Here is a 58,775-nt window from a genome sequence, read left to right on the forward strand (position 1 = left end):
CTGTTCGATCACATTGTAATGATGTTTGGTGTGCCCCGCTACCTACTGACCGACCGAGGATCAAATTTCAAGTCTGCTTTCGTGCGGGAATTTCTGAAGGGGCTTGGTTGCCGACATATTACTACCACAGCTGTAAGACCATAGGTCAATGGAATGTGTGAGCGAATGAATCAAACGATCGTCTCCACTATTGCGAAAATTGCCCGTGAAGAGGACCGCCTGGGTAACTGGGAAAGCTGTGTTGGGCCCGTGCTGCTGGCTATTAGGACCATGCCAAACGAGGCGACAGGAATGTCGCCGGCGAGATTGCTATTTGGATACGAATTGCGAACCCCTGCCACTTGGCCAGCGCCCCGAAGGGATTTTGTCGAAGGTGAGCTTTCGGAGGAGATTATAAGCCGAACAAAGGTTATCGAACATATGGCGGATCAGCTCAGGGAGGAAGCAAAAGAAAAAGCTAAGATACGCAAGCAAAAAGACAAGGAGCTGTACGATCGACGTGTTGCATTCCGGAAGCCGTTTCGGGTTGGCGAACAGGTGTTGATGCGTGACAAGTATCCGCAAGGGAAGTTCAATGATCGATGGCTAGGGCCTATGGTTGTCGTTGGGGTTGGCGGAAATGGAACTTACTACTTGGAAGGGCCGAACTCACGGCGGCTAAATGGCGCAATAAACAGTGATAATCTGAGGGCTTTCGACGAGAAGCGACATATGGTTCCGGAAGTGCAAGTACAGCGGGCAATGGCACAGTATCAGGTGTGGATCGAGCGGCGTCAAGATGATTAGGCGATGAATTCGGCCTGGTGGGGGCAATTGACACGAAGTGTGTGGGGCTTTCCGGCCTCATTCATTTCCGACGAACAAATTCTGGCTTCGGCCAATCATGGGCGATTTCGGTGGCGGATCTTTCTGCCGGCGATGGTCATCCGATCCACAGGTTCCCCCCAACTCCCCACAATTCTTCTTGCACCCCCTATCCGGGGATTATCATACTTCTTTTTCCCTTTCTGTCAGTTCCCTTTATTTTTCTTATTTCCCTTAGTGTCATTTCCTCTCGTATCATTTTACGTTCCTTCAACTCTAAATCGTGCCAGCCATAGGCGCCGAATATTATTTCTTCTTTATGCTTCTTTTAACGGGACCCGTCCCTTATATTTCTATCCGTCCTTATTTTCCGTATTATACTCTCTCACGTACTCATGCTACCTGCCCTGCGCAGTTTATATTATTCTCCATTGTCCTTTTCCCTCGTTACCCTCACCTTGTTACCATGACCCTGTATTTTCATGGCCCCTGTTATTTTCCATCGTACTCCCTCTCTTATGTTTCCATCCGTCGTATAGACATTGCTATATCCATTTCCCTATTTTCCGTCTTCTACTCCGTCCAAACTACCCGATAGAGATCGGTGTCCTCTGTGCCTGGCGTCGTTCTCGGCCGAGTGCGCCTAGTTGACAAGGTGTATAAAAGGGGATTAACCCCATGATAAAATAAAGATGAAGCGTTTTCAGACATATATTCGTGGATTGACAATTGACATCGGAAGTGGAACTTGCCATTATTGTAATCGTGTATCTGTGTATTTGTATTTCGCGTTCATCATACCCCTGATTCCTTTTTATTTTCTGAATTCTGTCTATTTGTATTTTACCGCATATCAACCCTATTCTTCTGAACCCTTTCTACCTTTTCCCCTTTTTATATACTACCTTTTGTCCTTTTCCAAACACCACATATATCAATTGATGCCCTCGCACAAGGGAGCGTTGGGTCAACGCCACAAGTGACGTCGCACTGGAGTTAAAGCCCAATTTCAGAGTGCTTTCAGTGTACTCTGAAATTTTTCTTTCAATGTGCTTTCAGTGTGCTTTCAGTGAGAATTTACTTACAGAGCGCTTTCAGTGCACTTTCAGAGCCGTGATGCAGCAAATAAATTAAAATTGGCTCCCCCACTAAAATCCATCTCCCCTAAAACCATCTGGGATGGCCCCTTTTTTACACCACCTGGACTGCTGTGCTTCTTCCCACTCTGAGACTTTTACCGCCACTATGCTTGTCTCTACTACTTTGCTTTTTTCTCCTTTTTTACTTTATTTTATTTTTTTTGCCAATTACTAAATTAAATTCTTCAACATTTTTATTTATTTGACCATCTACAAGTTTCTTGATTCGCCATCGCATTAGATTCCTTCAAAATGCTTTTAAAATCTGGAGCGATTTCTATAATTCAAAACTTGTTTTTTATTTTATTCTCTACTACAACTACAGCAGCGTGAAGCCAAAAAAGAAAAAGACCAAGACCTGACCTAGGGTATTATGCTTTTAAGAGTAGATTATTTTTATTTTACGTGGTAAATATGTAAGAGCACAGCTATTGTCTATTTGAATAGGGGTAACAACTACGCCAGAATGGAGCCTCCCTAAAGGAACAACACACTGCCACATATACGGTTCGATTTCTAAATGGTAGACGTCCATGCCTAGCATTGTAAACAACTTAAAGACTTGCGTAATTGGTCATAGGTACTCAACAAAGCAAAAACGAACTGGTAGAAATTACCATTGGTGGGATTGCAGAGGTTGTAGACAAAGAAATATAGAATGCACCCAGGACGAACGATCGCTTCAGTATGAAACTGAGTACTTGGGCTAACGACTCGGACATAGGTACTGGTGTTGATGTGGCGAGACATTTTGGAAATGAACGTTTGGCCCAGGAGATCGACTGTTGCAAATTTGTAGAGGTGATCGCTGACCTGATTACCACTAGTGCTGGCGAGTGACACAAAATTCATGTCTGGAAACATCGATTGGTAATACTCGACAAGACAGTAGTAGTGGTGCGTAATCATGTACACCTTTTTGCCCATCTTGAGGGGAAGATATGATGGTGGCAGCGGCTCCCAACCAACTACGCTTACTCCCGTGGCATAGTCAAAATCCGATTGATCCAAGAACAGCTGACAATCATAATGCCCTTACATGGCTTCTGATAGTGGCACCAATAGCTCAGCAATCTATCTGGCGATTGTGCTGTTGCTACACCACTTGTGGTAAATCGAAATAAACAAAGACAAATAAATCATTTGAAAATGGATTATATTCAAAAAGATTGAACAAAGTGCAATATCAGCTATAGAAACTATCTTCTTTCATATCTAACTTTCAAACATTGTTTGAGAGCTCGGTCTTAACGGAGAAACAGATCTGAAGGTGGAAAGCATATCAACTTCTTTGTCAGCAAGGACCTTACTGGTGCTTTGCTGTAAGAACGAATAAAAAACTTTTATAATGGTTTGAGATGTGTTCTTAGATAGTTGTTTCATACTTAGTTTCTATACTGAGCTATATGAAGGATTAACATTTCAATCCAGCTAGGTACATGTGTGCAACCGTGTCCCTTATTGGATCGCGGTGCGGTAAAGAGAAACCTTCTATCAAGACATCTGTCTGTACGGGATCTTAGTTTAGCACATCACCCCCTTCCAGGTTGCGCTTAGGGGCTGCTTTTGCCTGGTATATTGTATTATGGGAGATATTTATTACTGTGGTATTAGGTAGGATATATTCAGTAGGTGTAATACCTATATAAATTTGCTTATTTTTGTACCCGAATAGATTTGCGCTTGACAAAACATGTCTTTTCACCACTGTGGTTTCTTTTAAGAGACTGTGTGGTTTTACTGTTATTTTTGTGTTGGATTTGTGATATTCATATAAATTAAAAAAGAGAGGGTTTGCGTACACAGATTATTACTGATATTAATGATATGATTTTATTTATTTCTAATAGTGATTATTGCGCTGATAGTTCAGATGGATCAATGTTTTTAAATATGAAGTTATATAAAAAAATACATAGTCCTGATGTTTTAGCAATGGATGGAGGTTATGCATTATTTATTAATAAATTTATTTGACTTAGCTAAAATAAAAGACATTGACAATTGTCTAATTGGAATACTTCCAGTAACTACAGGATGTATCAACAACGAGGAGTTTGCACTGTTTTAACTTTTAAAAATTTTATTCATGCAAGCCCCAAGAAGTGTAAAAACGAGGCGGGTTTAAAAGAGAATGCAGTGCAAAATCTAACAGGAGAACCAAACATCGTAGAATTGAAAGGTCCTGATAGAATGACACATTACCAGTCCTCGTCATCTAGTTTGACAGCGCTACTACCCAATCGCAATAACAAAGTGTCCGCCCGATTTGCTAGCTGCGCATGTCTCCGCAAAAGGAGCTTGCCACACCTTCGCCACCGTATACATAACAAATCAGCAACCTATAAAAAAGTGGAATGGAATTGGGTCGAGCGAACTTTCAACAGAATACTCCATGGGTCGAACAGAACCCGCATTATCACTGGTAGATATCTGGTCCGCTAGGGCAAATGATGCGAGTCCTTGGCAATTTAGCAGTTACTGCTTCCCAGATCGCACACGAGCACTCATCCGTCGTTCTTAATCATCGTTGGCATTCTGTCTTTCTTCCTTGTCATTTCTAATTGAGTTGTTCAGTCGCATCTTTTTTTTTTCTTGCGTACTCATTGAACAAGTTGGCATTCGAAACGTACCTGTATTTGACGCGGAGGCTGGGTGCGTGCACTGACACTTCTTTCCAAAATAAGCGGCGACAGTATTGGAGGGTACATCGGCATGGTGAAACATACATAGCATGTCGATCACTGCTGCTGTAGCGTATTTGACTTCTTCACGACGACTATCACTTACACATCTCCTTCGCCTTCCCTTTGCTTTTGGGCCAAGTTGCGTCATATGATATAAGCGGTCCATAAAATGAGCCAACCAGAGCCTTACAAATGAGAGCCAATCAACATGATGGATTTCATTGAAGACCCGAGCGTGACGGCAAAAAATTTGTGCCTATTTTTGCTTGGGTTGTTCTCCAAGCCGTTTCCAATAATTGTTTATTGTGGCACATTGGGTGAATGCTTAGATTCCCAAGTATCTTCATCTGGTTTGTAACCCTTCCAGCGTACTTTATACTCATATGTGCCGGGTGCCGTCTCTCTATGAGCCACTATAGACTCCACCTCAAATAGTTCATCACAAGGTATATTTTCATCTTGAGAAATTAATTTTAGCTGTGATGATGCATATTCGCGTGCCATCACCTCGTTTTGTTCATTCTAAATTATGTATGCGCCACCTCTGTTGCGTCTTACTACTGTGTATGGACCTTCATATTCTGGGTCTAGTTTTCCTGCCTTTTCTCTCACTTTAATCATTACATAACTGTTAGGTGGGAATTCTATTAAGTGATGCTTTTTATCGAACTTGTTTTGCTGTGCCTTATTAAGAGCTTGTACGCGTTCGCTTATTGCAGGAAAAACTATATTCTCCATATTCCTGATGCGTTCCATGAGCATTTTTTCTGATGCAGGTGTTAATTGACCGTCTTTTGTATAGTCATCGAAACCATTCAACTTTCGTGCAAACATTAATGTGTATGGAGCGGATCCATGTCTTTTTCTTGCATTTATTGCAAGCTGTACACTAGGAACGAATAAGTCCCAATCCTTTACTGCTCCTCTAATGCTCTTTTTCAATGCATTAACTGTTGTGGAGACCCAACGCTCAGAAACTCCGTTTCCATGCAGGTGATATGGTGTACTAAGTCAATGATCCAGCATAGTGACTGTTGTTAGCTTCTTTATGATGGAATTGACGAATTCGGTTCCATTATCTGATTGTAAGTAACGGGGAAAACCGAAATCACAAAACACTTCAACTAACTTTTCGCAATGGTATCAGATTGCTTATTTGGTATGGGGCGTAAAATGCAAAAGCATGTGCAAACATCTACCATAACCATTAGATAATTATTACCAGCGAAAGTTGTTTTGAATGGTCCTGCTGGGTCTATGGCCCAATGATCACATGGTAATATGCATGTACGGGACGTAGAGGATGATATCCTGCTTTTGTAATATTAAACTTTTGACACTCAGGGCATTTCTCTACGATCAATGCTGCATCTTGATAAATAGTGTTCCAATGTATGCTCTCACTGTGCAGGGCTTTTGCTATTGCCTCTGCTCCGAAGTGTCCGAATACATGTGTTTTTCCAATAGATTTGTTCTTTCTTCAATTGGCGGTTCTAACATATCTTTGTACGGTGATTCTCTGTTGGTTAAGACCTTTTGAGCTGTTGTTTTATCCAGCATTCTTTTCAACATATAGTTCGGTTTCTGTTGTGCTTTGTAATCAGTTCTAGCAGCTGCAGCTCTAGTTACTGCTCTTTGTAATATTGTTGCTGGTTTAGATTGTTCTAAGCTTAGCTGATCCTCATCACTCCCTTCCAGCTCTTTATCTGTCAGAAAAAGGCGTGATAACTGGTCAGGTAAGATGTTGGCTAAACCAGGTAGATGTACAATATCGAAGTCATATTCGAGAAGTGTGTCAAACCAACCAATCATCATTGCATTGGCTATTTTTTATGTATGCAAAAAAGTGAGGGTGCGATGGTCTGTTAATAGGGTAAATTTGGAACGCCAGATCCATTTATGCCATCGTCGTAAAGCTACAACGCAAGCTAGCAGTTCTCTGCGTGTTACACTATAATTCCTTTCTGATTTAGAAAGTGCTCGTGTAGCAAACCCAATATGACGAGTTTTGCCATCAATTATTTGATATAAAGCACTGCCAATGCCCACATTGGAAGCATCAGTGGCTAGATAAAATGGCTGGCTCATGTCTGGATAACGTAAAATGGTGCTTGTAAAAGTATTTTGCATAAGGTATTAAACGCATTTTGATGCTTATAATTCCATAGACATACAATGGATCCAGCATTATGAAGTGCATCCAAAGGTGCAGTTATGTGTGATATATTAGGGATATGGTCCCTAAAATAATTCACAACACCTAGAAACCGTTGTATATCTTTGCCCGTTCTAGGTATAGGCTATTCGTGCATATTACTTTGCATGTGTCTAGTGTAACACCTTGATCGGAAACGCAAAATCCCAAAAGATAAACAGATCTTTGAGTAAAATGGCATTTGTCGGGGTTTAAGATGAGATTGACCTTGGTCAATGCTTCAATAGCTTGTGCCACATATTCGCGATGTTCTTCCAAGCTCTTGGAGAAGACAACAACATTGTCCACAAAGCAGTTCACGTGCTCTTGCTGCTGGCTATACACCAGATGCATCACGCGCTAGTACTTATTGCTCAAGGGCTTTAATCCGAACGGAGCTCTGGCAAAAGACCATTGACGGTTTTGGAAAGTAAAAGAAGTCTTATGACGATCATCAGGATGTATCTGAAATCGGTGAAATGCATTTTTCAAATCGAGCGTTGTGAATACAGTTGCTCCTTTCATTTTATGAAATATATCTCGGATGAGAGGTAGAGGATAACGATCATCCGGTAGTAGCTTATTGATATGCCTTGGATCTAAGCAAGGTCGCTTGCCAATGTATTTGCCATTGGCATCCTTTTTTGGAGCTAAAGTCAAGGGACTATTCCATGCGGTATTTACCTGTGCTGGCTCAATAGTGCCATCTTCTGCCCACTTTCGAATTTGCTCTTCTATTATTTTTTCTGAAGCCACAGGTAGATCATATTGTCTTCTATAGGAAGTAGCACCTGGTGGTGTTGGTAGTTCAAAAATTGATTCTGGTACTGTGCAGAATGATGTTTTCGGAATTGCCGCATTGGCGTCCAAATAGCATTGGATGGAGTTTGAAAAAGCTTTGTGCTCACTTGGTGATCCCGCTGGAGAATCATTGGGTTTGATTTCGTCGGAAATACTGGAATGAGACTCTTCATTACTTATGGGCTTGTTCCAGTGAGAAACCGGACGTGTAATACCAATGCCTAGCTTCGTCATCAAATCTAAACCAATAGTCACTTGTGTATCTTCAGAAAGAGACATGACTTCAAAGGTATGTATAACCATTTTGTTATTGTATTGGATTTTTATGTTGTTAACACTACCTTCTCGAGGTATGGTTACATCTTTTATATCAAGAATAATATGACCATCATTTTCAGGTGCTACAATTTCTAAGCTTAATTTGTTTACTAAACTTTTGTCTATGGATGATTTGTCTGCTCCAGTATCGAGGAGTGCCATCACTGGTCTATTTTGCAAGACAATGGGTACCATAATAGACAATTGATTATTATCTTGCTGTGAATTAGTATGCTGCAGTTTTTTCTACTTACCCTTTTTATCTTTGGGATCAAGTTCATTTTCATTGATCGAAAGATATCTTGTTTGTTTTTCAATACGACTCATTCGAGCGCGCATTGTTCTGGTGGCTCTGGCCTCACGCATTTCGGGGCACTTGTGACCAAATTTGAATTGCACTTTCTTGCATTCTTTGCAAGGATTGGTTATAGGAGCACGTGTTTCGCCTATGTAACGGGACTTTTTGGAAACAAAGTTGCTGGCTTTGTTTTTCTTTCTCTTCTTGTTGTAATCCTCACTTTCTTCGGAGTCCTGGTCAGAACCAGTTGCAAGTTCACCCTCGGCAAGAGTCAAGACTGCTTGTATAACAGCGTCCAATGTGCTGGGAAACTGTAAGCCAAAATGGTTTGCAGCAACGTTCTACGCACGCTGGCGGTACTTCTTACTCAAAGAAGATAGGAAACCATATCCTAACTCTTCGTTGTCAGGTATTCCAGATGAGCAAGCGAGTTCCAAGTATCGATTTGCGTATTCTCGTAACGCCTCATTGCTGTTTTGGGTTAATGTGCGCATCTTGTAGCGTCGGTAGTAAACTTGGTATAGAGAAGAAAACGCACGACAAAAGTCTTCTCGAAACTTGGTCCAATTTATGTCATGCCGTTGCATGGTTTTGACTAACCAAGCACGTCTTGTGGCATCACAAGTCAAAGGCATCAACCTTTTCCAATGCTTTTCGACATTGATCGAATGTGCTTCTAACACATAAGCAAAGTCATCCAAGAACTGCTCAGGCGAGTCATAAGACTTCCCTTTAGCAAACTTGCACCCCAGACCCAAATTATTTGCCCATATTCGGACGCCGTACGGGCCTCTACAAGCTCTACGGAACATACCCTGTGGCCTCTGTGGTGTCACGCCGTGCACACCATAGAAATTATAGTATGCTCAGCCTACCATAGCACCAGCTTTCTCCCTTCTTTTTCTCAGAATAATTCTCACTACATTGCGTCCTCCATTTCGACAATGAGCAACCAGGAGCCCCAACCAGAGCATCTTTTTCCGGTAGCATACAGTATTATATATATGTATCTGATTTAAATAATGAGGATTAACGCTCAACGCAGTATTGAGAAAATAAGTAACAGAATAGGTGCTTATTACACATAATAAAAAATCATATTCGCATAACAGGTCTAATAACATACAATGTATAAGTAAGCATAATAAGGATTATAAAAGAGCTCTTGATTTACAACGGCGTATATACATTGCTGGCTCTATAGTGTTTCTTCTGAAAGTACTGCATCTGGCAGAGAAATATCTTCGTCAGGCATAGTATAATCTACTGGCGGCATATACTTGTACATCAGCTCGTCATGTTCCTTCTCAATATCCTCATATGTCTCAGCATGGACAAAGTAAACGTCTTCGTCATATTCATCGTCCGCATCGTCACCGTATTGTTCGTCGTTGTCGATCTGTGAAATTTCACCAACAGTACGCGGTTTGCTGCTTCTGATATTACATTGGAGACGTTCAGCTTGTTCCAAAAGATCACCAAGAATAGCTTGCCACCCATCGTCATGCGTCGCCTCTATGACATCTTGAATGGCGCTATAACGTGCTGCAGCGTATGCTTCCAGATTCTTTTCTTCGTCCTAAGTGGAAAGTTGAGATCACAGTATGGAGTTTCAATGAAGTACCATAACATTAACCTCGATCATTATCAGCTCTTCCTCGGCGCGCTTAATGTTCATAATCTCTCTGAGAACGTCGACGTCGTTGCTTTCTGCTATATGGTGCTGTTCCCAAATTCGTGTCTCCAGATGACAGACATCCTCCCACTGGACTTCAGGCTCCAACAACAGATGGCAAGCAGCATTGTATAGCTTCAATTGCTTTTCAGCTGCAGTGCTTAGTTTCTTAATTGCGCTTCTAACTTTCATGCTTACTCTTTCGCCTGTTTCATAATTAATTAATTAATTAATTATATCCATCAGCAGCGCTTTCTCATTTTTACACTTCAAAAAACAGATATACAATACCTATTTTGCCCTCTCGATTACGCAGCTGATCATACATCATCTTACGCGAGATTTTATGTGATTTTAGTTTATACAGGCTATCTTCCTTTTCTCGCTTTGCTTTTGCTTCTTTTGCGCTTGCGTATTCTGTGCTATTTATCTGCCATCTTCGTTCAGGCTTTAGCACCCTTTCAAATTCTGGTAACATTGTATTCAGCGATCTCGAGCTTTCTTGGGAGCTTTCGAAGCAATCTAAATTTCTCGTCTATTGATGATAACAATAGCTTAATACGCATAAACGAAAGGGAGTAGAAGTCGTTATACATACCTGCTTCCGCCATAGTCATATTGGCACATTCATCTGGATCTTGAAGCTCCCTCGATAAAGTAATGCGCTCCGCTCTAATGATGTTTTCTGAATGGATTAGTTGTCTAAGTATTTTACAGTACTCTACAAAAACACTTTGTAAACTCACTCAACCGCGTAAAAATGTTCTAGTTCTTCATAATACTGTATTTTTACTGATAGAGGTTTGACACCAGTGAATATAGTACGATCTTTCGATTTTTTATGGACGGTATCTTTGTACGTCTTCCATTCTTCTTCGAATCTGAGCTCATCTATCTTCCCGTCCTCGTTCCACCACCAGCATGGCGTACCGCCGGAAGCTACAAGGGTAGCTCTGTGTCGCAAGTATGCAGACGCTTGTTCGATGATTGCCTTTGCCCTTTTCGTCCATTTTTTAAGCGCGTAACCTATCGGTACTATTATGAGTATCACGCAATCATTTATAACTTCATTTAAAATCATGCATACACATATTGATTATAGTCTTGGCTTTCGAATGACCAATCGCATGCTGTAAAACGAACAGACGTCTCTTAGCGCTCATTTGTCTAGTCATTGAGACAAATCCTCCAAGGTAGGACCAAAGACGCTCAAGTCCTTCTCCATCTGTCAGTCCAAAGCCGCTTATGAATCGTGGATGATAATCGACCTGGCAAGACATTGAATGGGCGTATGCATGGAAAACGGAGACGGCCATCCGTGATCCAGCTTGAGCAAAATTGGGAAATGCTTTCTAATGGTGCATAAGTAATTAAAGATCAATTTGTTTACCGGATGCGATGATATTCTTAGACACGGCAAAATACCTTAAATGATGGTTCAAAGCGACAACCAAGATCATACAAAATATTGACATCTTTGTATCCCTTAGTGGCAACAGCAAGCACAGATAGAGCATATTTGTACCTATACAAAGCTCAATATGTAAGTGCATATTGTACGCTAGGGATTATAGACTGCATGCATGTAAAAAGTATTAAAATTACTTTTCACCAGAAGCAAAGATATTCGTAAACTGAAGTGGAACATTGTGTCTGCCGCATACACAGCCTACTATTCCACTTTCATAGAACTTCTCGACAGCAGCAGAAACGGACGTAACAGCTTTGAGCTCACTCTCGCAACGCTTATTGACGGCATTGGTGACTTCATGCTTTTCGTAAACGTCATGCATGTTATCAGCCGAGAAAAACGTCGCTGCTTCAGCTTTTTTTGTGTCATTTGCATGTGCTTTGCGTCGTCGCAATTGCATGTTGCCATCGACTGCGACGAACAGTTTTCCTTCCTGTGTAAATTGTATATTGAGTCATTAGCTCATCAAAATATCATGACTGCACTAAATTATAAAACGAGAAGGAGACCTTGGGACAAGCCGGACACGCATCTCGCTCCATTGGAGTAATATTGCTGAACTCGTTAACCATTTCATCCGTCACTTTTTCTCTCAGCTCCATGTATGCTGTATGTGCATTTCCTAAAGTCTTTCGAATTCTATCAGGATTCTTTATTCCATAAAATTCAAATGTATATATAATACATTAGAATAACTGTTATGATAAGTGATTTCGCTCCATTGTGTTATCATCTGATTATTCTATTAGCAGTAACAGTATCTCAAACTTGTGCACATAAGAGCAAGCATTTCCAAAGGCTTGTGCTGCTAAATGACCTTCTGCCAAAAGCGTAGAATAGAAATCAAGCAATGGGAGATGAAATGCTGTCCTCGGCGAGGCGGGAGATGACGGAAACAAGTGATGGTAAAGCAAGGTTGAGGCGTCTGATTTACAATCACAGAATGGTATTTTATAACTTTTAATGCCTGTTTCGTATGTTTTGGACGGCATTTATAGGAATGTTTTAGCAGTTGTCCATATCACAGTATGTTTGGTAATTATTAATGCAACGTAAATGCGTTACCGGTAATGAAAACGCAAAGGATCTCCCGTTCCTTTGTTTTATCGCATGTAGTGCAGCGCGCGTCGAAAAACGGAGTCGTATCGGCCAGACTTTAGTCGCTACTTCCCCTGCACTTTACATAGTCTTTCGGTAGCACCTTAAAAGCCTCAGACCAGTTTTCATCAAGAGCTTCCAATTTCCTTTTATGTTCTTCGATGTCATGGTCATTCAGACGAAACACTGCCAAGCCTTCATTAAAAGCGCTACCAGGACCGTCATAGTTGAGATCATCGGTTTCTCCGTGATCTTCGCGTTACAAAGTATATGTTATAATAAGCAAAGATTTAGTGTGCTTATATGCGAATCAGTTACCTAATTGATCATGCTGTGAATTTTGACGCGTATCTCTTATAGTGGGAGCAGAAGCTACAACTGCATCGTCACCAGCATACACTTTGCGGCTTTTCGTTCTCGTTCTCCCATCGCTCAACATCGTGGATTCCACTAGGTCCATGGCGTCGTCTTCGTTGAACCGATCGTTAAAACTCATGACCTAGTGCTAATAAGATGGTGCGGTCTGTTGTTTGTTACGTTGTAGCTAAGAACCTTCAAAAGATAATTTTTCATTTCAGTTCTCTATATTTATATTGCAACACATATTAAGTTGATCACTTCTGTTTATTGCTCAGTAAACGTGCAACTTGACAAAAAAGTACCACGCGCTTGAGGAAAGCTTCTTTTCCTGTAATTTTTTATGACGATCCCCTAATCCACAATTTATTTTGTACACAGAAGTACGTTATGTAATAGGGTAAAAATGCTCGGATGCTAGGAACTGTTTCAAATTTCCTTGCTTTCTAAGAGTATTACTGTGGTCATTTCCAAATTGCATGAAGAAATCCTCCTAATAATTTCATCATTCTCGCTCCACCTCTACCCATCTACCACCACACCATCTAACTCTTTTTGTTCTATGCGGTTTTTTTTCAGTTATGGCCTCATATTCTTTGTATATGTATAGTATCCTTGTCCATGTCAAGGAACGACCACATGTCCCCTAGCGCAGATCACTCTGTCTTCCACAGTAAAATCATGATCTGTAATTTAATAAATGAACTAACATACCTATTGGATGCTAATGTCGCTTTTATCAATAGCAACTTTTTAAAATGTGCTAAACCATTTATTTGAAACTTTTCAAAACTAATTTGGCCATTGATAAGGGCATCATACAGCTCTGACCATCTCTTATACGGCATGTCACTCGGGCACAAAGCAGTATCTGCCTTTTCGCCAAAATCAAAACCCGTGAATTCGCACCCCAATGTTTCATTTCTGTAGCGAATTATGCCACCGTCTGACACCCTCTTGAAACCTTTCCACGAAACTTTGTCAAATTTTTGTCAACTTCGTTGTCTATATACATTCCTTAACAAGTATTAATACATTGATAACTGCAATGCAGACACTGCTTGTAACATACTACAGAGTTCAACCATGAGGTCCTTAACCATGCTTTTCTTTTTAGTAGGCTTTCTGGTCAAACGAGGGCCTGGCGAAAACGAATAATATACATTAGTAGCTCCTTTTAACAATGCTATGGTGTGTTAGCGATAGTTACCGCCTGTTGTTCCTATAGTGACAGATTGTTGTTAAGAAAAGCCAATAAATAGATAATCCTTTTTCTCAATAACGTGTTACTATCACAGTGTAGTATTAACCTTGACAATGTCGATGGAAGTTTGGACGCCCTCCCATCTTATTCAATGCATTCTGAGCTTTCTCTTAATAGTTGGTATTAGAACCTTGAATATGAGCATTTCTAAGAAACAGATTTACTACTTTACATACTAGATGAGACTATAGGTGCAGTAAGCATCCAATCGGTCTCAAACTGGGGAGACATGAGCGTGCCGACATTCCATCCCATGGCCACGCTAGCACGGTGGTTAACCGACATGATCTCACGACTGAAAGCTCTCCCAAGCTGCTGACAAACATCTAGATCCATAGGAGTTGGTTGCTCCATCATATGGTTTATGCGCTTGACCTTCTCTTCAAGCTTTTTCTGGTGCTCCTCGTTCATGCGAGCACAGTTCGCAGACAGTTGAGCAGTTGTCGTTGTCAACTCTCCATCGTTATACTGTCTGATAATATCTTCCCATTCTATATACTAGATAAGTAAAAATTCCCATTTTACCTATATACAAAATAGCAAACCTTCTCGCTCTTCGTCAGTGCTACTTTGAGAAAGGAAGTGAGTTAATGCGTCCAAGTGGACCACTTTTTGGTTCCCTTAGGACGGTAATATTTGTCGCTGGAAGCATTTGACTGCTTTGGTTGGGGTTCCTGGTTGCTCATTGTCGAAATGGAGGACGCAATGTAGTGAGAAAAAGAAGGTGCTATGGTAGGCTGAGCATACTATAATTTCTACGGTGTGCACGGCGTGACACCGCAGAGGCCACAGGGTATGTTCCGTAGAGCTTGTAGAGGCCCGTACGGCGTCCGAATATGGGCAAATAATTTGGGTCTGGGGTGCAAACTTGGTGTGTCCTCGGATGTTGAACACGGGTAAGTTCTTAGGAACCAAATGTGCTACTTTGGCATCATCTAGTGTCTTGTCCGAAAGAGCTTTCATTGTGTTTAGCCTTTCTTTCCAGTTTTCATAGTCGCTTTTAGCGGCTAAGAAAACTTGTTGGTCAGGACAAGTAACCAGGCTCTGCAGGTATGCCTCTTTAAGATGAACTTGCTGTTCCAAGTAGGTACGAACTACTTTCAGGTCAGCGTCTGGACCCAGTTGGTCAGGCTTGATAAGGTCAGCACTGTCCTGTTGGTCAGGTGTCCAAGGGTTACTGCTTGGGTTTTCCTCAAGCTGTTCGTGGTGTTGAACTTGGTTAACATCCATAGCGACAGAAGACTGAGCTTCCATATAGGGGATAATGGGACCTGAATAATTCCCAGTGTTTGATTGGAAAGTAGTAGTGTCCATAGTGATGATTGCGGTTCCATAATTCAAACGAAAAAATGTGGTAAATCGAAATAAACAAAGACAAATAAGTCGTTTGAGAATGGATTATATTCAAAAAGATTGAACAAAGTGCAATATCAGCTATAGAAACTATCTTCTTTTATATCTAACTTTCAAACATTGTTTGAGAACTCGGTCTTAATGGAGAAACAGATCTGAAGGTGGAAAGCTTATCAACTTCTTTGTCAGCAAGGACCTTACTGGTGCTTTGCTGTAAGAACGAATAAAAACTTTTATGATGGTTTGAGATGTGTTCTTAGACAGTTGTTCCATACTTAGTTTCTTTACTGAGTTATATGAAGGATTCACATTTCAATCCAGCTAGGTGCATATGCGCAACCGTGTCCCTTATTGGATCCTGGTGCGGTAAAGAGAAACCTTCTATTAAGACATCTGTCTGTACTGGATCTTAGTTTACCACATCTGTAATCATGGGTGGTTCTGGAAGCAGACGAAGACAGCTTAATGGCACTCCTACCCAAAGTCGAAACAGAAACAGAGATTTCGCTCTGACCGAGTTGTCTCTACAGAACGATGCTGAACCTGCTGCAGCGACTGTCGAAAACGATGGAGGTCTGGCTTACAAAGAGGCCAGAGATCGCGCTGCCCTCGAGACGTTTAGGCTGGCTCGTGAAAGCTGCCCTGCAAACATCATTAATCAGTACTCGAACCGTCAAAAAGAGTTCAAAGAATGGTGTATCAAGATAGGTGTGAGTCCCATCCCTGACGATGGAGAACTTCACCTTTTTTTGAAAGAAGAGGTTGGTTCTCTTTGTTCACGATAAATACGTAGAGATAAATGAACATAATTTTATTGATCATAACTTTCTATAAGGTTGCTTTCCGAGCTCACCGAAAGCGAGGAAAAAAAAGAGCTGCGCCGGAGGACGTTCATGAGCCTGAAGTGGGACCTTCACCTGTACTTGCTGCCGCGAATAGCTTGTCTGACGGCATTATGGAGCTCAACACACTGCCCAATGTTGATACAGCTTACGAAGTGATGGACATGATGGACACTATGGACGAGGCCAGAGAAGCATCAACAGACGCTTCTACTATCGGCACCACCATCAACACAACTAGTACTACCACGGCCATAACCACCAATAGCACTACTGCTGCCGCCTCCTCCTCCTCCTCTACTACCGAGCCGCTCATTAATCCAAAATTCGCAGCGTATGCTCAACTTGCTGCAGGCGTCTCTGGAAAGAGGGTGCAATACACAACCGTCGAAGCATATGCTGCTGCAATTGTCGACCTATGGGCCGAACAATGCTTAGTCGACAACACTTTCTGCCCGAGCCCTCGTGGAAAACGTGTTAAAGCGTTACTCGACTGGTTGCGCAGAGAGGATCAGAAGATTGCTCACGCCAATTTCGATTGTTCGTTTGCATGTTGGTGTATATTTCTGGCTGATAACAACTGGCCCAACGTTCGACAGCTACTCCATTCAAGGCCCTGATCCAATACTGGTCAAAATAGTCATGGAATAGGCGATGGTTGTGCCGAGTGTAACCAAGAAAGTCTTCCAGTAGGTCTCTGAAGCGCGCCTGGTTTGGCTCATACATAAGAGCACCCAGACGTTCACGAATATTCTTCTTGGCCCTCGCGCTAGTCACCTTTTCTTTGACATTCTCTGTCCAAGCACGCATAACGTGCCAAAGGCAGTGTTGAATGCTGCAAGTTGGCCATACCTCGGTAATCGCGTTATCCTCAGCAAGATCACGATCGATTGTTATACGTTGAGGATTCAAACCAAGAGAAGCAAGGAAATGGAACCAAACAAGAAGGGGGAGAGATGACTTATCATCAGCTATGAGATAAGTGACAGGAACGCCACGACCAGCAAGAGGATGGCGGATAACTATCGTGTATAGAACACCATTTGCATATCGCGACACATCATGAGTCGCATCCAGACATATGAAGCCGCCACTTCTGCTAAGCAACAATGCTTTCTGCCAAGGAGCCAAGAAGCCAAAGGTGAACCGTTGAGCAGAAAGAAGATGCTGACCAGCTCCATTGGTGTCAATCCAAACATTGTAGCCCTGTGTTTCAAGGGAAGCCAACCATTCTTCAACTGATGCAAAGCCATCGGTGTCTTTGGTATAGTGTTCCTGTCGATACTTATAGAATATATTATAAACATCGACAGAATTGACGTAGGAATCCCGTTGGTTTGCATCCAGATGCCCAAGCGTGCGTTGTAAGTGGCTGCGGATTTCACGGACGTTGTACCCTTTACGCAATTCGACGAGTATCTTTTCCTTGAGCTCGTCAGATGCAGGAAGGTACTGAACATCTTCAACGGTGCCAGGTCTATGCCCAGTATGCTGACCTTTGTACTCGAATCGCGCAGTTGTTGGGTCTTCAACGTCTACCTTGATCGAAAGCTTAGCACCGCATCCAACTTGCTTAAACTTTTTCTGGATTGGCCGACGACGGATGTTATCATCGGTCTCTTCATCAGAATCATCATCCGAGTCAACGTCAGGATTACGCCCTTCTAGATCGCCATCTTGCTGTGGTTTTGCATAATCTCTACGATGGCAAAAGTATCTGATTGTCTTGATGTTTTCGATGCCCTATTTCTTTTGTTGATAGGCTCGCTGTTTTCCTGAGCAGCAGCTGCTTGTGCCAATTTTTGCTCTATATGGCGTTGCATAAAATAAAGAATCATAATAAGCACCAAATCAATGGCATATTTCTAAGCATTCGCTCATTATTCATACCCTTTGCTTTAGCAGGGTAATAGGTGGAATGATATATCCAAGATTCACCAGTGGCATAGGGTTACTGCGCGAGTATCTCTTCATACTCATCGATGTGGCTTGAGATAGGACGCGCAGCAGAGTTAAAGGTAGAAATAACTGCTTCGCTAAGAGTAGCAGCAGTAGTAGTGCCGCTGTTGGTGGTAGTAATGGCGGATGTATTTGTGGACATGTCAGTGCTAATGGCGAATGGCGAATGCGAGATCGGAAAGTAAAGCGTTTAGAATTACCAAAGAGAAAAAGAATTCAGGTACAACTGTTTATTTAAATATCATAGTGACACGAACAGACATATCTCGCTTTTTGATATAGGACACACTCTATATAATGGCAACACATAGAACATATAGGCATAAACAAAACATCAACTTTTATGAAGTAAAACTCTCTCTCCACATACCAACCATGATATCATACTCCCGATCATACGTATACAGTTTCACCCAGTAGTCCAACTTATCTCAACCTGAGGTCCCACCAAGTCTCACCAGGACCAGTGGGTCCTAAATTTATACACGTTTATGTGAGCATAATACCCCTGGTCGAGGAGCAAATATGTACATATTTTGGATTGTGGGGTCCCACTAACTGTTAGTTGGCGGTGGTTGCTTTATTCTGTATTGCTTGTCTGTCAAGATCTAAATGACATGTTCAATGATGTCAGTGACGAGTACATTTAACACTTAAGGTTCTCCATTTAAAAACAAATCACTATAAATCGCATGTAGTAATGTCTCTTTCCGGGTTTTACAATACGTTTAATACCGTTTTAATCTCTTTATTTCCAATATCAATATAGCGATATGGTGATTAAATATGACAACTAAATATATATAGAAAAAGTGCTATAGTTCTGCTTCCATCCATTTTTCAACGTGTTTGCTCATCCAATCCAACGATTTGTTGTTTAGATTAACTCTCTCTTATTCGATTCTGTACTTGGCCTCGTCCTCGGTGATGGCTTTCTCCTGTGCATATCGCTTGATGCCTTGGATGTTTATTTTGCGACGGTTGACGAACTTGGAATCATCCCTGCGCCATTGCGTGCCCCACCGTAACTCGAGGCTCCCTACAGATGGGGCACCACCTAAACCTTCATGCCATTCACGCCACAAGTCGTGGATGGTATGGATGCCACAGCTCATGCGGTAGTTTGGCGGTGTATCCAGTTGTTGCTGTGCAGGAGAAAACGGTGTTGCAGTGGAAGGGCCTGTGATAACTGCAGTAGATGCATCAGTGGGAGCAGAAGGAGAAGGACCAGTAGATGTATATGGCGGCTGGTGTGCGTGGAGTTGCATAGTTAAAGGAATCTGCCTAGATGTCAAATCCCATAAGTACTGTTGAGTAGCTTGGGATTGTTGCTCAACAGCCAAAGTAAGTGCAGCAATCTTCGCTGATACATCAGTATGTATGGTACAGACAGAATCATGTAAATGGGGCATAGCCATTTGGAGTGTCAGCTCTTAGGGTCTAGGCGCCTCGCTGACAGCACTTGTCACAGCTCTAGATACGATAGGTAAACAAATCAATAAGTATACTTTAATGCAACACGAGCAATATCGACCAGCTTTATAAATCACTAACCCTTTAAATTCCAAGTAATGTGTATCATTGAACATGGAAGCGTTCCAAATGGAAAGACCTGGATGGCGTTGTTGCATTAAAACTGAATCATGTAGAAATGTGACACGCAAAACACGCAACATCTTCAGAAATCCATCTGCCGCCATCGTACTATCGCCTTCGTTCTGATCTATCCTTTCTTGCCATTGTTCAATCCAAGGGAAGATTCTGCGGCAGAGTTCTGGCGAAGGCTTCACAATGTCACGTGGGAGGTAAAAGCGACCACCATCTGGAGAAAAATCAGCCATAGTTCGTAGCAATCTTCAAGGGAGGTTTGTCAGATATGATCCTTCCATGGAATCACCTGTCCAGCGACCAGCTCGACGGATATCCGAGTCACCAGCACCTCCAATATCCGCCATTTTCGAACCCGATTTTCGTCTAGCGTGTGTCTTGGCTTTGCTACGAATACCGGCATGCTTGAAAGCATTGTCAATGGCCTTATAGTGCGCAGCAGGGGTGATCGCTGAGGTCAAATCGTTAGGTTTGGACTTGCATAGCTTGATATCATACCAAGTCTTGGGCTCAGTCATGTCCGGAAATCGTTCGCCTTCGACGTGCCAACGTTAGAAGAGATACATGCCCAATGCCATCCAAGGACATACTTCAACATTTGCATTACGAATAGCAGATCCATGCTGACTGTTGCCGAACTGATTTTTTTTACCGTGATCCAAAAGGAGAACTAAGGCAGGGCACTCGATATCCGGTGTCGGTCCTTCTCATTGTAAAGGGATGGTCTGGACATCAGCCAACTCTAGATCTCGGACGTGCTCGCCACGCATCAAGGCAAAGTGGGAAATCAGTAGCATCAATGTGTTTCTGTAGTGTTCACTCCTGTCCTTCCGAAAACAGTAATCGACAACCGTTCCTAGTTCCGTGATGGGGCGAGTAGCCGTCCAAGAGTGTTCCTGCGGCACGGTCCTCATAGTTATCGCGTCGCTTTCGAACTTCCATTTTTCTTGCGTTTTTTAAAAGCTGCTTGACTGCATTCGTTCGTGGATTGTTGGTGGCAGTGTTCGTACCAAATTCGACTTGTTCCTTGTACAGTTTAATAATAGCGTTGACATATTGCTCGACAGTGGAATAGCCAACACGATGGATTGCTTCTTCTTCATTTGCGACCTCGCCCGCTGATCGCTTGTTTCCTGGGGCACGACTTGCTCTGCCGAGGACCTGAGTTATCATAATATAGTTTGAATGATATTAACATAAGGATCTAGCTAATATATTTGACGAGAGCAAATACTAATGTAGAATCTGAATAAACTTACTTTTTGCACGAGGAATTCATGTAATTTTTCACCTGTTACTTGATCCCATATCATGGGATGGAAACCTTTTTCTTTGCACCATTCACGGTATTCGGCAACCTTAGGGTCATAGGCTTGTCTCGTATTTGAGGGCCTAAGATCTTGAGATTGTTCGTGCGTATGCATAACCGCATTGTGCATTTCCAAATTCAAGTTGGCATAGTGAGCCTCGTCACGTAATGGTACAGAAGAAGATGATGCAGTGGCGGGTACAGTTGAGTGATTTGGGAACATGATGGTTTTTCAAGGAAAAATACAAGAATATAAAGATGACGGAAAAATAACACAATGTGTTCCACAGAATGACCGTCTTATATACTGTACTGTGCTCAGCCTTCTCAGTTTACACGTTTGTGCATCTTTGAAGAGGAGGCTTGGCTTCGCGTTTTCTCTTCAAGAAGTATCGCTTTGTCAATAAGTGTAATTCATGCTTCAGCCCAATTCAGCCCAGTTCAGCCTAGTTCAGCCCAGTTGGTGTCGAACCATGCAAACAGCCATATCTCACGTAGCTTCAAAATATTAGCATGAGTATAGATATTATATTCATTGTTATCTCTTCATAAATGCTGTATTTGTAGAATATTAGTTCTACTATAAAAAGGGCTTCTTTATGCCTTATTTATCGTTTGAATTACTTTTCAGCGCAGTAATGCTCAGCTTTCCGCACTCACACGCGATTTCTCATCTTTATTTGGAAATAGCATATTTAAATGAAGTCCGCCACTGGCTGGGGACTCGGGGCTGAGACCCACTGTACCGACTGCAAGATATGCTCTACATATAACCCAGCTCTTCTACTATTTATAACCATGTTCCACAGTACTGTGCTTTGACTTACGTCCATAATTATGCCATGTTCCATCCAACCGCGATTTCTAGCTTCTGTGTGAAATAATGACTAGGTGTGGATGCTTTGAGGAAAAGACTGACGGCAAGCCTGAGTCGCAGGAGTAGTTTCCACTAGAGTCGCGTTATGAGCGGCAATGGCAACGGCGTTTGTCATTGGCAGTTGAATGTTTACTGTGGTAACAATGGAGTCTAGAGATCAGCAACGAGTTTGGTGGAGGAGGCAGAACAACTTCACCCACAGCTGCTCATCTTGAAACAGTCGTACTTTACATGCTGTGCTGTTGATCGCGTTGGTCCCATTCTGCCCAGTTATTATGCCATGTAGAAATCGCTCAGTGTGTGGAATGAAGCAGCCCTATAGTAGCATAGTAATGGCCAAACAGTAGTCGCAAAAAAAGCCATAATAGCACACGAAAAGTGAGCAATATAAACCCGTCAATATTACCCTTATCCTTGCTTCAACAAGGCCGTTGCAATTAGTAGTCGTTTCCCTCAATCCTTCCATCAATCGTTCAGGCAATTCTAAATGAAAAAAGATATTCGAAATGGCGTAGCGTTCTTGTTAGCTGTGCTGTGTCAAAAAACAGACAAAGCCAAAAAAAAAAGCCGCGTTTGCAACTGTCTCCTCTGCAATACGACGTACCTGTAGGCACTGTTCTCTTTTCCATTATGCTGCTACTAAATCTGCTGCTGAAGGTCCATGTGGATTAAACTGTGCATTCTTCAATTGTTTGTACGTGAAATCGTCAAAGACCTTATGGCATGTCGCAATTGGCAGCTCTACAGAGAAAGGAACAGAAACTCACTCATTGCAACGCCCCTCAATTCTACTGCCTTTTACTGCACTACTTTTGGCCATTCATAGAAATAAGCAAAGTATTAGTACTGTGCCTTAATTGCTTTCACTCCAATCAGTCAATTATCGTCGTGCTTTTTATACTGCTGTATTGGCCAAAATTAAGAGGAGACACTGTTCTTTCTCCTAAAATTTTCTTTATAGCGCGCTCCACCAACGCCATCGACTCTCTGACTTTGAGAAGAAATTTGAATTGTGGGGGGGAGCCATTTTTTTTATGGAGGTTTAAACCTCAGAAGATAAATTTATTGCTGTAAGCCGTACAAAATTAGAGGGAAGAACAGCGGCCTCGGAGTTGTAAAAGGAAGAAATCATTACATATGTATGGATTAAAAGACATATTTCTGAATGGCATTGATTGCGATCGACGCAATTTTAGCTGAAAGAAAAGGGGAGCTATTGAAAATGAGGTCCCAATGACCTCTCCATAAGGCTAATAAGGTATAAGCAATAATAGAAAGAAGCTGTTTGTGTGTGAAGGAAGAGTATGGGGGATCGCCAGTAGTGATAAAATGAAGGAACGCGGAGGGCCGGGGGTCCCGGTGGCATAGATGATTCCATACATGTTGTCAGACTTCATATTTTTTGGGGCAGAGTATTAGAAAGTGAGGTAAAGTGTCAGTGTGAGATTGGCAGATCCGGCATAAGGCCGAAGGCATAAAAGATTGGTTAATGTTGAAGAGTCTTTCTGCTGTTAGGATTGTAGAATGGTATATGTGGTAAAGAATGTTGCGGGCAGCGTGGTCCATTGGTGTGGCCCAAAACTGTATCCAGTTTTTCGCGTGGATGGTAGTGCCTGTGGCTGTGGGTGCCAAGTATTTTTGGTATTTTTTGGTTTGCCAAGTCTTGATGCCCTAATAGTGCTTGATGGCGAGGGCTAGTGGCTGGAAGGTAATGTCGCCTGGATCACCACTGTGGCCTCCAGTTGGATGGTCCCTAGGAAGACATAGGCGAGCAAAGAAAGGGCGCAGAAAGGATCTGAATTGAGTAATGTCGTTTCGAAGCTGATTTAAGAGTGTGGGGTGTTTAATAAACTCGCCTTTGTGACGATCCCTAAGATGTAGATGACCTAGGGTATCATCAAATATGAAGAAATCGTTTACAGCACACTTCTTGAATCCCGGCCTTTTCAGTGGTAGGTTCGTTGGTGACGGTCGAATGATCACTGATAATGGTATCTGTAGTGCTGTTGCTGGGGTGAGAGTGTGGATATCATCCCAGGAAAGGTCCAGTGCGTCAATGGCCTATAGCACCAAGGTAACAGGAGAGGCTGATTCGTACTTGTTTTGTTTGCGGCTGTCTGGGGAGAACAGAAGTAGCCGGTGATCTACATAAAATTTGTGTATTGCCAGTATCTGCTGTATCAGGCAAAGAATGTGTTGAGGGAACATACCATGTTTCTCCAGCATCGGTTGTATCCACCGTAGCTGGAGGGCATTTTGTTGGCGAATGGGGTCCAAAAGCCCAATCCCTCCTCGATGTCTTGGTAGGCAAAGCGTTTCATAGGATACCCGAGGGAACATGCGATGCATAACAAAATTGCTGATGGTGCTTTTAAGCTTTTGATGGAATCCAGAAATGGGTGCGCCAATGACACGGAGGATATGCCATAGCTTTGATAGAATGAGTGTGTTCAGAACTGTCGCTCTGCCACGTACAGATAGGCCTCGTTCCAGATGTATGTTGCAATGATTTTTAATAGACACCAGTAGTCGATCCAGGAAGGTTTGTAGTTGTGAGCGTGAAGATGAAAGTGGATACCCAAGGTACACGACGGCATCGGTCTTAGTGCGATCATGGCATAGTGGTATACCATTTTGCTGTAGCCTGGTGTTCTACTTGGGGTGCGGGGATCCACTGAGAGATATGGCTTGGGTTTTTGCCTTATTAAATTTAGCGTTGGAAGCTTACTGATACTTCTCCATGTGATATACTACTCTGCAGAGATCTTGTGTATTTTGTAGAAAGACAAGAATATCATCAGCATAAGCCAAGGTTTTGATGGGCTGTAGGTTCGGAATTGATGCAGTTCCTGATGTAAATTGATACCCCTGGTATGCGTCGTCTGTTTGTAATGCCCGGAGGAGAGGTAACAAAGCCAGATTAAAGAGCACCAGTGATAGCGGATCCCCTTGCTGAAGACCACGTTGTTGTGGGATTGCTGAGCTGAGGTGGCTGTTGATGTTGATCTTGATTCGCGTGTTGAAGAAAAGTGAGCTGATGCTGTGTATGATTGGTTCAGGGAAACCTAAGAGTTGCAGGGTTGCCCGTAAGTATTGTGGATGAATGCGATTATACGCTTTTTCTTGATCCAAGAGGAGACCAATTACTGGTGAGTCATTTTCTTTGCCGTGTTCTATGATCAGGCGAGCAACTAACCCATTTTCGGCAATGAAATGGTTTGGCATGGGACATGTTTGTTGTGGGTTGATGATCGTGGCTGCTGCTGTGACGATATGTTTGTTGAGGAGGCGTGTAAAGATCTTGGCGTCATAATTGATCAGGCTAATTGGGCGCCAATTTTTAAGAGAAGTTAAGTCCCCCTTCTTTGGTAACAATCGTACACAAGTCTCTGTCCAGAAAGGTAGGTAAGTAGCAAGATTCAGTGCATCATCATAAACACGATATATCAAATCTTGTGCCGTAGGGTGGTTAAATACCAGTCTCCAGATGCCGTAAGGCAACCCGTCCGTTCCTGGGCTGGGCGCAAATGCATTATCAACTGTTTTTATATAAAAACTATTGGTAACAAATTTTTTATTAGTAACAAAAATTTAAAATGGTTACAAATTAAATTTTATCTTAAATAAAAAATAAACCTATCAATAATGAAATCAGAATATATAAATAATCTAAATGTAATAATGTTGCAGAGTTATCACCATTAGTACTTGCTAATAAATAAATTTCAAACTTAATTACTTTTTTTTATAAAATTGAATTTTATTTTTATATAAAAATAAATCATTCAAAAGAAAAAGAAAATGGTTGCGTTAAATGAATATCTTCCTATCAACCACATTTATCTTAAAATCAATTTATGTAACGAAATTGATACATTTATTGATTCAGAATTCAATCATTTTGTTAGAGAAAATATAATTCAAAAAATTCAAAAAAAATTTAAAAAATAAAATAAAATCTCTTTTTTCAAATGATCATTTCTTAGATTTATCTATGAATCATGGTTTTTGTAGCCATAAATTTAAAAAAGGAAAACATAATGGATAGTTTTATGGGAAGAAAATCAAGACAAATTTACCTAATGGTAAAAAGGATTTTCGTTGCTGTCAATATAGTAAGCTACATATTCTAAAAAAAAGCTATTAGTAGTTAATGATAGTGTTAAAAATATAGAGATAAAAGAGCTGTATATAGAACCTGAAAAAAAAACAGAGAAAAAATTTAAAAAAAAGAAAACCTATAAAAATTACTATTGGTAATCCTTTATTCTTATGCTTTAATAATATTCTTCCATAAATTTTTTATATAATTTTAATATATATTATGTTCTTAATATAGTATGCCTAGACTATGCCTTTCAATATATGCATTTAATAATTCTTTTTGGTTAAACATATCAATAGATAACTAACTATTATCATTATTACTATATCCAACCCATTTTACCTGAAATAAATATGCATTCTTTTCTTTTTTATGTCCAATAATACTTTCTATTTCATATGATACAGTTGCACATGTTTTCCTTTTACATTTCTTCTTCTTTTTCTAGTACGTTCATTAAAATTAGGAATACCATTATCATTTTCACTATTTTCTAAATCATCTGATTCACTATTATTATTATCTATAACCATTTCATTATTATTTGATAATGTCATATTTAATAAATTATTTTGTAGTTGTACCATTCTATCAAGCTTATCCTTATTTTATTTATTATTACTAACAACTATGTCAATTAAGGACTATGCCATATTTTATGATGTGGTAAAATAGGTATATTAAACACTTCTACAAACTTTGTAATATTTTTTAATAAATAGGCAACACAGAACTGAAGATTATAATATTTAATATTATCCATCTTTACAATTGATTTATTACTATCAAAATCATAAAATTTATTTCCAATTTCAGAAAATTGAGTTTTCGATTTTACTTCTAAAGCTTCCAAATATATTATTAAAATGTTCTTCAGTAATAGTTAAATTTTCATTTATATTTTTACGAATTTAAAGTTATCATTACTAAAATTATATCCTTTCTCTGTAGTAAGTTCAGTAAATTGTGTTATGAACAAAGTATATCCACCATCAACAGCTAAAGTATCATTTTGATTCATTTTATTATAAAGTTTCATATTTAAAGACATGCTACCATCAGAACTATCTACACAGAATTCACTTTTTGATATGAAAATTATCATATCATTAATATCAGCTGCAAATTGTATGCGTACACCATTCTTTTTAAATTTATATGAATATAAACGTGATCTATCTAAATCTGTATCTGTATAATTAATTCGTGAATCATGACCATCTAAAATAAGTGTTATATATTTAAATAAATCTGGATTATATTTTCTTGTAGACAAAACACGTAATTTTATATTTGAAAACATATACATTAATGAATCATTTACTATTTTATTAATTCTTTTATAATTCTCTTCATTCATCCAAAATTTTTTATAAAATGTATAAAATGTACTTTGAGGTAAATATTTTTTAATTTCATCTCTGGAAATACCAGAAACTAAATGATATAATAAAAATAAGCCATTTTCTAATTCAAAATAAGGAGCTGGATACTCTTTACTTGTGTATAGTACAACTAAGAAAAAAAATACAGCTGTATAACTAAATTTTTTTAATAATATATCTTTAATTTTTTCAATAAATTTAATATGTTTTATTTGTATTCTATGTTTGAATTTATTATGCACAATAGGCTAATTCCATTCAAGAAATGTCTAATATTTAGTAATAATGGTATTTACTTCCTCTGTAATTAATGCTGTATAATCTATTTACTCCAATTTTTTATTTATATTATAAAATTCAATTTAGATATAAAAAATTAATAGTTCTTTAATAAAACAAATATTAATTTATAACTAATAAGGTAATCCAGTACCCACCTGCTCTGTTTTGGCGCTCTTTTAGTCCCTTGTTGGAGTTCTTTGATCGTAAATGGTTTGACGAGGCTGTCTTTGGTGGTATCATTCAGTCGTATAGAGCTTGGAATGCTGGTATGTAACTGTGTCATGGCGCTGTCGTCTATTGGTGCTGGTGTGTATAGATCACGGTAGAAGGCGGTTGCAGCTTCCTGCATAGCATCTGTTGCTATGCATATAGTGCCGGTATACGGGTGCTGTAGACTACTAATCGTGGCTTGTGAAGAGCGTTGTTGGATGGTGCATTTGAGGTAGCCGGCTGATTTTTCACTGTGCTCACGCCAGCGTTCTCCTATACGTAGTGCTAGAGTATCGCACACTTCTTATTGTACTGCTGATATCTGTTTTTTGATAATTGGCAAGTGCCAAGCGCGAGCCGCTGGAGTTGGGTTCGACCGTATAAACCGATTGCGTTTAGATTGCAATTGACTGAGATAGGCTGTAGTTTTGTTGATGTGTTGCTGGCAATAATGTTGCATTTACTGTTTTAGGAGACGTTTCAGTTCCTCCCATTGGTGTTGAGGCATTGAGTTGCTGTCGATGCGTTCGAAGAAGCGCGTGATTGCTGTTGCAAGTTGGTGACGAAAGTCTTTAAAAGTGAGGATCAAAGGATTGCCTCGCCAGTAGCCCTTTCCTGTGGTAGATGAACCCATATCAAAAGTTGCAAATAATAAAGCATGATCGGACCATGATTTGGCAACATAGGACACTTCCCTAGACTTCACCGTATGAGATACAGATGAAGAGGCATATATATAGTCGATGGTGGACATAGTAAAGTCACTGCGATGGAAGGTCAGTAGTGGTTTGTTATGTGGGTCGGGGTTGATGCAGTTAGTGAAGTGGTGTTGTAGTATGGTAAACCAGGCTGCCGGCGTGTTGAGGTGATACCCTCAGTGTTGACAACTATAGTTGAAGTCTCCCGTTATGATCATTCTTTCTCTGTAGGGTTGTTGCTCCTGAAAAATTTCAGAGTTGTATAATGTTGTAAAGAATTGCCGTCGTTGTGTGGGTGATGTAGCAGGTGCATAGATGGTGAGTAGATAAATCGGCTGAAAGTGTTGTTGCTGGTGCTCGATTTTAACGAAGAGATGCCAATCATTGTCAAGAACTGTGAGTGGTGTGAGTTTTATGTCAGCGCTGAGTGATACGATGCCGCAATGCGAAGTCAAAAAGGATTGTGTAGCATTGAAGTAGCAGTGGAATTTCTCTTCTTGCGATGTTGAGGTTCAATCCATAACAATTAATTTTACTGTAAACAGTAAATTAATTTTAGTTATTCCTTTCACCCCCCCGACTCTAAATCTCATTGTCAAGCTACCCGTCGTCCAAGTATTCCTAGGGTAGAGAGGGGATATGCTCACTACTGTTCCGCCACCATAAGTTTTAAATTTAAACATTAAAGGATATAACTCTTTTAAAGAATTAAACATGTTTATAAGAATTAAAAAATTATATATAAATTAAAAACTTTTTTAAAAAAATTTAAAAAAGACAAAAACTTTAAAAAAATTAAAATAAATGTATTTAAATATATAAATTTTTTTTAAACTAATATATCTGTTTAATCAACAAAACCTATTTTATTTTACAATTTAAGAATTAAACCCCGTTGTGGAGATATGTGTTTCTTGCATTGTTATGATGTGTGGTTGTTGTTGTTTGAGGTGCCGAATAAGATTGAGTTTGTTGTGGTTAAGCAGTCCATTGCAATTAATAGATGCGATCGATATATTGTTGTTTTTTAAAATCATATTAAGATTATTGATGAGTAGGTGTGTGATGGTTACTCTCATTGTTCTTGCTCATCATGTCTCCCGGTGGACGTACACTTGGGCTCGGGGTCTAAAGAAGAGCCCGAGCTGTTTTCCGATAATAAGTTTTGGTCATATTCTTGTAGACTGATATCGCGTTGCCGTTAGAGGCGGACATACAGGATCTGTTTCAGGTCAGCTGGAAAATCGGCATCTTGTAGGATCTCTTTTGCAGTGTCAGAGAGCTCCATGCTATCTATCCAGTTCTTGGGCAGATTAACCTGTATTGCTAGTTCTTGCTCTTCAGCTGGGATCATCGGTCTATCAGTCTGATAGTCTGCAAACTCGATGACGATTTCGTCAAGTGCTTGTTCAATATATCCGCGTCGCATAAAAGCTGGGGAGCTATCCGCGATCATTTTCGTATTGTTGTTCTCGCCGGTTGTTTGATTGGTTTCAGTGTCCAAGTTTTCCAGAAGACTAAACCGATTGGTCGGTTGCACAGGCTTGCCTTGTTCGGGCGCATGTTTTGATTTCAGCAGTTCTTTTAATGGGATGGGGCTGGGTCACGCTTGTGACCAGTCTTGCGACGGCTTGTTTTGTTGCCGCCCGGTGTCCAGTCGTCACTGTTTCGCACGGTGGGGCAGTTCGAAGCATAGTGGTTCTTACCACCACATTTAAAAAATCCTTTCTGGTTACGTCAGAAACGCGGGCAGTCTTCAATAGTATGGCCCGGTTCATGGCAGCGCGAGCAGTGAAGTGGCATTTGATCAAAATGAGCATAGATCAAATCATCCCTGTCGCCGCACCAGGGATGTGATGATCAAGGGTGAGTAGCTGTTGGTTGTGGCGTGGCTGTGTGTCGAAACAGCGAAACCGTTGCCCATGTACGCTTTCGTTCATAGGTCGCGGTTAATACCAACATCTAAAATGTCACCGTATGGACGATACGTTTCACGTAAGCCACGCTTCATATCTTCTTGTCTGAGTAGTAGCAGATTGGTGAGACGAAGCTTTTTGATCTTTGCATTCTTCTCTAAAGCGGGAGTTGCACGGATCGTAATCGTTGAAGTGAACTCGATGCCTGTTTCAATGGCACAGGTCCGTTGCTCTTCAGTTTGCAGATTAATTTCAGCAACTACACGTTGTCCTTCACGATGTGTCAGGATGCCATTATTGATGGGATAAATCTTCATCAGTATATCGACGGCGTCGTCAACTGTACCAGGTACAGGGCTGATGTCGAGCATAACACTACCTGGGGATCGTCCTACCCGCCAAACACTGGAGAAGTAGCACACTTTCTTTTCTTCACTAGTGCTTTGTTGACGCTGAGCGTGGACTAGCGACACTCGTTTGGGTTGGGCAATGTGGGCCCATGTCAATACGGTTGGTGGGGAGGTGTAAATTGAGGATGGTTGGTTGGTGCCCGTATCACGCACGGGCGGTTCGGGAGTAATATCGGGAAGAGCCATGAGGCAGCTCTTATATTAGTGGCAATATAAGTAAATTGTAAATCCGGAGGTGACCCTGGAAACCAGCCATCAGCCGCAGATATCACAAACGAACAAGCTACCATCGCTGCAAACTCGATCGATCAAACTACTCGGGGGACTATTTAGAAAGCCAATTAGTGCCTGTGATGAATTCTATGAGGCGTAGTCAAGAATATGCTGCTACGACTAATAGTGCCGCTACAGATATGGTCACAGCCCTAAGCTCAAGAGTAGTTCAAGACGTATGGCATGCTTTGAAACGCATCTCTGTGCCCAAGGCACATGAAATTCGACGAATGCTCCAACGAGAGCTTACTGATGCTGTTTTTCTAATGGATCAGACAGATGTTAAACGTGTCAAGGATGTACTGGCCAAAAAAGGCAAGATGTTGGATATAGGTAAATAGCCGGCTTTTATTGAAGTTGAAAACAGTATGCTTATATAGCTCTTTTAAAGCGAAAATCCTAAGTACAGCAGCGTATACAGAGAGTTGTCCCAATGCCCCAAGATCTTATCTAACCTGTTTACGATGTACTATTGAGCGCCTGCAAGTAATCATTTTACGCCAGACCAGGTTTCCTCAGTAAATACTGAAAATATACAGGGAGATATAACAGAAAAGATGGGAATAGAGAGAGAGAAAGATAATTGAACTTAAAGGTAAGTGTATATAATAGAACGGCTCCCATATTCAAGTGTTCTTTATTTCAGGCCACTAATTGATGCCTTTTCATATCTGAAAAACGTGATAATAAAATACTACTAAATGCGATCAAGACAGAATCCCAAAGGAAATATTGAAGGGTGATATATTAAATTAATGGGAACGATGGCAGTAGGGATATATGGGGAGTGGATGGGATCATTTATCAAACAAGGGATGATCGTTGAACCCATCCTACTCTGTGACCATGTGTGTGGATTGGAGCTTTTCAGCTCATCCACGTAGTTATTGCCTGTGGGCACCATAATTCTAATATATTACGAAAAAACACACAAAAATGGCTTTATTCTTATACACAGCACTTTTTTGCAGTGCTTTGCTTTGGATTGGTTTCACATAATTCCGCGTTCTGGCTACCCTTGCAACCCACTTTAAAACATTATTGACACGTGCATGACCTAGGCGGCTTCCTGAAATGATTTTGATGCGATGAAGATGCGGCAGATGGTAGCGTTGAATGCGGTGATAAATTTTGCAGTTGAGGTGTCATTGGTGGCTGGTATACCAATGGTACATATAGATTGAGAAAATGTATCTAGGGTGCTGCTCCGGGTTGTAAACGTCGCTGTCTCGACTGTTGAGAAACTCTTGAAGAAGAAATTACTTGATTGTGTTGATGGTCATAATGTTGGGCATTCAATGTTGGTAGCTCACGTGCTTCAGGCGCGGACACTGCTTGGTCGTGACGTTGTTCAGCATAATCCACTTGTTTTAGCGTTTCCTTTGCTCTTGATATGGTTTTGCGAGTATCTTGAGCATGCTTCCATGTTGTATGGTATACTTGAAGAAACGGGGGAAGTTTGTAGAATATAGTTGAACCATTGGCATGCTTTGTATTCCAGATATTGGCAAATCGAACCCACAATCCAGCTGCTTCGCGACCATCTGAGCGCGTAAAGCTATTAATCAAACGGGAAACAACTGTCGCTCTTCACTGGTATGAATCAGAAGTGCTGCATATTTGGTGTTTTGTCTGCGGCACAGGTATAATCTCCGAGTATTCTGATTACCGGTGTTGTTGATAGTGAAGGTATCAAAACCAAATACTTCATGCTGCCCTTCCGAAATGCTTGGAATATCGAACGTTTCTGTTGTTTTCTCGTACAATGTAACATTATGACAGCCTTTCCAATGATCAGGTAGCATGTCATAGGGTTCGTAATTCTATCTGACATCTGGTAATCCAATCTGTATCCGTATCCGAAAGTGCGGATACGGATCATGATCTACAGATACAGATACAGATCGGATAGGATGGTTATCCGATCCGCTCATCTTTCTTCAAGAAAGTGTCTTTGCTTATGGTCAGTTGTATGTTGCTTTTTCGCGCGCAACCAACCTAAATACTCTATGCATTGTAGTCAATATGTTAGCATCAGTAAACAGCACTAATCCATCTACAGAAAATATCGTTTACACTGAAGTACTACTACATCCACTAAGTCCACAAACAACAACAACAGAACCCATCTAATCAGCCACAGCTGCTGCTACAACCATCACATCACCAACTACTACTACTACATCCACTACTCCTCCTGCTTAGATTCGTTGTTCCTTCCTAACAGTTTTTCCTTTTTCTCTATCTTTTTGCCATAGATTTCCTTTTTACATAACATATAATACAAAATTTCTTTACTCTGCCATGATGCCATAAGAGATAAGTATTTATGTGGCGCAGATCTTCTTTTTTACTTTTTCTAATTCACTAACGAGTAACTCGCTCATGCACCTTAATGCCTTAACCGAAACACACCATCTCTCATCTTTACCTCCAGACACTTCAAAAATGCATGTCTATTTCTCTATATTGACGACGCTATATGCTGGATCAGATTTCCACAATATGGCATAACATTGACCTGTGTACGCCATATCATATAATATGTTATATTCTATTCCAGCACGAAGTAAAAACGTTATGAATAAGAAGTGATGGTGGACGTTTAAGGTACGCGAAGAATAGGAAAGATTGTTGTTTTAGGTATGTTATAGGTTGAGAAAAATCGAATTTGAAGAAACACATACCGAGGTACCATACAATTCCAATGACAAGAAGCCTTAGTAGACCGTTGGGTGCATAATTCCTGGACTGCAGATGTCCCATTTTTCTCAAGAAATACACTTTAAATTGATAGATTGTATATTAGGGTTTAGTATTAATAGTGAGTGCAGCAAACGTATTTAGGGTTAGAGGTAGGCGAAGCAGTAAGTAGGCTCGCGAAGCGAGCTTTGGTTAGGGTTTAGAAGGGGGTCTGGGGGAACCCCCAGGAAACATCCAATCCATTGAATGACCCGGAGCGCAGCAAAGGGGCTCATTCAGCCGAGCGAAGCGAGGCAGGTAGATGTTGATATATAATAATAATATCAATTACCATACCTAATAAATATGAAAAATACTATATAGAGGAACAAATCATAGTATTTGTTCTCTCTTATAATAACAAAACATAAATGTTTTTGTTATTTGTCTAAATCTCATTATCTAGCCCCCAACGTTTCGAAAGCAAGTTTCTCAACTACCCCTATTTTATATTTAATAAATTTTTGTATTTATAAGATTTATAAAATATTTTAGTGATGACAAAAATATTTAGGAGTTACAAAAAAAAAACTAAATAAAAATTGAAAATATAATAGTATATAAAATAATATATAAATTATAAATTATAATCTTTTAAAATTTAATAACTTTTTTGTATATACCTAATTATGATTTATCTTCCATATGAATATATAATATGTGGTAATGTAGAATGTGATTATATGAAAAATCCAAAAATGTAATTGATGATATTATTTTTATATTATACAAATAGTATAAATTTTTCCTATAGTTTTTTAGATATACTATTATATATTTATATAAAATTATTATATGTTTATACTCTGGGCGAGATGAGGAATAGTCGGAAGTGGTAGTGTAGTAGCAATGTATTCTCTTTCTTCTATAGATGAACAATCAATAGTTTATATTTAATATTTCTTATATAATATATATGATTATTTTATAATACAAATATTTTTTATTTTACCTTCTTAATTTATGAAGTATATAATATATTCTTTTCATTAAAATAGTCAATAATTATTTGTTTTTGTTTAAATCACTTTCATGAACCCAACTATTATTACCATCTTGGTAGCCTTTCCATTTCACATAAAACATATATCTTTTATTTTCTATCTTGTGATTTACTATTTTTTGAACCTCAAATATATTTTCATTTTTGTTTACATTTCTATATTCATATATATTTAAACTTTTATTTTTATTCTTTGACCTTCTTTTTTTTTTTTAGATATATTATGATATTCAGGAAAATCAATATCTGTATCATTATGATCATTATTGTTATCATCAATACTATTTGTTTTATCTTCATCAACTAATATATCAGCATTTAATTCTTCATTATTTAGATCTAATTTTAATAACTCTATTTGAATTTTATTTAAATCTTTTATTTTTTCCATTTGTTCCATTTGATTTGTATATACTATATCTATTAATCTCATATCATTTGGAAAATCAAAATTATCATTTATCCAAATTTTATGCTGTTCTTGTTCTATAATATTAAATTTATTAACAAAATTCTGGATATTTTTTAGTAAAAATACAACTTTTAACTGCAAGTTAATATATTTTATATCATCTATTTTTAATATAGAATTATTATTTGAGAATCTTTTAAATTTATTATATAAATCCTTGAATTGATTTTTAACTATACTTCTAAAACTACCAAATACTCAGTTATAATATTCTTCTTGTTTATTTAATGGTATACCTATTTCTTTATGAATAGGATATAAAAAGTTTTTATCATTTAAATCAATGTTTTTATCTTTACAGAAGGATTCAAATTGTTTTATAAAAAGAGTATAGCCACCATCCACTGCAACACAATCTTGTTTTTTTATAGTTTTATATAATTTCATGTTGAGGAACATCCCACCATCAGATGATATACTACATAATTGACTATCTGAAACATTTATTATATTTTCATTTATATCTAGAGCTGATAATAATCGTATTTTAATATTGCTGAACATATTTAATAAACAATAATCAATATATTTATTCATATTTTCATAATTTATACTCCTTAGTATATTCATCTATGATTTCAATATCTGATCCATATTTATAGCATATATCTTAATAATCTTTTAATTATATATGAAAATTCAATTTTTAAATTAAAAATATGTATCATAGCAACTAATTAAAAAAGGAAATTAATAAGGAAATAATTTTTGTAAAGAATGATAGTAATATTGTATAATAAATAGTATTAAAAGTAAAAATAATACTATTTTATATCTGACTTTTAATAATATATTTGTTTTAGAAAAGAATTTCTAAATATAATATAATAGAAGTAAATATAAAGATTTGTTTATTCATCTAAACAAAAATTTGCGATGAACAATCAGTAATCATAATTTAATTTTTATATTAATAATTAATACCTTATTTTATAATATAAAATCATTATAATTATATTTTTTTAATAATTAACTATATAATATATTTCTTTTATTAAGTATTCAATAATTATTTCCTTTTGTTTAAAATCATTTTCATTGACCCAACTATTATCTCCATAATCGTATCCTTTCCATTTAACATGAAATATATATTTTTTATTCTCTATTTTATGATTTACTATCTTTTCTACCTCAAATATATTTTCATCTTTGTTTACATTTCTATATTCATATATATTCATACATTTATTTTTATTTTTCGATCGTTTTTTTCTTTTTTTAGATACATTTTGATATTGAGGAAAGTCAACATCTGTATCATCATTATTATTATTATCATTTACAGTTTCATTTTCATTATCAACTATTATATCAATATTATTATTTTCTAATTCATCATTATTTATATTTAAATTTAGTAGTTCTAATTGTATTTTCTATAAATCTTTAATTTTATTCATTTGCTCCATTTGATTAGTATAAACAATATCTATTAATCTCATTTCATTAGGAAAATCAAAATTATTATTTATCCATAACTTATGATGTTCTTGTACTATAATATTAAATTTATCAGCAAAATTTTGAATATTTTTTAATAAAAATACAACTTTTAATTGTAAGTTTATATATTTTATATCATCTGTCTTTAATATAGAATTATTATTAGAGAATCTTTTAAATTTATTATATAAGTCTTTAAATTGATTTTCAACTATAGATCTAAAACTACCAAATACTTTGTTATAATGTTCTTCTTGATTGTTTAAAGCTATTCCTGCTTCTTTACGAATTGGATAAAAAAAATTTCTGTCATTTAAATTAATATTTTTACTTTTACAAAAATCTTCAAATTGTTTAATAAATAGTGTATAACCACCATCTAATGCAATACAATCTTGTTCTTTAATTTTTCTATACAATTTCATATTTAAAAACATACCACCATCACTACAAATACCACATAATTGACTATTAGAAACATTAATTATATTCTCATTTATATCTACTAATACTTGTGCTCTTATTCCACTAGTTTTTAATTTATATGACCATTTTTTTTGATGTGAAACATTCGGTTTATCATATTGAATTGCTGTATCATGCCCATCTAAAGCTAAAGTTATATGTTTAAAATTTTGAGGATTTTTAATTTGAGCTGATAATACTCTTATCTTTATATTACTAAATATTTCTAATAAACAATAATCAACATATTTATTTAAATTTTCATAATTAGTAATCCAAAACTCTTTATATAAATTATAAAAACTAGATGATGGAATATATTTTTTTATATTTTTAGATGTAAAACTATCTACTAATTGATATATTAATAATAATGCTTTTTCAACTTCTAAATAAGGTCCTAGATATTCCTTATGTGTATATAAAACAGTAATAAAAAAGAATATAGGAATATAACCTAATTTATCTAATAATTCATCTTTAATTTCTCTTATATTTTTAATATTTTTTAATTCTGTTCGATGCTTAAATTTATTTTCAACTTTTTTCCAATCTTGACTTAAAAAAGACCACTTATTTAATATTAAATTATTGATTTCATTTTTTAACTTTTTTCTATATTCAATAATATCTTCATTATTCTTATTACTATATTCATCCATGATTTCAATATCTGATTCCATATTTATAGCATATATCTTAATAATCTTTTAACTATATATGAAAATTCAATTTTTAAATTAAAAATATGTATCATAGCAACTAATTAAAATAGGAAATTAATAAGGAAATAATATATCTATTTTTTCGAGGAAAAATAGCAGTCACTTAATAGAAAATCTTGTTGCTAACGAAAAAAAAAATCATTTATCACTAACATAATAATTACCTTTTTAGCTAATTTTTGAAGATACCATATTTTAATTAATTACTATGGTAATAATTTTTGTAAAGAATGATAGTAGTATTGTATAGTAAATAGTATTAAAAGTAAAAATAATACTATTTTATATCTGAATTTTAATAAAATATTTGTTTTAGAAAACAATTTCTAAATGTAATATAATAGAAGTAAATATAAAGTTTTGTTTATTCATCATAGATGGTTACTATACTCTCATCCCATATGTAAGTATAATTAATGATTTCTCCCATTCGTATATATGTATAGATAAAGATTTTTACTGACTTTCTTCATCTGATAGGTTTTACTTGCAATAATAGAACAAATGTACTTTGCTTTGGTTTCATTGAAATGTTTAGATCGTCAATTAGTATAGATGATGTATATAACTGAGCATCTTTTTAAACTAATAAAAAAGTTTTCTTATACTATATATATCATAAACGTGCTTGTAATGAGCAAATCGATTGGGTAGTAAGAATGAAAGCAATTGGAGCAACAGAATCAGATTATTGATGGAAGAATGGAGGATACTGAATAGTAGGATACAACTGGGTTAATGTCGGAACCAAAGCATTAGGTAACAATAGGTTGGCATCGGAAGTAATGATGATGACGATTGGGATGAAAGTAGGGTAACACTAGGTAAACATCAGCACAAAATGATGGTTGAATATCAGTGTAATATTAGGTGAATACTAGGTGAATGTCGGAGCAAAGTAAGGTTGAATATCAATGTAATATCAGTTGAATATTAGGTGAATATCAGTAGATATTCACTGGTTGAATATTAGTTAAGTATCGCATATATTCAATGTCAAATATCAGTTGAAGATTAGTTGGATACTAGTTGAATATTAGCTAATATTCAACTAATATTCAACCACTTTTAAACGTTTAACACACACCCTTTTTCCCGATGCATCATACTTAATACATAAACACATTGTGCATACCTATTATAACTGGCAAATTGCCCAATGGGAGTTAATCCTTAGCTGTAAATCCTTAAAAGGTTTTATTAATTAAACTTATATCCTTGTTTAAGCATGTTTAGGAAAAATAAAAAATTATATTATGATTTTTTTATTTTTGAAATGTTTAAGATGTTACTTTTTTATTTTTTTTAATCCTTGAAAGGTTTAGGTTTTATATAAACCTTTTCAAACCTTTTAAAGAGTTATATCCTTTTATAGTTAATTTAACACAGGCTAGGAGGTATGACAACACCCAGTTCAATAAAAAATCAATGAAGTTAGATTTTTTTTTAGAACGCTTGACAGTATTAAGAATAATAGATAAATTAGTGGCTTGACAGTATTAAGAATAATAGATAAATTAGTGGCTTGACACTAATCTATTATTATGATTTAATACTCAATGTGAAAAATACGTTATCAAGACATGTAGACCTCCTTTCATCAGAATGTGGGTTCTGCATTACCTTATTGGTTACAAAAACATAATTATTTTTAATAAAAATAATTGTTTTTTTATATATAAATTGAATTTTATGATATAAATAAAAAATGGAGCAAATAGATTATACACCATTAATTACAATAGAAGTAAATACTATTATTGCTAATTATTGGACATTTCTTGAATGGAATTGGCCTATTATACATAATAAATTTAAACATAGAACACAAATTAAACATATTAAATTTATTGAAAAAATTAAAAATATATTATTACAAAAATTAGGTTATACTACTATCTTTTCCTTCTTAGTTGTATTATATATAAGTAAAGAGTATCCAGCTCCTTATTTTGAGGTAGAGAAAGGTTTATTTTTATTATATCATTTGGTTTCAGGTATTTCTAGAGATGAAATTGAAAAATATTTACCTCAAAGCACATTTCATACATTTTATAAAAAATTTTGGATAAATGAAGAGAATTATAAAAGAATTAATAAAATAGTAAATGATTCATTGATGTATATGTTTTCGAATATAAAGTTACATATTTTATCTACTAGAAAATATAATCCAGATTTGTTTAAACATGTAACACTTATTTTAGATGGTCATGATTCACGAATTAATTATACAGATACAGATTCAGATAGGTCATGCTTATATTCATATAAATTTAAAAAAAATGGTTTACGTACACAATTTGCAGCTGATGTTAATGATATGATAATTTTTATATCAAAAAGTGAATTTTGTATAGATAGTTCTGATGGTAGCATGTTTTTAAATATGAAACTTTATAATAAAATGAGTCAAAATGATACTTTAGCAGTTGATGGTGGGTATACCTTATTTATAACACAATTTACTGAAATTGCTACAGAAAAAGGATATAATTGTAACAATGATAACTTTGTTTATCCAATACGTAAAAATATAAGTGAAAATCTAACTATTACTGAAGAACATTTTAATAATACATTTGGAAGCTTTAGAAGTAAAATTGAAAATCAGTTTTCTAAAATTGGTAATAAATTTTATCGATTTAATAATAATAAATCAATTGTAAAACTAGATGATATTAAATTTTATAACCTCCAATTTCGTGTAGCTTGTTTACTAAAGAATATTACAAAATTTGTTGAATTATTTAATATACCTGTTTTACCTCACTATAAATTATAGCATAGTCATGATTTTGATTTTCCTATTGAAAAAAAATTAATTGATATAGTTGTTAGTAATAATAAACAAAATAAAGATAAACTTGATAGAATGGTACAACTACAAAATGATTTATTAAATATGACAATATCAAATAATACAATGGTTATAGATAATGATAGTGAATCAGATGAATTAGAAAATAGTGAAAATGATAATGATATTCCTAATTTTAATGAGCGTACTAGAAAAAGAAGAAGAAATATAAAAGGTAAACAGCGTGCAACTGCATCATATGAGATAGAAAGTATTGTTTGATATAAAAAGGGAAATAACATATATTTATTTCATGTAAAATGGGTTGGATATAGTGATAATGATAATAGCTGGTTATCTATTGATATGTTTAATCAAAAAGAATTATTAAAAGCATATATTGAGAAACATAGTCTAGGTATATTATAAAAAACATTATATAATATTATATAAAACATTTATGGAAGAATATTATTAAAGCATAGAAAAAAAGGATTACCTATACTTATTTTTATAGGTTTTCTTTTTTTTTGATTTTTTTTTCAATTTTTATAGGTAGCTTTTTAATTTCTATATCTTTACTATTATTTAATACTGTCTGTTTTTTAGGAATATGTAATTTACTATATTTGCAACAAAGAAAATCTTTTTTAGTACCTTCAGGTATATTAGTTTTAATCTTACGGGAACAGAATCTACCCTTATATTTTCCTTTTCTGAACTTATATGTACAGAAATCATTATTCATACTAAGGTATAGAAAATAATCTGACGAAAATGTTTCTTTTATTTTTTTATCTATTTTTTTTTGAATTTTTTTTATTAATTTTTTTTCGTTTTCTAAGAAATGATCAAAATCAGATTCTATAAAAATATTTATTTCTTCACATAAATTTTTTTGAATTTGAATATGGTTAAGTGGGAGATAATCATTAAGTGCAACCATTATTAAACCTTTGGATGACTTTATTTTTATTTAAAAATAAAATTCAATTTTATAAATTATTTAAATCTTTGGATGATTTTGTTTTTATTTAAAAATAAAATTCAATTTTATAATTAATTTAAATTTTTGTTACCAACAAAAAATTTATTACCAATAGTTTTTATACAAAAACAGTTGGTAATGTATATGCGCTAATACTACCGGTAAACATCAAATACATAGATTGTAGATAGTCTTTAGAAGCGCAAATCTTGGTCAGGGTAAGCTTATTTCTTTCTCTTCTATTTATTGAACAGCCTCAAGAAAACCCCTTCCGTGGTATGTTACTCCAACGTCATTCTTCCCTCAACCTAAGCACCACTACTGCCACTGCCACTTCTTTGCCCACATTAATGACCTCATCAACACCTATACCTGCTGGTACAGTTACTAATCCGTTTCTGATTAACGACGACGACGATGAAGAGCAGCAAGCAACCAGTAATTGTACTTCCTTGTCACCGCCACCATCTATTTCACCACCCTACCATGTCATCATTGATAACGAAGCAGTGCAAATCTATATGGAAAACCACATGCATTTGCTTCAACGGCAACCATGAGTATGAGACAGCCATCCACGGACTACGCGCACAGATCCGTCTACGGGAAGAGAATCTGCTACAGTTAGACGAAGGATACAGGGAAAGTCTTCAGCCACTTTAGTTGGCACACTATGAAGCTTAACAACATGATATTGATCGATATCTAGACAATACTTTGATAGAACGCACTCAACGCGTACAATACAGCAACTGCAGTGGTCCAGCAAATGAAGATGTGCGACATGTTTAGCTTTCTTCCCTGTTTTCCTTTCTCTCGCTCTCATATATATACCCCTTCTTTCTTCTCTTTATCTGTTCCTTCTTTTTTTCTTTTGATCAATTCTGTCTTAAATTATATTATTTTCCTTGTTTTATATACACATGTCTTTTAGAATTGCTTTTGTTTTTCGCATTGGTTGTCACATAGTATATTAGATTGAGCGATCTATTGGTAAGTGCTTTATGCCTTGTGTAATTTGCACTGGGCTTGCAGGGGAATATCAAGGGGTAGAAAAAAGCTTGATATTATCTTGATATAGAGCTTTATTATAAAATATCAAGATGTTTTCAAACACCTTGATATTTAGCTTTTCGAGTAAATATCAAGGTTTTTTTACACCTTGATATTTTTATGTGCATATAGTCCCCCAAGCTTATGATTTGATTACATCATGCATGTAGATGTCTATAACGGTCTTACTATACATTGCATATGGACCAGGTGCCTTCTGTAGTAGGTTCGTAAAAAAAGGATTACGCATTGCATATTTTCGTTCTTTATATTACACATATAGTAAATGGACAAAGCATACTATTGGTTTTTATATTTATGGTCTAATATATATATTATTATGGGTGTTCACAACCGTTTTTATTATCATATTTATATAAAAAATTGAGTATAAGATTAAGCTTTATAGAACATTAAAGAACGTCATCAAATGTAAGTCTATGTTATGTGATAATTTTAAAAGGAAGGCTGTAGTTGAACAGAGCTAGTACAAAGGACAGCGATCCTACTATAGAAAGATGCATGTTGAGTCAATTTATAAGTAAAAACAAAAACAGTACAGAAGGATATGTTCATAGACGATTTTGAAGATGACATACCTAAAAGATACATTGAAGATTGTTAGTAAAGAATCTAGAATGCATTATTTACAGGATGAAGGAGTTAAGACTAGCCGCGAAAGGAGAAGTTTGATATATATAAGTAGTGTGGAGATAACAAAGCTTGTTATATGTCATAAGAAAAAAGCACTAACAAAGATATACATACCTATGTAGGAACACTGTTTATGAGGCATTTGTAGGCAAATGTTTAGAATTATTACCATCATTCTAGGGTTATGACTACAGTCATAATGACCAGCTAACCACGTCATCGAAAATCAAAGATTTTCTCTGACCACCCCTAATTATATTGATCATTATTTATCATTTAGAAATAAAACTTAACAACTAAATATATAAAATCAATCAAAAATAAAAAAATTAATAAAGTATTGAACAGCCTGCTTCTAGAAATCAATTTATACATTTAGTCTATTTCTAAAAACTGTTTAACTATTTCATTATAATTATTTTTTCCACAATAATTAATCCATTTAACTAAATCTTTAACTTCTTTTATATAAACATAACCTTTTGTTGATACCTATCCTGATAATTCTTCTCTTAATCATTCTTCTTCTTTTTTATTACTTTTTAATGTCATATTAATATGAGGACTATTTGTTTTTATAGTTTCATCATAATATGGTCCATTATATAATATATCATTAATTTTTAACTTTTTAGACCATTTTAAAATTTTTTTCTTATATATTCCATATCTTTTCCCAAACAATCTCTTTTTTTCGAATCAATAGATAAAACAACAGCATAATACTTTTCATTTTCTTTTTGCATCTTATTTTTTATATTAAATTAAAATTCAATTTTAATAATTATGTAAAAAAAGTATCAGAATTTTCAAAAAAATTTTCTCTACAAAACAAAGGACCTAAAATTCCTTTAGTGTAGAATAGAATGTATCAAATTTTGTTCCAAAACTCTCTACAAGAACACTGTTTATAAGAGCATCTCTAACGGTCGTTCTAAATTCTATTTTAGGATTCCGAAATAGAAAATTTCGAGTTCCAACGGTCGTCCTATTTCCATTCTATTTTAGAAAAGGGTCAAATTTTTTAGAATAGGCGTCCCAAAATTAGGGCAAGTTTTCTAAAATAAAATCGCGTTGTTGTACGCAGTAAAATAAAGCTCTCTCTTCTTTATAAATCACTTCCTTTTCTAACAACAATGTCTTCCAGTTCTTCTGCCCCGATCCCCATCACTAATGTCGAATCTCGTGTCGAATCGACCACCGTTCCCGAAGTTGTCGCAGAATTGTCGACAGCAGCAGCAGCAAAAGCTGGCAATCGCGGTCCGAGCTGGAGCAATGAAGAGGATGTGTGGTTGTGTCAATCCTGGCTTACCACCTCCACTCGTTCGTCAAAGGGCACCGATGTTCCCCTCCAAATATTGTGGGAGACTATCTACAAAGATTTTCTTCAAAGAGGGGGAGATAAGGATGTACGAACTGGCCAGGGAGCCCTCTCGGGCCACTGGGGTACCATCCAAAGAGAGGTTTCTAGATACTGTGGTTGTCTTGCAAAAGCTCTTGCACGAAATAAAAGCGGAAACAACGAAGAAAATGAGGTTAGGGGATGCTAGTTTTTATAAACGATACGATACCAGTGTTACGGTGAATTTGGGGTATTCCAGGTAGTTGCGTAACGGTTTATGTGTATGTTTTGTAGTGAGCACCAGTAATAATATCGTTTATTACAGACGGGTTGTGAAGTGATATGAGTGTAAAGTAAGGTAAAAATGTGTATGGGTTATGTCCAAGGTTGTAAATAGTAGTGAGCTGATGTCTTGATTAAGCTCAGTGAGTAGAAATAAGGATCAGGAATGTTACGTCTGTCCTAAATGAATGAGAGATAAGGATCAGGAATGCTACGTCTGTCCAAGTAAGTGAGAAATAAGAGTAGGAATGTTACGTCTGGTCTTAATAGAAGAGTTTATTTAGCTTCAGTTATGAGCAATAAACAATATGTAAGATAAAACAAGCCGTGTTTAGGTCTTGAGTGATTGAAAACAACACTTGAAAAGTTAAGTCAAAAGTGGGAGGTAGAAATTCAATGTCTTTATTCAAATAAAATGAGGGGGTATTTATATCTTTCAAAATAATTCAATACATCTATAATAATTAAACATCAAAGATGATGCTCGAAGGTTGTGGAAAGTACTCGCATCCAATGGTTACGGATGTGGAATCAATTGGAAAGTCTAGGAATAATGCTATTATTAGCTATTCCTTGGTAATTTGGAAGGTGCCAGAAGTTTGTAGAGTTGTTGCTGCGTAGTTATTGGATCGCTGTGTCCTTGGCTTTATGGAAAGTGCCAGAATGTTGTAGTAATTGCGAGGCTGCTGTAGTAGAGCTCTTGTTGTTGTGTGATGTGATGTGCTTGATGTTTGTTATGCAGCTCTTTCTTGTATTCAGATTTTATTGGAGGGATAGTTCTCGGGGTATCACACCTCCTCGGGCCCGGAAAAAGATGGTCCCACATCGTTTGAATTGTTGTATAATGGGTCGTAAAGTCGCTCTGTATATGCGTCGGCGGCTCCATCCGTTCGTTTTTGTTGTAATTCTTTTGTGATGTTGTTTGGATCGTAAAGTCACGCTGTAAATGTGTCGGTGCTCCATCCGCTTGATGTGATTGATGTGATATTGTTGTTTGGATCGTAAAGTCGCTCTGTATGTTTCGGTGCTCCATCCGTTCGATCGGTTTGATAAGTTGTATGTGGTTCGTAGAGTCGCTCTGTGTATGTGTCAGCGCTCCTTTGTATTGTTGTTGAATCAGGTGCGAATCGTGGAGTCACTCTGTATGAGTTGGCGCTCCATCCTTTTGTTTGTGTGTTTATGTGTGATAATGGATTTTGATGTGTATCTTTGTGTATATCGTGTGTGTTTATTTGTTTATGTTCCCTCTTTTTTGATTGTATTGTGATTTATGATCGATTTATATTTCTGTACCTATTGCAGTTTATTAAAATAAAAGGTTTGATATGTATAAACAGGTATTTATATTGTGTGTGTGTGTGTGTGTGTGTGTGTGTGTGTATGTGGGTTTGTAGTACAGTTGGGAGATTGCCGTTCAGGCTTACAAAAGTTTGGGTTTATATGATAGTTTTTTTTTTTTTTTTTTTTTTTTGTTTGTATGTTATATGTTTTTTTTTCTTTTCTACTACATTTTCTTTAATATATATATAATGTGTGTATAATGATAATAAGAAGGTACAATTTGTAAGTGAGAACCATTAGGTCTCCAAAAACGCGAATCGTCGTATCCTCGTCAGTTGTGTCCTAGGAAGACGTTTCGGCACTCTTCACAGTATAGGTTCACAGGCACCCAAGGGAAGGTGTCTCTAATAACGATAGCAAGAGCTAATTGTCTTTGCTGGTTTTCATTTCGTTGCGGGTGCGGGCGCACTGGTACTTGTTGGATAAATCTGGCTGTATTACCCGCCAACTGGGTGAGCTGCTGTTGTATATGTCTACGCAAGCTTAGCAATGTAGAAGTGCTTGCATAGGCTGTTGCTATTGTTGTGAACGCCTCTATGTCCACATCGATGATGGCGTCCAAGGTATCCAACGCTACGTCTTGTTGGTTTCGTTGGTCTTGTGGTGACGGCGATGGTGATGTATGCGTGGTTGATTGTTCATCGATATCCATGGCATCGTCTTCGTAGCTAGCGACGCTTGGTTCCGAGGCCCAACCGCCTTCGTTTCTGCTTGGAATATGCGTGGGGGTTGGTCCCTATCCATCCAAGTTATTGCCCGTCATCGTTTCTTGAGCCCATGGGGCTACGATGGTAATGTTGGTGTTGTTTTGGGTGTTGTTGTTGTTGTTGTTGTTCATTGTAGTAGTTCAACTGTATGATAGAGTTGATTGTTTAGGATATTTTTCTTCTTTATATATATATATTTTTTTTCTTTTACAGTCTTTTCTCTATGTATTTTATAATGTGTTCTTTTCGAAGTGTATATCTTTTTTTTTTTTGCGTTTGCACGTTTATATTTCAGAGTTATTGGTTTATGAACGTCCTCTGGTAGGTCGATAGCTACTATCTCTTTTCTTCTTTTTCTTTGTTTTTCTTCGATTTCCTGCATTTTTAGTCCTTCTCGATTTTCCTTGCTGCGGCATCGTCTGTGTTGTTCCGTCTTGGTCTGATTCTGATACATTTTCTTGTGGTGGTACTGCATCGACCTCGTCGGTAATGAGGTGCAGCGATGCCTGAGATATTGGGGCTTGGTACTCGGTATCAGGTAAGGTATAAGAGCGCAATCGGTTTCCATGGTAGGGGTTCGGTAGGAATCTTCCTTGCATCGTTTTTAATCGATAGGTACCGCGTTTGTTGACCTTGTGAATCAAGAATGGTCCTTCCCATAGATCTTCTAGGCGTCCTGCCCAATTTGCTTCCAAGTAATTTTGGTATACTTGAACAGTATCTCCAATTTGGAAAGGACGTTTCAGTTCCTTGCCTTGCTGCAGTAATTTCTTTTCGATTCTCCGTTTCTGTGCCGCTTGTGCACTTTTGATTGTATCAATCGCTTCTTCTCTTATTGTATTGAGTCTTGTGATATGTTCCTCAAAAAGTCGAGTATGATCGTATCTCCGTCGCGCTCATCATCCTCTTCCAGGAGATCTGCAATGTTTGTTTGTGGTTGCACGTGTCGGTCGAAAGGTGTATGTGGTTCTCGTCCGTAGATCAAGTAAAATGGAGATCTCTTCGTCGTTTCTTGTCGAATGCTGCGGTATGCGAATAGTAGTGCAGGTAGGTACATTGGCCAGTTCTTCTTTTCTTCTTTATTGAGTCTTTTCAACATGACTCCGACCGTTCGATTGAATTGTTCGACTAGTCCGTTCGCTTATGGATGATATGGTGATGTGAGTCGATGTTCGATGCCGTATTGCTTGCAGACGGCATTTACAAGGTTGTTTTGGATAGGTAAGCCATTGTCTGAGCACAAAACACGTGGGCAGCCATGTATAGTAATGACACATTCGTAAACAAACAGAGAAACTTCTGCTGCATTTGCCACTTGTAAGGCACGTGCTTCGACATATTTGCTGAAAGAACAAATAGCTACAATGATATAGCGATGTAGGCTCTGGGCTGTTGGTAGATGTTTGATATCGATATGCACGTTCTCAAACAGAATGTTCGAAACAGGAATCGGGTATAGTGTTCTTGGTTGTTGGGTTTCTTGTGTTGGTGACACCGGTCGCATTGTGCGATGAATTGTTTCACGTCTTGCGCCATTCCTCGCCAGTAGTATTTTGTTTTTAGCTTGAATAGTGTATTTTGGAATGCAAAATGTCCCCCAAGAGAATGTTTGTGTACCATCCAGATTGCATCTTTGATCTCGCTCCTCTGTAGGATCATTTTTGGGGTGGATCCTTTGCGGTAGAGTTTTCCATTTATAACGATATAGTGTTCGTTTTGAGTGCGAATTGTTTTCCGTAGTTCCTTGCTACTAGTTGGTGGGTATTCGAGTGTTTCAAGATAATACTTGAGTCCGTTGTATATGTTGTTATCCATTGTGATTTTGGTTGTGACACAGTAGATGTAATTGTATGTCGTCGAGTAATTTGAGAATGTTTCAAAATAAGCTTTGTGCGGGGTGATGGTGTAATAGTGTTGTGATCGACGTTGGTATGTTGCTATCAGTGTTGTTTCGTGATGTGTTGATAATCAGTTTGTGATCGGCGTCCGGTTGGCTTTGTGGTACGTTGGTTGATTGTGTTCAGTGTTTCAAGTGTTATGCAGTTGTTGTGGTCTGGAATCTTTAGATTTGTTCGCGGCGTTTGGAATGTCCTATGTTGGTGACTTCGGTTATTTTTGGTGTATTCTCGTCTCGCTGTATTGGTTCGTCAGTCGTCGTCTTTTCTTCTTGTTTTTTCTCCAGTTCAACGTCTTCGAAATTTCCGCATTTGAATCGTAGGCAACGGTCGAATTTGCTGTTCGTGGTTTCTCCAAATCCTGGTAGTCAGCTGAGGAAGTCAACGTTTCGGTTTTGGTGGGCGCTCTTGTACAGGATTTTTCCTTATGATTGGCGGTGCTTTTTTTCTCATGATGGCGGGGTTCTTTTCTTACTATGGCGTTTGGGGGTCTGTTGATTGCCGGTGTGTTTTTTGTAATTGGCAGAAGCTGAAAATTACAATGGCGGCCTGCTTTTTGTGATTGGCATAAGGTGAGAATTACAATGGCGGTGTAATTTCAACAGATGGCGCCTCAAAATCACCTGTTGATATAACATAGGTGCACCATTACCAAACTTCGACTTTAATATACGATAGATGTTCCATACCAGACTTCAACTTCAAAACTACACGGACGCCGAACAACAATAATCCATTCCAAATTTAAAATGTTTGAATATTTATACGGTTATTTATTATAACGGCGGCGTCGTTCCTGCGGTGGAACGACGCATTCCTGCTTTTTCTGCTGCATCAGCTATCGTCATCTTCTCCTCAAAATAAAGCCGGAAAAGGTTCGTCTTCGTTGCTTGGGTGACGATATCCCTTGTTCTTGGTTTCTTAAGACCTTCCAAAACTTGAGATTGGACCAGATGGCCTTATAGAAATATTTCATGAATAATTCCGTGTATAGTTGAGACAACATGCATTTCGGGAATAAATTATACTTGGAACTTACCAAGATCCATCTGGTTATCCATGATAGGATCCACTGGAAATGCCATCTGGGAATTGGGGTCCAAATCTAGGATCGTTTGATGAAAGGGATTGTATAGTATGTCAGTGTCAAAGTCAGGGAAAATAAAAAGTGGTATATTGGAATCCATGATGTTTTAAGATGTAGTACATTGAGTCTGTTTCTTTTCATTCGTGTTTAAATACTTTTATTTGGACTGGTCAAGTTGGTGCAACTCTGGATTTTTGTGAACTCCAAAAGTTTCTCTGGATCGGGCAATTTCTCACTTTACTGCCTCTGCATATGCTTTTGTTTCTCTAAACTGCTTGGCCCATCGATGCATTGTAGCTTTTGGAACAATCGTTCTGTCATATCCTTTCTTCTCGATTGCGCATCGTATTATTGCCTCCTTGATTTCCGGATTCTCTTTGTCCCATTTCGTCTGCTTTCGTTTCGAGATTTCTTTTAATCTTGCAATTTCTTCTTCTAGCTTTCGGATTTTCCCATTTCGTCTGCTTTCGTTTCGAGATTTCTTTTAATCTTGCAATTTCTTCTTCTAGCTTTCGGATTTTCAAGACCGAAGGAAGTTCATTGGATGGTTTATATTCTTCCCCTGCTCGCATTGCATTTAAAGTTCTAATAAATTCCTCTATCAAAGCTTTAGAAAACTGTAATAACGATTGTACAAGCAAGCATACCAATGTATGGATCTTCTCCCTCAGCGACATCAATGGTTTCACGTATTTCTTTGTCGGTAAGAGCCAGGTTGTCCATAAGAAATGTTGTTTGGTTTGAATAGGGAGTCTGTAACAAAGGCGGTAAGGTCCCCATATTATATAAAAGAAATAGCATAGGCACATTGTCGCACACAAGAGATTTTTTGCGTTGATTCACCGATGGGATAAGTCATGGTCGGTAAATTAAACACTATGTTGGCCCTACGATTGGGACATGTCATGGTCGAGCGAAGAAATAGCATAGGCACATTGTTGCACACAAGAGATTATTTGAGTTTTGATTCACCGATGGGATACGTCATGGTCAGTAGAATGAGTACTATGTTGGCCCTACGATTGGGACATGTCATGGTCGATCGAAGAAATGGCACAGGCACACAAGAGATTTTGGGTTCCAGTCCACTTTTTCTCGGTCCATTCCACTAACGGGATAAGTCATGGTTGGTAAAACAAACACTATGTTGGCCCTACGATTGGGACATGTCATAGTCGAGCGAAGAAACAGCATAGGCACATTGTTGCACACCATGTCCCAAATGTAGGGCCAATATAGTGTTTGTTTTACCGACCATGACTTATCCCGTTGGTGGAATGGACCGAGAAAAAGAGGGCTGGAACTCAAAATCTCTTGTGTGCCTGTGCCATTTCTTCGATCGACCATGACATGTCCCAATCGTAGGGCCAACATAGTATTTGTTTTACCGACCATGACTTATCCCGTTGGTGGAATGGACCGAGAAAAAGTGGACTGGAACTCAAAATCTCTTGTGTGCCTGTGCCATTTCTTCGATCGACCATGACATGTCCCAATCGTAGGGCCAACATAGTACTCATTCTACTGACCATGACTTATCCCATCGGTGAATCAAAACTCAAAGAATCTCTTGTGTGCAACAATGTGCCTATGCTATTTCTTCGCTCGACCATGACATGTCCCAATTGTAGAACCGGAAAAAGTAGCTTGGAGTGGCTATAAGCTGTACTATGTGAACCAAAAAGTATTTAAGCCGAAGTCAAATAACATTTTTCGAAATCATTCAAAACATAATACACAATGACCTTGGACACCCATACCGCTATGAACACCGAAGATCTGGACTATTACGAAGACGAGGTTGAGATGCAAGAACGAGATGCCATGGAATTCGATATGGCGCTACCATTCGCTGAGGCTGATGAAGAATTACAACTACCACTACCACCGCCATACTCCCCACCAGCATCAACTCCAACAACAACATCAACAACAACATCACCATCATCATCAGCAGCATCACCATCACCATCATCAGCAGCACCGCCATCACCATCACCATTACCACGACAACAACGCCGGCAACGTCGACAATACACCAAGGATGATATTGTTTCTGTCCTTCATGCCTACTTCTGGGAAGGACTTACCATGGAAGAATCTGCAAGAAGGGGTGACATGCCGAAGTCAACAGCCGCCAGGCTCATCCGCATGTATCGCCCCCAAATGCCTCCACGACCAGCTCCAGTCCGTCCTCGTCAAGCAAGCATGATCAACCAAGTTGACGATGATATTTTGACGACTACCTTACAATAATAAATACAAATTTTATTATGCTGAAAATATAGCATTCACAGTGTTACGCGGTACAGCTGCGCTTTGTCCTGTCTCATCTTCTTTGTCACTTCCATGAAAAACCTTCAACTTTGTATTACCAAATGTATTGCAGCAAAAAAAAAGTATAAAACCAGTACAGCTTTTCTGCTGCAGCTTGTGCTTACATTTCGTTCAAGATCTTTACTCAACTATTACCATGTTATCTATTGAAAACCTGATACTCCCACACGATACCGACGTTGATATCCATGAAGATGAGATGGAAGTAGATGATGTGTATGAAATTGTGTCCGACGAGTGTAGTAGTTTTACTGGTAGTGTCCAATCACTTGTATCAATGACTAAGAGGAAAAATATACCACAGGTACCTAATTAAAATCTTCTTGTTTTACGAGTTTTTTGTTATTAACTGATGGTCGTTAATATGATAGGCATGTTCCACATCCATGTTAACGGATCCTCCAACGCCCACTTCAACTGTCACCGTAGCTACCCAAAAAGCAACAGTGAAAAAGGTCAAGGGAAGACCTCGCAAAAACATTCAGCAAGAAAACATTGTTCCAAAAAGTATGTTACTTATTATTGCTAAAACTTCAGTTGCTTTCAATATCTAACCTTGAACTCTAAATCCATAGGGGCTCATCGAGTGTATCGAGATTCAGAAATAATCCAACTTATCGACAGAATTCAAAACATTACCTTAAACGCTGCAGAAGCTGGACGCGACCTCTTAATCCCTGAACGAACTGTACAGAGATACTGGAAACGCTTTGCTGATGGTGAACCGTATCTTCCGAGCACAATGGGCAAATCTCCCGGTCCCCCACCGACGTTAACACCAGAACATACCACATTCCTCCAGGCTTATTATGACACCAAGTCAGACGCGACCCTAAAAGAGGCACAGCAATCCCTTGTCGATCGATTCGGTATCAACATCACCCAAAACGGCCTACAAAAGCATCTTGTGAGCAAATGTGGGCTTACCATGAAGAAGCTGGAACGGATTTCCGAATATCACAACTCGGATGAAACGGTCGCCTCCCGCATGAATTGGGCGCATGCGTTCGAAGCCAGTGGCATGGACTACTACAAGTGTATCTTTATTGACGAAGCTGGTTTTAATATGCACATTAAGCGTAATTTTGGTCGTTCGCGTCGAGGTGCTCCAGCTAGGGCTTTGGTTTCGAGGTCCCGTGGTGTGAATATGACGATCTTGGGAGCGATAACTGGTGAAGGCGTGGTCAACCTCAGCCTTAGAAGACCACAGGCAGTTGTGGGCTCGAAAAAACGCAAACTCCGCGATGGCGAGGAAAAGGTTGTGGGCAAGATCGGTACGCGGGCAGAGCACTATATCAGGTTTTTGGAGGTGCTCATGGAAGTATTGAAGGAAAATAACATGGGAGGAAGAACTTTGGTAATGGATAATGCCACTATCCACAAGACAGCAGAAGTGAGGGACGCAGTGGCGAAGCAAGGATTCGATATCCTGTACCTTCCTCCATATTCCCCTTTCCTCAACCCGATCGAAGAATTTTGGTCGAAGCTGAAAGCCGGTGTCAAACGCAATTTGTTGACAACGGATGATACGTTGCTGCCACGGATTGTTGACTCTGCTAATCAAGTCTCTGCCCAAGATTGCCAAGGTTGGATAAGACATTCACTTTCGTTTCTGCCTCGTTGTATCGATGGAGAGAAAATGTTGTAGTTTTTATTATCTTAGTTATCCTTGTTTTGTTCATATTCATATGCTTTTTTTAAGAATAAATTTTCAAACTGCTAAGTAAAAAACCAAAAATCATTTGTTATCCTAGTATGGAACATGAATCTTATTAAACCGCCATTGTAATTTTCATCTTATGCCAATCACATAAAGCAGGCCGCCATTGTAATTTTCATCTTATGCCAATCACATAAAGCAGGCCGCCATTGTAATTTTCACCTTATGCCAATCACAAAAGGTAGGCCGCCATTGTAATTTTTAGCTTCTGCCAATCACAAAAAACACACCGCCAATCAACAGACCCCCAAACGCCATAGTAAGAAAAGAACCCCGCCATCATGAGAAAAAAAGCACCGCCAATCATAAGGAAAAATCCTGTAGTGTACGTCGAATTCGTATTCGCTCAGTGTCTCAATCCACCTGGCCATTATGCCTGTTGGTTCTTTCTGGTTTAATATTCCACGTAGTGCGCTGTGGTCACAATACACGTCGAATTTGTTCAACAAGAATGGTTTCAAGAGTCTTGCACTCCAGACAAGACATGCCGTCTCTAATCGGGAACTGCTATAGTTCTTTTCTCCTTTTGTGGTGACGCGTGAGTGGTAAGATATTACTCTCTCTTTTCCTTGGTCGTCCTTTTGCATTAATGCTGCGCCAAATGCTTCCTTTGATGCATCTACCCTCAGTATGAAAGGTCTATGGAAATCTGGTCGTGCTAGGATGGGTGGAGAAATAAGAGTTTCTTTCAGTTTATTAAAAGCTTTTGTTTCCTCTTCTCCCCATGGCTTGGCTTCTTGCTTGGTCTGGTTATATAGTACTCGTGCTATCGCACTGAACCGTGGTATCCAGTTTCGGTACCATGACATACAGCCTAAAAAGGACTTCAGCTGTGTCACAGTTTTCGGTATTGGTAATTCTCGAATTTTCTTGGTGCGTGCTTCATCTATGCAAATTCCTTCTCCAGTGATGATATGTCCAAGGAATGAAATATCAGTTTTGAAAAACCAACATTTTTTAACTCCAAGTTTTAGTCCAGCATTTCGTAAACATTCAAATACTCGGCGAAGGTGTTCAAGATGGTCCTCAGTTGTTTTTGAATGCACGTTCAAGTCATCTAGGTATCGACAAAGTATGTCTTCTTCTTTTTGGAATGCTAGTCGTACTAGGGTTACGAAAACAGATGGTGCGGCGTGGTATCCTTGTGGTAGTCGGTTGAACTCATATGCTCCAAATTTTGTAGAGAAAGCCGTTAGCGGTTTGCTTTGTTCGGCGAGTTTTACTTGGAAGTATCCATCCTTTAAAAGTCAAGGCTTGAAAAAATCCGGGATCGTCCTACAGCTTGTATTTCCTACCAAAAGTTGTCTACGTATATCGCCGGTCGTATGGATGATTTATTCAACCCTCGCATGTTGGCAATGAATCTGTATGACTTGTTGTCCTTTTTCTTGATGAGCATGACTGGTGCGGCCCAAGGTGAGTTGGATGGTCGTATTATTCCGAGGCGGCACTACCGATCAAGTTCCTTTTTCAGTACAGCAGCTTCTACAGGTGCTAATCTGTAGGGTTTGGAGGCTACTGGTATCGCGTCCTTCTTTAGAGTGATTTTATGTTCCAATAGGTCGGTACATCCAAGATCGTCGTCTGTCCAGGCAAAGCAGTCTTGATATTGTCGTACGAGTTCGAGAAAGGCTTTTCGTAGCTTGCCATCGTGGTCATCAGGAATGTCAGGTATGTTGAGTAACTTTAATTGTTCTTCGGTTAACGGGGTCGGTGTTGGAATATCTTGGTTGGTTTCGGTTCGGTTCACCATTGGTGTTTCTATTCCGGGGTCTGCATTGTCTTGTATTTCATGAAAGGTGCCAATAAAGCTCGGTGGTGAAATAATCAATTGTGAAGGCAGATTATTTTTGATCGTGATGGTGAAGGTTGTGGCTCCTTGTTCTACGTCTGGGCAGAAGTATTCATGTCTTGTTTCTGCAGGGTGGACTCCTTGTTCTGGTACAAAATATAGTGGTTTCGTTGTGGGTCTGAGGAATCTACTGTGCACTTGAGTGGTAAAATCGGCGGGTATAGTAATGTTCTCTCTCGACCAAACTTCTATGGTGTTATTCAGCTCGATGTTCCTGGTCTCCAGTAGCGTAGGTGATTGTGCACCGTGATCCAAGAAGAATAACTCTTCCTCGTATCGGGCTCCTTGTCGTTGTAGTGTTGAATATGGATATTGTAGGTTGATATCGTAACCATATATCTCTTCATTGTTCAAGTCTTCAGAGTATACGGTATCGGAGTCATCGTCTCGTATATAATGCTGCTCCATGTAGTCTCCTAGTAAGAATCCACTTGAGATATCTACTTCGCAGAATGAAAAGTTTTCCAGGGTGATCGTGTAGTCTGTGGCTCCGGCTCGTACGCTAGGATAATTGGTTGCGTCAATGGGTGCAGTCGCTGATATTTGCGGATAGAAGTTTACATCTGCAGAGATTGTGCGAGGTAATTTCCCATAGAAATATGCTTTTCCCTTTGGTGGTATTATGAATCCCTCGGCTGTTTCGACTTCAAAACAGGGTGATCCATCGGCAGCTGTCCATTCCTTGACATTTGGTTTGTAACGTTGGCGGTCATCGTTTAGAAAGAATTCTGCATGTTTTGTTTGTTCGATCTCCTCTTCTCCCGGGGATTCTTCATCATCACTTTCTTCTGATGAGGTTGATTCGTCGTTTTCACTACTGGAGTATTCGTAATTGCTGTCGTCGCTTTCGGTTTCAGATTCTTCTTCCATGTCGGATTCGTCGGATTCTTCGTATAATGTTATACGCGGTTCTTGGTAACGTTGTGTCTTCTTGCTGGGCATTTCTCGAACGTATGTAAGTGGTGCACAGGATTGCTGTCCCTTATAGTTGACAGTGATGGTTGCATCCTCAAAATTTATCTTTGCTTTTACAAGATCCAAGAAGTTTGTTCCAATAATGAGTGATACTGGGCAATTACCTAATACTTCGACTGTAATAGGCACTTCAAGGAAATTGCCAACTTGAATTTTGAAGTCTCGAATTACTCCTTGGGAGGCTTGAAACTTCCCGTTGCCCAAAGTGAACACTGTGTTTGACGGTCCATCAATCTTTAGACTTAATGTGTCCGCAAGCATTCTTGATATACAGGTTTTGGCTGCTCCTGTATCAATAAGTGTTTCAACTAGATGTCCTTTCAGATGAAAATTTGTGTATGCTGCAGTTGAGTCTAGATTTGGCTTCAGTTCCAATATGTTTAGAGATTTATCTTTTCTTCTGCGTACAGCAGTGAAGCTATGTAGGTCTCGTCTAAATTTAGGACAAGCCTTGATAAGTTCTCCGATCTTTATTTGGGCTGTTATGTTGGATACATCTTCTACAATATCGTAGTTGATAATTGGTTTCGTTCTATGCGCGCGTCGTGGCTTTGGTTTTCTTGCTTCGTCGATGTTGTTCTTCCGTATAGGTTCCTTTCCGTTGTTCGGGGATCTGTCTATTTCCATCGATCGTTCAACTGGTCGATCCGTCATCGTTTGGTCATTCCTAGTAGTATCCATTGGTGTAGCCATCTCTCTTGGTATAGCCTGTGGTTGGTTCGTCGGCTCATTGGTTCTTGAAGATGATGGCCGTTTGTTGATTTCTTGTTCCTGGAATTGTACTCGTCGTTGTCGTTTCTTTGCTGGATCGGGTTTGTCTGCGTGTACAATTTTGTTGACTTTTGATCCTGATCTCAGGCTCATACTTCGTCGTTTTTCAGTGTTTTCTAAGCTCAAGGGTCGCTTTTATACAGTGTATAATTCTTGAGCGTTGTTATATTCTCGATGTTGCAGGTCGGATTTGCTTTTGCTTTTGGTTGTTTTTCGGTTCCTTGCGGGTTTGTTATAGTTGGTGGGGGCGTTCAGTTGACCGCATCTCTCATGAGCAACTGGCCCTAGTGGTTTTTTGGCTTGTTGTATCCTTGAGATTCTTCGTAATACTGGTCGTCGTAGTATTCTTCTTCTGAATGCCAATAATCGTCAACATCGTCGTAGTAGTCCTCTTGGTATCGATCTTCTAAATGTGCGAAATTGCTGTATACATTGGGTCGGCTATTACTGTTCGGTCGATCTTCTTTTGGTGTTCTCATGGCAGGTTCCTCGTTCTGGTTGGATCTTCCGTTCGACTGCCTTTGATCGTGGTCCTTTTGTTGTTGTGGACGTCCGTTGTTATGGCTTTGTGGCTGTTGATATTGTCGCTGGTTGTTGTTGTAGTAAGGTCGGCGGTCTTGATATGGGCGTTGTCTTTCATTCCCATTTTGCTGGTCATTGTAGTTTTGTCGTCGACCTGGTTGGTAAGAGTATCGTCTTTCTTGACTTCGAGGTGGATAGCTTGGTCTTCGTACATTGTAGTTGGCATTGTTTTGCTGAACCACGTTGCTTCTTTGTTGTGATCT

General features: G+C 38.1%; 8 protein-coding genes across 8 annotated transcripts; 2 read left to right on the forward strand and 6 right to left on the reverse strand.

The window, feature by feature from the left end:
- Nucleotides 1-9,439: 9,439 nt before the first annotated feature.
- On the reverse strand, nucleotides 9,440-10,108 carry BDB00DRAFT_792485 (uncharacterized protein; the record flags this gene model as incomplete). The annotated part of the gene is made up of 2 exons (XM_053121122.1): nucleotides 9,440-9,820; nucleotides 9,866-10,108. The coding sequence occupies 2 exons, from the start codon at nucleotides 10,106-10,108 to the stop codon at nucleotides 9,440-9,442; spliced, it is 624 nt and encodes a 207-aa protein (XP_052973945.1).
- An 875-nt stretch (nucleotides 10,109-10,983) lies between these two features.
- Nucleotides 10,984-11,232, reverse strand: BDB00DRAFT_773997 (uncharacterized protein; the record flags this gene model as incomplete). Its single annotated transcript, XM_053120128.1, has 1 exon — nucleotides 10,984-11,232. One exon carries the CDS (start codon nucleotides 11,230-11,232, stop codon nucleotides 10,984-10,986), a length of 249 nt encoding a protein of 82 aa, XP_052973946.1.
- Nucleotides 11,233-13,776: 2,544 nt separating this feature from the next.
- On the reverse strand, nucleotides 13,777-15,420 carry BDB00DRAFT_792488 (uncharacterized protein; the record flags this gene model as incomplete). Its single annotated transcript, XM_053121123.1, has 4 exons — nucleotides 13,777-13,847; nucleotides 13,915-13,983; nucleotides 14,283-14,604; nucleotides 14,854-15,420. 4 exons carry the CDS (start codon nucleotides 15,418-15,420, stop codon nucleotides 13,777-13,779), a joined length of 1,029 nt encoding a protein of 342 aa, XP_052973947.1.
- A 470-nt stretch (nucleotides 15,421-15,890) lies between these two features.
- BDB00DRAFT_942808 (uncharacterized protein) lies at nucleotides 15,891-16,459 on the forward strand (the record flags this gene model as incomplete). The annotated part of the gene is made up of 2 exons (XM_053129417.1): nucleotides 15,891-16,220; nucleotides 16,295-16,459. Coding segments are annotated over 2 exons (495 nt in total), but the record flags the coding sequence as incomplete, so codon positions are not given.
- A 12,037-nt stretch (nucleotides 16,460-28,496) lies between these two features.
- BDB00DRAFT_774024 (uncharacterized protein) lies at nucleotides 28,497-29,246 on the reverse strand (the record flags this gene model as incomplete). Its single annotated transcript, XM_053120129.1, is given in 2 exon segments — nucleotides 28,497-28,909; nucleotides 28,925-29,246. Coding segments are annotated over 2 exon segments (735 nt in total), but the record flags the coding sequence as incomplete, so codon positions are not given.
- A 2,176-nt stretch (nucleotides 29,247-31,422) lies between these two features.
- BDB00DRAFT_878267 (uncharacterized protein) lies at nucleotides 31,423-32,411 on the forward strand (the record flags this gene model as incomplete). Its single annotated transcript, XM_053127714.1, has 2 exons — nucleotides 31,423-31,666; nucleotides 32,395-32,411. The coding sequence occupies 2 exons, from the start codon at nucleotides 31,423-31,425 to the stop codon at nucleotides 32,409-32,411; spliced, it is 261 nt and encodes an 86-aa protein (XP_052973950.1).
- A 116-nt stretch (nucleotides 32,412-32,527) lies between these two features.
- BDB00DRAFT_878268 (uncharacterized protein) lies at nucleotides 32,528-33,267 on the reverse strand (the record flags this gene model as incomplete). The annotated part of the gene is made up of 3 exons (XM_053127715.1): nucleotides 32,528-32,877; nucleotides 33,003-33,090; nucleotides 33,166-33,267. 3 exons carry the CDS (start codon nucleotides 33,265-33,267, stop codon nucleotides 32,528-32,530), a joined length of 540 nt encoding a protein of 179 aa, XP_052973951.1.
- A 13,485-nt stretch (nucleotides 33,268-46,752) lies between these two features.
- Nucleotides 46,753-47,542, reverse strand: BDB00DRAFT_852568 (uncharacterized protein). Its single transcript, XM_053125572.1, has 2 exons — nucleotides 47,434-47,542; nucleotides 46,753-47,382 (listed from the first exon to the last, which is right to left on the reverse strand). Exons 1-2 carry the CDS (start codon nucleotides 47,482-47,484, stop codon nucleotides 46,918-46,920), a joined length of 516 nt encoding a protein of 171 aa, XP_052973952.1. The 5' UTR covers nucleotides 47,485-47,542; the 3' UTR covers nucleotides 46,753-46,917.
- Between the last annotated feature and the right edge of the window lie 11,233 nt (nucleotides 47,543-58,775).

Source organism: Zychaea mexicana (genome assembly GCF_025766255.1).
Source record: "Zychaea mexicana strain RSA 1403 chromosome Unknown BDB00scaffold_130, whole genome shotgun sequence".
NCBI lineage: Eukaryota > Fungi > Mucoromycota > Mucoromycetes > Mucorales > Lichtheimiaceae > Zychaea > Zychaea mexicana.

What these genes read in the sequence shown, in the direction of transcription:
- BDB00DRAFT_852568 (XM_053125572.1), bottom strand. Translation starts at nt 47,484, where the DNA reads ATGAACAACAACAACAACAACAACACCCAAAACAACACCAACATTACC. An exon ending in ACAACACCAACATTACCATC is followed by an intron (nt 47,383 to 47,433) that starts GTAGCCCCATGG and finishes TTGGATGGATAG; the next exon opens with GGACCAACCCCCACGCATAT.